The sequence below is a fragment of the Medicago truncatula genome, chromosome 4 (genome assembly GCF_003473485.1).
Source record: "Medicago truncatula cultivar Jemalong A17 chromosome 4, MtrunA17r5.0-ANR, whole genome shotgun sequence".
NCBI lineage: Eukaryota > Viridiplantae > Streptophyta > Magnoliopsida > Fabales > Fabaceae > Medicago > Medicago truncatula.
The window spans coordinates 10,002,265-10,074,353 of NC_053045.1; the positions used below are offsets into that span (position 1 = coordinate 10,002,265).

The following is a 72,089-nucleotide window of genomic DNA, read 5'->3' on the forward strand; positions in this document are numbered from 1 at the left end:
TCAATTTAATAGGGACCAACACATACTTTTAGTCCTTGTAAAATTAAAATTTGTTTAATTGTGCTTAAACTTTTAAATTTGTAACATATTTTTCACATACTTACTTGGAATATTATACAAAGTTCCTCCGCAAAAAAGTAACTTAAAATTTTATTATTAGGTCCAAATTTTCATTAATGTAATCTTGAAAATTTGACTTTTAGAAAAATTCATATTTAATTCATTGCATGTTAAAAAACTAAAAATTTTTATAAAAGAGTGTCTTACGATGTTATGAACATGTATGTAAAAAATCTTTCAAAAATTTAGAAATTTAAGCATAATTAAACAAATTTTAATTTAACAGGGACTAAAAATACTAACAGAAAATTTTGTAGGAACTAAAAATTGTGATTTATTTTTATAGGGACTAAAAACAAAACTGCAGATATTTATAGGGACCAAAAACTTAATTAACCCTAAAATCTACGTGTCTATTTGAATTCAATTAACTTTGTTTACTATGAAAAGGGCGGAAAACCCTCCATAGAATGAAAGCGTGTGATGTGAGGTGGTTAGAAAACTTCTATCAAAAGAAGTATTGACATTTCCCTTGCCTCTTTCGCAATTGACCACGCCACCCCATGAATCCAAAACTAACTCTTACTGAAACGAGGTTACAATAACAACTCCAGTTTTGTTTTTTTTTGTTTTTTTTTTAATCACAAAATATATTAATAAAAAAGAAGCAAACAAAAAGGAAGGGAACTAGGTCAACACCTCATTAGAAATAAGAAAACCTGAAGCTAGGTAAACCTAACCTATTTCTGGTAAAGTCATTCGCAATCTGAGATGGGAGGGAAGGGAACCAGACAAATGAAGATACAGCTAACCCTAGATTAGCAAAACTATCTGCACAAGAGTTCCCTTCTCTATATATATGAGTTACAAAAAAATTCATACTAAGCAGCAAGCAGCAGTTGTAAGCAGTTTATCCATCAGTTTCTTAAAGTGCAAGGAATCATGTTTTTCGTTTTGAAAGCTAGCAAGACAAGTTGGGAATCAGTTTCTAACCAAAGGTTGTGCCATCCTCTATCAAATGCAATTTCAATAGCGATGAGTGCAGCCATCATTTCTGCCACAAAAGGAGAATCTGTTTCCACATTTTGAGCAAATCCTCCCTTGTATATACTGTTGTTGTCCCTGAATATACCTCCACAAGAAGCTCTGCAAGGGTTTTTTTATCATTGCACCATCAGTGTTTACTTTTATCCATTGCTGAATTGGGGGCTTCCAGATTACTTCTTTGATTGATGGGGCTTTATGAGGGTGGATGTTTACTTCAGTTTTGTTTTTAATTTCGAGCCTAATCAACAAAAATAAAACTATACCATATCTTTCAAGTATGACATATTACTGCATTCACCCTCTTGTTGGTGAAGTTGAGACCTATTCTATTTTTAGCACATTATTTCATTCGTTAATCACATTTTCGTCACCCTTCCTATAACCTTAGTATGGCTGGATGTATTGATTTTATTATTACTTTAATTTATTATTTCTCTTCCTTTTCTTGCAACAAAAATCATTGTAAGGGCCTAACTCTAATCTTATACACAACCCTCTGGATGTTTATGAGGTGTAGAGGATTTTAGATGCTATTAAATCTACCCCTTGGAGGTTGTTTTTAACAAGAAAGAAAATGGTGTTTGTATGTACTGCCACTCGTTTTCAAATCCTCTTTTTTTTTGTTGCACTAATTCATTGTTTGGGTGATTTTATTTTAGTTGGGTTTATTACTATTTGTCCTTCTCTCATTTTGCTCTGATAAAATTTGTTGTGGTTAAAAATAACTTTTATTTGTAAAAGTATGTTGGAAATGTTGTAGCAGATAGAAACATTCATAGATGGTATGCTATCTAAGAAGCTAGCTTATTTAACTTTGTCATTGATGAGATAACTTAAAATCATTGAAATTGGGTTAAAGAATAGAAAGCAAGATGTCAATGAGATAAAGAACAAATCCATCTCAAAGATAGTAAAATTATATAAGGATATAAGGTAGAAGGTATGGAATTTTGTCATTCACTATGTAGTTACCTTTTTTTGACAATGGACTTATAATTGCTTTATACATATTTTGAATGTTATCTTTATGGTTGAACTAAGACATTGTACGAATTGGTATAGTAACATGCCAATTATTAATCAAAGATACCTTTTAGTTGGATATTAATTTTAGCACAAAACAAAATGCTTCAAATGAGTCACAGATCTCGACAGTGTGTTGAATTCTGATTCTTGTCTATCCTTTTGAACTAGAGATTGATTTTTCTTGGAATGTTATTTTTGATTGTATCCGGTCGAAAGGAATTCTTGCGCACCGTAATGTGATGCTTCTTGACAGTTCTAGCGATTTTGCTTTTTTTCCAAAGGCCATGAGGAGTATTCATTTCAGCTTTTTTTGCATTGTGTTGTAGAGTGTTTGGTTTGGGTGATTATTCCTCAAAATCTGTGTTTTGTTGAAGTGTTTTAGTGGGGAGGTTAGAAACAGAAATATTCGGAGGGGGGTTTTACTTAATTTGGCACGTGACGATTTGGGTGCTTTGGAAGACTAGAAAGGAGATAATTTTTGAAAATTATCTGAAGGTGGTGCTATAGATCGTTGATGAAATAAAGGTGGTTTCTTGGAGATGGACTTTAATGAGGTTGAAGGTAACCCATTCCTTATATGTGTTGTTGGATATTGATGATTTCCTCATGAGGTAGAGTGTGTGTGTGTGTGTGTCTTTTGAAGTCTACTATTTCTGTTTTTTCCGGCTCTTCAACTCTTGTTTTTGCATTTTCTGCTGCAGTTTTGCTGAGGTTTTCACGGCTGCCCTAGGGTTTTCAGTTCATTCTGATACTGTTTTATTTGCAGCCCTGTTGTGTTGCAGCTGTTTTTGTCCGTTTCGCTATCAGTTGGCTTGGGGGCTGTAGCAGTTTAGTTGATGCATCTTGAACTCAACACATGAGAATGTCCGTATTATTATTTAAATAAGAGATTATTTCAGTTCAAATCAAGTTTGCAAAAACTTCTGAGCATCTAAAAATCAACTCAGATTTTTTAAATTAATATCAGTTCAAATCTTCGATAAAGAGGATGTGATATGACTGCCACGAACTTGTAAATCAACATGTTAATGATCCTACTCACTGGTGGAAAAATGGTCTCTAATGTACAAATTAGTATCGAGTCACAAACTAGATAAATATTAAATTTATGAATTTTATTGTAAGGATGTAGCAGAGTAGGTTAGGTTGTAGGCCGTATGTATCGAACCCTACTTCCTGATATAGCTTTTGCATATACTTTTACATGAATAGTCCTTCTTCAAACCCCTTCAGTATATTGGACAACAAATGCTCTTGGAAATAACCTATTTTACAATACTTAATCCGAAGACAGTAGCATTAATGCCACACAAAAAATTTCAAATCTCCTCTACAATCATTTTCAAATCAATAGAACATAGTACGAGTATTTGGAAGGATATCAAACTCTAACTCCTTAAGCTCCTCCACAATCATTTTCAAATCAGTAGAAGATATGATAGAAGATCTAGTATAAAGTAAACAGTAAATGCTTGAAGGTCTAGTACAAATCAAGAAAAAATTTAACATTTGGTTTTATGTGAGAAACAATAATGGGTGCAGGTCATAAATATCGAAGTAATAACATTTTAATCAAAAGGACAGAAACTTCGAACCAATTCAAAAGCAGGGTATATGTCGTATCTGAAGTGATGTTTTAGAGAATAAGAAATGTTCAGTTTACTGTTGACATTCATGTAAAACTGGCAGTCTATCTAAGAAAATGTGGCAAACATAACTTAAATCCACAACATGAGCCAGAAAGCCGTAATTGCTCTATTGTTATCTTTTCTGGTCAGCAGGTTATCTCTTTTCTCTATTTTAGCAAATCAAATGCTTTATTTTATATATATATATATATATATATATATATATATATATATATATACTCTTTCTCGTTAAGTGAGGTAACCAACTCAAACATAATCAATTCAGGGTAAAAGCATAGAGCGAAGGGCAATTACGTAGTTCAAATAAAACTCACCAACTTTATAAATTATTCTTTATAGAATTTGATATGTAAAGGATTTGTATATTTATAATCTACAAATTACAATAATTGCAAAAATACAGACAACATAAGGAGCCAACATATATTGAGATTTTTTTTTTTTTTTTTCAATTGGATAGGAAGGGTTTCCTAGAGGTCTTTGGTCAAAAGACCTTTGACCTGTTTTTTGTAAATCTGAACTAGATTTTCCAGGCAATGCTTGACTGTATCCTTTCTTGAAACCAAGGTTGCAGTTTCTTTGTCTGTCAGCTCTACCAGTGTCTTCGGTAAATTCAAATGGTGAAAAATTTCTAGAGTTCCCAAACATTTGCAGATCTGGTCCCGGAGAATATGATTCACGAGTCAAGTGTCCCGCTTTCAACCACTCTTATGTTTACCTTTAGATTGCCTATCAGACTGTTCGTTCCTTGAGCTGTTGATAATCATGTGAAGCATGTTTCATATCAATTTTTTCCAATGTTTTTGATTCCTCTTTCACTTTGGATTTTACTTGCATTGTTTCCTCCAAATCGTCATTTGGAACTTTCTTTCAAGTAACTGATGCAAAAAATACAAAGCCCGGCCTCTATTAGACTATTTATACAACTAGTTGAACTTGTGCTGTAACCATCCACTTAACAGAAATCTATAAGCACTATAACAAACTAAAGAAGGTTCTAGAATAGCTTAGTAAGCATATACAAATTACTTCATGCAAAAAAAAAAAAACACAGATGGATCTTTTTTTTGAAGGATGACGCATTACTGTCATGATCATATTTTTTTTCTTTACTCTCATATGCCTTGTGTCTAATCATTTTCATTGATAGAGTACAAAAAAACTATTTCCTAAAAAAATGAGCACAACATAAGGAGCCAGATGCACACTTACAAATCCCAGGCTTCTTGTTTTGACCATCAGAAGTGCACAATTGCATCCCCATTGATTTGAACCATGATCACTCTTGTGTTTTTAATCGAAGAAATTACACTTGTGGAAAGGATAAAAATTATGTATCTTACGATCGACCAAACCACACACATGGTGGATGATGATGACAGAGAAATAAATGTAATCTTGAACATGTTGAGCATCAAAGCGTTCCCTGGAAGGAGGAGAGGTTGCAGATCAAGATTAGGCAGAAATTAAAAACAAAACGCAACATATGAATCTTACATGGAACTGGGATTAAATATGAATCATAAACGAAAAAACATATACCTGTTGTTGAAACAAAGGAACAAAGAAGACGTGGGATGTGGAATCAACAGAGAGAACTCATGGCAGCAAGCATCAGCTACGGCAATTGGAGTTCTTAATTTAAAACCCTAAATCCAAGAGACCAGAATTTTTGTATTTATAGGAAAATTTAGAGAAAGAATTGGTGGGCCATTTATAAACGAGATTTGTAAAATAAATAAGGTTGTATATTTTTTTTATTTCTTTTTCCACCCTACTAATTTCTCCTTCGCCCTCCATTTTGACTTTTTTTTATCCTGTTTGGATTTTATAACCGGAAGCAGATTTGATTGTTTTCAAATTATAAAATTCAATTTGAATTGTGTTTAACTTGTTTTTTTTTTTTTTTGTTACAAGGGGAAATTTAACTTGCAAATATTAAATTAACAATTTAAAGAGACATAATATAAATCGGCAAGAATTCAACACATTTTACTATTCGATCAAGAATTCATAATACATTTAGATTACCATAACACTTATTACAACAAAATATTAGACACCTAATATTAACTATTTTGTTATAGAAGATGGAGGGAGAATAAGGAAATTGTTTGTCATCCCCCTCGCACACCCTTCAGAGAATAGGGAATAAAAGATGACGAAGTAGGAGAAGTCGACTCTAATGAGCAACCCCAGATCCAGATGGAGGGTGCAAATTTACATAGTGGAAAAACACACAATTTCCATTTATACTATCACAAAAGAGGACAAGACCAATCGTGGAATATATGCATCATAAACAACTCTACAAAAAGTTGTGAATAATGATGGGCTATTTATAGGCAAATGCAAACATTAACTATAACGACAATCAATGGGAGCTAAAAAATATGGTCAACGTTTCAAACCAATAAAAAAAACACATGTCCAATGATCCCGGAGCCATGCTACCTTGTTTACCTAGCCATCGTCCACATTGTGACATATTTTAGATTATATAATCAAAAATAATATTCCCATATTATTTTGGATTATATTATACTTGAAACATCCCCAAGCTGTGTAAAAGCTTGTACATTGGGGAGGGTTTGGTTCAATTTGAATTATATAATACAAACCAAATAAGTACTTAATTTTTTCCATAGTCCATATTGCACAAACATTTTCGGTGGTCCATGGCACGCATAAACTAGTATAAATTGATGTGTTTTGTTCATTTTTAAACCATGTCATAAAACCATTTATATATTAAATAATATATAAAAATATATTTATTCTTTTTAATGTAAAATATTTTTATATTAAATATTTATATTTTTTTATGAAAATATTTTTATAGCATTTGATTAATCAAAATATGTTTACTCCAATGTGGTATAACAACTAAAATTTAGAAACTAACTAGAGATGTAGATGATTTAGCAAGAACATTAGTAACTTCATTTGTTTATGTCGTTTCAAACTTACACTCGAGTGTTGACAATATTTACATGTTGATTATCCTTAATATAGATAGTAAATAAATTATCGCTACCAACTATGAACTGAAAGTGTGTGAGGTGCATGGATTGCATCCTCATCTTTAAATGTTGCAACGACTTCATAGGATATATCCAGTTGCAAATTCGACCAATTACTTTATTGTTCAGCTTGTAAAGTGAGGATTGTCTCATCTTTATTAACTCTCATCAAGAGTCAAATCTATCTTTAGAAAACTGTAACATCCGCTATTGACAGATATCATGTCTCTTGGTGAGTGCAAATTAAGCTTTATCCTACGGCCATGAAGTTCAAGACAGAACAACACACGACAAACTTTTATGATATTGAATTATTTTTGGTCTTATACCATTTTTGGTAGACAAAAAGCTATTTTTGTATTTTAGATAACTTTGTATATTGGTCAAAAAGTTGTGATGTGGTTTACTGGTCGGGGTTTGATTCCCAGACCTTTCATATATTATGCATTGTCCCTACCAACTCTATGCTTATTTTTTATTTTTTTTTAAAATAAAAAAGTAATGTAACCGTTTGCCGACAATAAGAAAACTTGGCCACAAGGTTTTCCTTGCTAGAGTAAAAAGCTTTGGCAAATTTGTTATAAAAAGTTTCTAGAACTATGGTGTACTATGTTATTGACGTGTTGTTAACAGATACACAAGTTTATTCAAAGCATGCGGGTAAGCTTTCAATCGACTGTGAATTACGGTGAGGCACATACCACTGACGGCGACACCATCGCGGAGGCTGATCAATTCAAGAACCACCTTTGCATCCACCATTAATGGGTTTTCAAGTTGATATAAGGAATCAAAGGAAGAAATGCATAAGGGCAAATGTGGTAAACATAACTTAAATCTACATTATTATGAGGCAGAAAGCCGTAATTGCTCTATTGTTATCTTTTCTGATCAGCATGATATATCTTTTCTCATCATTTTCTTTATTTTTGCAATCAAATGGTTTATATATACACTCTTTCTCGTTAAGAGAGGTAAACCAACTCAATTGTGGGTAAAAGCATACAACAGAGGGCAATTACATAGTTCAAACAAAATTCACCAACTTTAATATTCTTTGTAGTATTTGAAGAAATAGGTAAAGGATTTGTATATTTACAATCTACAAATTATAATAGTTTCCAAAACATGAGTATTTTCCATATGACATTTATCATGACAGATATGGAGATACACACTCACAAATCTGACAAATCTGACGGCTTCTTGTTTCGACTTGAGCTTGTTATGACTAACAATATCTCGGGTGTTTGGCTCATGAAAATTGCTTTAAAGTCTATTTTTTTAATGATTTGAATGAAGCATGGAAATGAAGTATTCTTTAAAATAAAGAGAAACACCCAACTAAAGAAGATGATGAATGCATATTGTGATCGACAATATTTGAACATTAACTTAATTGTTTTCTTATTATATCTACATTGGTCCCCTTCATCAATGGCCTTGAAAGCTATCAACTATGCTAAGATGCTCCATACTAAGATGCTTCAATGAAAAATACAGACAACATAAGGAGGCAACATATCTGAGAAGCAAATTCACAAATTTGACGGCTTCTTGGATTTTGTTGTGCATGCTCCCTCTTGTGTTTTTAATCAAAGAAATCACACTTGGTCGAAAATGATAAAAAATATGTATATAATGATCGACCAATTAACACGCTTGGTAGATGACAAGGGTGAAAAAATAAAGATAATCTTTAACATGTTGCGCATCAAAGTGTTCCCTGAAAGGTGGTGGAGAGATTAGACCGAGATTAAAAAAAAAATAACGCAACATATGAATCAACAGAGAAGAGAATTGTAGATATACCTGTTGTTAAAACAAAGGAACAAAGACGTGGGGATGTGGAATCAAAAGAGAGAAGGCATGAATTTGTCTATGTTGAATTTCAACGCTTAAATCCAAATAACAAAATATTAAAAAAATCATAGACTTTATTAAAAAAAAGTATAAACTAAACATCTTAATACTATCATTAAATATTTGATCCAAATCTGTCACAAGCAATATCATACAATTCTATGATTCCTTTTTTGACAGTAGCTTTCTTATTGTGTTATAGTTTATAAATATTTTGAATCTTATCTTTATGGTTGAACTAAGACATTGTACAAAATATAGTAACATGCCACTTATTAATCAAAGCTACCTTTTAGTTAGATTTTTAATTTTAGCACAAAACAAAATGCTTCAGATGAGTCACAGATCTCAACAGTGTGTTGAATTTGATTCTGGTCTATCCGTTTGATTTAGATCACATTGAACTAGAGATTGTTTTTTCTTGGAAGCGTACTTTTGATTGTATCCGAATAAAAGGAAATCTTGCGTACTGTAATGTGATGCTTCCGGACAGTTGTAGCAATTTTCTCTTTGCCAAAGTCCCCTAGGAGTATTGATTTCACCTTCTTTTTTGCATTGTGTTGTAGCGTGTTTGGTTTGGGCGAAAGTCTTTCGTTGTATTGATTTCACGTAGATTATTCCTCAAAATTTGTGTTTTGTTGGAGTGTTTTAGTGGGGAGGTTAGAAACCGAAAAATTCGGAGGGGGTTTACTTAATTTGGCACGTGACGATTTGGGTGGTTTCGAAGACTAGAAATGAGAAATTTTTTTAAAATTATCCAAAGGTGGTACTAGAGATCGTTGATCAAATCAAGGTGGTTTCTTGGAGATGGAGTTTTACAAGTGTTGCTGGTTCTACAGTTGAAGGTTCTACTTTAGCTGTTTTTTTAAGGTTCTACTGTTACTGTTTTTCCAAATCTTCAACTGTTGTTTTTGCGTTTTCTGCTAAAGTTTTGCTGAGTTTTTCGCGGCTTCCCTAGGGTGTTCAGTTTGTTTCAACACTGCCCTACTGTTTCAGCCCTGTTAAGTTGCGGTTGTAACAGTATAGTAAAGGCTTTTTTGTGGCTCTATGCGTCCTGTACACTACAAGAAACTGTCGATTTCCTGCGGATTTAGCCAAGGATTTGCACTCCCAGGTAATATCTTCTTGGGTAATTGTTTCCCTAGGATTCTAGGATCCGCAGGAAAGACACATTCGCAGGAAAAGTGAAAAAATCCGCAGAAACATTCGGTCAACATTTAAGGAGTTTTCCTGCCGCAAGCCCCTTTCCTGCGACTGTACTCGCAGGTACTTCCGCTGCAACTGACGCAGGAAAATCTTGAGGAAATCATATGAAAAGAACAACAAAACAGAGTAAAATTCGCAGGAAATTGACTTATTTAGTTAAAAAAAATAATGCTTTTCAATGCCTTCCGAAACAATAGAAATATAAATTATAGACGATACAAATTATAAACATTTCAATGATTAGAACAAATTAGATGTGTAGAACATAAGTGTTTAACAATTGCACTCATCATACAACAAAATAAAATTAAAAGAAACACGACTCTTCATAGTTGAACCTCCAATACTCAATTGCCTAAAGTCTCCTGCCGCTCCATGTCTATTACACTAACACCACCTTAGCGGGTTACAGATTCAAAGCAGCTGAACTTAACATTAAAACTGTTTGAGTTAACGACTCGTCCACGGTAGAGAAACAGACACAAACAATATTGTGCTACATGCGCCAAACTGAATTGGAAAAAGAAACAAAATTATGTAACATATTAGAACTAGCATAGCAGGTAATTAAATATAACAAAGAAGAAAAGAATATAAGGAAAAGAATGAAGAAAAGAATCTATCAAATTATGAAGAAATCGCTAACAACCGTTACATTCATCCATAATTTCTATTTCTAAAGCTCGTACTCTTATTTCTTTACTAAACGCGAGTAGAACAAAGTCCCACTATGACACTTATCTATCATATAACATGAATAGAAACCAACTATCGTTAGAATTTCAACAAAAGGAAGGTTTAAGCATGATTTTCAAATCTAAATCCACCATCTAATGCCAAAGATATTTATTAATGTTGGAGGAGCTATATAAAGAACACATGAAACGGATAATTATTTGGTTTAGAGAATTGGTACTCACCTCATTATAATAGGCTAGTAAATCAGAACATTGCAAATTACTTCGTCATCAGAAGTGTCCAAGACCTCTTGTATGTCCAAGGTGAAAAAGAGTCAAACGAACATGTCAGTTTTTCAGCCAAACATGAGCATTAACAATGTGCTAAATTTTTGCAGTACAAACTCTTCTCCATCTGATACAATATCTGCATCCCACAATTGTTAGAGTATACATTGACATATCATATCTGGTTCAATCATAACTTGTAGCCGCTCAAAACCAATGTCACTTCTCGATTATCAATACAACTGTAGAAATCATAGCGCGTGAATTAGAGACAGAAAAAAATAAAAGAAAAAAGTAAAAAATAAAACTTGGAAAAATAAGGAAAAACGATAATTTCTAGTAGTGGCTTTCTAGCTACTGCAGCGAATTAATGCAAAACCTGGATAAAAAAAATCAAAGGAATGCAGAAAACATGTAGCATTGCAGATTACACTCTCACCTGCATAGTATGTATTGCCACATATAGTAGCCCCATCAGCATGTTTAAACGGATCCAAACCTTCTCTTCAATGAGAGAGTTTTGTACGACGAATTGGATTCCACAATCCGAAAGTTGTACAAACAGAAACAGGGAAATAATAATGAAAAATAAATCAACTTCAAACCAAAACTAAAATGCACTTTACAATGCTCAAGGGGATCTCAATAAAACTATGCTACAAAATAGAATAACAAGTGCATATAATAGCAACGCTGAGAACAACCTTCAAGATGATTCAACTATGAAGCTTCTGATTAATGGTGAATGTATTTACTACAAGTGAAACAGTCCAAGAATGAAAATTTACCATACTAACAGTAGAGAAGGAAAAGGAAAACCATAAAAGAAACTAGTGTCATAAATTAAATAGATATTTATCAGCTCACCACATGCTTCAACAAGTACAAGGGTTATTTTTTTTTTAATGGCGAGAAATATGCTTCAGTGTGTTACAAGTACAGCGTTCACAGAACGAAAGCATGTCAAATAATTGCATCACAAGGACTGTTGTATCTTTACAGTGTATTTATTACAACTCTAAAACTCGATCAGCGTACCCCATTGCACATATACCTGGCACATGGCTTTATTACTATTAGTACATCTCTCATTTTGATTTATTAAGTTCGTTTTGTAGTTAAAAAACTTTTATTCTTAAAAACCTGTTGGAATTTTTATAGCTGATTCAAATATGCATATATGGTATGCTATTAAAAAACTTTTATTCCCTAAATCCATCTCTCATTTTGATTTATACATATTCTGAATGTTATCGTTAGGTTGAACTAAGACATTGTACAAAAGTATAGTAACATGACACTTATTAATCAAAGCTACCTTTTAGTTAGTTATTAACTTCAGCACAGTGTGTTGAATTCTGATTCTTGTCTATCCTTTTGATTTATATCACATTGAACAAGAGATTGCCTTCGAAAAGGGGTTTTTACTTAATTTGGCACGTCACGATTTGGATCATTTGGAAGACTAGAGGCGAGAGAATTTTTGAAAATTATCAGAAGGTGGCGCTAGAGATCGTTAATGAAATAACCCGTCCTTATTTTATAAGTGTTGCTGAGATCGCAATGAATTCCTCATGAGGTAGAGGGTGTGTGTGTGTCTTTTGAAGGTTCTACTGTTGCTGTTTTTTCCAGCTCTTCAACTGCATGTTTTTGCATTTTCTGCTTTATTTTTTATGAGGTTTTCACGGCTTCCCTAGGGTTTCAGTTCGTTCCGATGATGATTTTTATGCAGCTCTGGTGATGCTGTTCTGCTATTGTTTCAGCCCTGTTATAATGCCGCTGTTTTTGTCCGTTTCGATATCAGTTGGCTTGGGGGCTGTACCAAATCAAGAGCAATTACATATGAACATGTGTCAAAAGAGTTTACCATATCCAAGCATTATTTGCTAGTATCCTCCTCCCTGACATAGCTTTAATAGCCATGATGATTTATCCTCAAAACGTTCCACATACTTTTCCAGGAATAACTCATCAGACAAATAAAATGGTCTAGCTAGGCTAGAATCGTCCTTCATCAAACATTCAGAAAGAAGATATTGGACAACAAATGCTTTTGGAATCAACCTATTTTACAATACTTAATCAGAAAATATCAAGTACTGACAGGTGCAACAAAGGATCCCAAACGTATCACCACATTTAATTAGGATCCCAAATGCATGCAAATATTTCATCTTCAGAACATTTCAAAACTCTTCGAGGCATCAACTTTGGCGTCCCATTGGGATTTGGAGATAGCCCTTTTGGCCGGTAATGCCACACAAAAATTGTAATGTATTTGGAAAGATATAAAACTCTGAAAACATGCAGCCTTCTTGGGTCCCTTTTATGTATATGTGAAGTTGATCGAAGTAATGATGCATGTAGATATGTTTTCATTATTATTTTCTTAGGTTACAATGAATTTAAATAAAAAAAAAGGGATGTGTTTACACCAACAACCAATGATAATCAAAATGCATATTTAAAAGTGAAATATAGTTTTAGATTGACAATACACCTCTATTAAACTCATTTAAATAACTTTAAAGTGAACGTGACAAAAGGGTTCAATATCATGCCACCAAAATTTAAATTCAATCATTAAATTTTAAATCTAATCGATTCATCGAAGCTACTCAAATAGATAATTCATTATAATTCAGGTTTAGGGATTCAGAAACCCTTTTCAAGGAGCAGTTAATGACTAGGAATCTAGGAAATCCAGATTGATGAAGAAAAGCACATAGGAGATCAGGAAACAGAATGAAATAGCTGAACATAACCCTGCCTAGTGTATGGAAATTCCTTCTTATCAGCTGTACTCTTCACCAAAAGCCTCACCACCGGAGGAAGAAGTCAAAACATCATTCAAGATCTTCATTTTCTTCATGTAATTTAATATTTGCACACCTATATAAAATAACACCAATATTACATAACAAAGTCTAAGTAACATACCTAAAATTGTAATAAGCAAGGGTCAGAATACCAATCAATACGAAAGCAGACGTACTCTTCTTAGGAAGCAGGCTCTTCACCAAACTCTTCACCATCAGATAAGGAGGAAGATATATTTATCAAGTCACTATAAGATGATGAAAAGCATGAACTTTCAAATCTCAAACTTGAGACAGAGAAAGAACCTCCTTTTCTCCCCGCAATTTAAACTTTGCACACCTATAGAAATTAAAACAATATTGAGGAATATTGGTTAATTAATAGTAGCTAAAACTGCAAATTGCAGGGGATGGATCAGCCTCAAGAAACTATTTACTACATAGCAACTAAAGAAGATCCAAATAACCGACAATACAACAACTGTCCATTCATTTTCTACGCCTCCATCAACACGAAAATTTATAAGATGTAATTAGTAACAAAAGATTGTGTCCACGTGATTTTTTTCCCATTAACTATTAAAGCCAAAGATGTAATTAAAGGTGGTATATATTAGACAACAGAAAAGAACTAAAAATATAACAAATATATACAACATCATAAATATATTAGCTGCGAAAGCAAATGATTGACGAAACATCACAACCTTTCTCCAACATGTCTCCAACATGTCGTTGTGAGAATATATCAACCGAAGTAACCTAACAACATGTTTTCTTTTCTCCAAATGGAATGGCAAAATAGTAAGTTTAAAATATAAGTGTAACATAGGAAACTTACACAAGTCCCTTTGAATACTCATCTCATGATTACAATCAATTACTATGACTTGTAAAGAAGCATCAACCATCAGATTCAATTGCCAATAAAAATAAAATTTTACCTTGAGTGGATATTCAGAACCTCAATATTGACTCCTTTCAAAACATCCTTCAATGAAATTAGACTTGGAATGTGTTGGATTACTTCAAAATAATTTTTCCGACTCCCATGAATTCGAAAAACTTTGAACCCATATTTTTCAGGTTCGTAGTAGGTAAAACAATTGAAGGAATGATATGACAATATGGCAGCACCTTCTTCAAAGTGTTTTATCGGCCAGCTTAAACCATAACCCCGTGGAACACGATCCAAAGGATTGAACGAAGTATCGATGTTGTAAATCTTAGTCCATGATTCTCCAATGCCATATTCATTCATAACCCACATTGAAACATTAGATATAAAGGTCGGATCACAAATGTATAGAAATCCCTTTAATTCTCCCATGCTAATAGGCCTACTACAATAAACATTATGATTTCCAAACACATGTGGAGGAGAAGGAAATGACTGCAACCTCTCACTTTCAAAGCAGAAAACCAATATTGACCTTTGCTCATCCTCAAATCTTATCCAATGAAGTGCACCATTCACACAAGTGGGATACTTTAGACTCGAAAAAGAAATTTGAGGATCCACTTCAACATTTCTCCAGGATGTTGTTCCAAGTGTGTTTATCTCAAGGATCACACGCTCAAACACCCACTGATTGGCTTGTTTAACATGTCTTATCCACACGCTTATTACCTTATATTCATTAGTTTTAGGTTGGAATCCAAAACCAGCTTGACCTTGCATTCTTACTCGAGTTCGATTTGTAGTAGATTCAGGAAGTCTTATGAACTCCCCCGTGACTGGGTTGCAGATCACTATTGGGTTTCCAAAAGATGGGTCAGACAAACAAAGTAAACCATTGCAAGAATTCACAATATCAAACTTATCAATATCTCTGTTGCAATCAATATAAAGACTCTGTCTACCCCTATCACTGTTGTCGTTGTTTTTCCCTGAAACTAATCTGGCAGCACGAAAAGGGCGCTTGGATTCAATATTGATCTGGTCTCTTTTATCCCTAAATGATCTGAGAGGAAGCTTGAATATAGGTGCAAGCTTGACATGATTGTTGCTTCCAATCTCAAACTTATCAGGCTCGCACTCAAGAAGGTATAGGGTTCTTGACACTCGGTGTCGTGTTCGAATCATGAGACTAATTGGTGATCGCTCAAAGTGCAATTTAGCAAATTGTGATTCTGAAATCATTGTTTTCCAAACTTTGCACACAGATTTACAAATGAGAACAGACTTAAATGGAAGTCGAAGGAGAATGTGGGCAGTGAGGTGAGACGGAAGATTATCAAAATAAGGGCAAAGCTCACGACTCTCTGCCTCATCAACTTTTGTTCTTGCAGCAGCAATTGAAATCTTTTTTCTTTTCATGACTACAATAAGTTGTAAAAAGAAAAATAAACAAATTAAGTTAAATTCAATCACATAAAAAAGTGATTAAAATTTGATAGATATCATACATACAACAAGAAATCAAACATTGAACATTGAATATCTAAAGAATGATGAAAGAGGAACTAAGAATCAAACTGATGTAAATGATTGATTAAAAGAACAATATAATGTTGATTACAATTAGTATTAAAATAACGAAGAATGGTTAGTAAAAATTGGAGAGTGAAAGAAAGAATTACCTTGAAGAAGTTGGGAACCCTAATTTGGTGTGACAGAAAATGAGGGAAAAGCGTTCGAACAATATTGTTGAAAGAATGAACCAACGCTGTTAAGAGGGTGGGGTGGGGGGTTAAGAATGAACAATATTATTGAAAGAATGAACCAATATTGTTCAAGCACTTCAGAGGGCGAGGCTTATTTTATTTTTTGACTGAAGAGTGTTTATCTACGAAGAGAAAAATTTAAGAATTATACAAAATAAATCTCTCCTAATTTGTGTCTAATGGTCAACTTTAATTTTTAAAACAATAGTAACATTTCTAAAACAATGGTCAACTTTAATCTCTCCTAATTGGTAATAAATCTCTCATAATTTGAACCATAGTAACATTTCTAAAACAATGGTCAACTTTAATATTTATCATTAATAACATTTATTAACAATTTTAAATTTCAAAATAATCTCTCCTAATTTTTGTCTTTTATTGCTATATATTCCTTCATCACTTTCTCTTTCACACAAAGTTGAACCGGACTATAATACCATTGTTGGACCTTGCGGGGGAACATGTGACGTCGATCGACTCATTTGAAAGAATTATACTTTCAGTACTTTAAGTATGATGAAATTATATCTCGTGTTTGACACAAGTATCTATACTAGTATTATTAATCAAGTGATATCATATTGTCACTTTCTTACCATACTTCATCCGTTCCATAGTGAGTAATCCAGTTGACGGTTTGACATATGTGAATGCACAATTTTGACATTTAATATCTTTAAATATCTATTAACAAAAATTATAAAATTTGATATTTTAAAAATTTTAATCATGACAAATCTAACAAAAAAAATTCAATATATATATATATATATAAACCTTTTTAAGTATTTAAAATTATTTGCTCAAAAAAAAATATTTAAAATTATAAAATTGTTTTTCAAAAATTAGATTGCAAGTAGATTTTTTATTTTTACATCTCCCAAACTGTTTTTGAAAATTAGATTGCCAAATGAATTTTTTTGTTTTCTCATTTTTAAAATAGTTTTGAAAAGTTATATTACCAAACAAATTTTCTTTTTCTCTCTTTTTTAAAACTGTTTTCTAAAACAGATTTTAAAAACTAAAAACAAAAACTGATCCAAACATGCCCTAACACTTTGGTTTTGTAGAATATCTAGTATAAAATAAACTGTAAATGCTTGAAGGTCTGGTACAAATAAAGCAAAAATTTAACATTTGGTTTTATGTGAGCATCATTATTGGATGCGAGTCATGATTATATACAAGTAATAACATTTTCATCAAAATGACAGAAACTTCTTACCAATTCAAAAGCAGGGTATATGTCGTATCTGAAGTGAAGTTATAGAGAAAAATAAGACTAAAATATGATTTTAGTCCCTGCAAATATGCCTCGTTTTGGTTTTAGTCCCTGTAAAAAAAAATTGTTTTTGGTCCCTGCAAAATTTTTTGTTTTTGAAAATAGTCCCTAGGGACTATTTTCAAAAAGGGACTATTTTCAAAAACAAAAAATTTTGCAGGAACCTTTTTTAAAAACAAAATATTTTGCAGGGACCAAAAACTACAAAATTGGTTCAGTTATAATGTGTCACGTATGCAAATCATCACAAAAGTGGGGTCAGGGACTATTTTCAAAAACAAAAAATTTTGCAGGGACCAAAAACAATTTTTTTTTTACAGGGACGAAAACCAAAACGAGACATATTTACAGGGACTAAAATCATATTTTAGCCGAAAAATAATGTTCAGATTATTGTTGGCATTCATGTGATATTAGATCATGTTTATCGTTAAGTTCTTTTCTAACACTAAATTGTTTTCTTGGTTATTTCTTTTGGCATTGTGTCAACAGGATTTAATAGAGTATTTATAGATGTAAAATGTTATAATCATTAATTGGTTGCCATATGTAAAAAGTTATGTCATAATCATATCTTAAAATTTATCAAGTCGAAATGTAAATATGGACACTTCTTGCTTTCTCATTCCCCCTTATGTCTCCCTCGCTCTCTTTCTCATCGACTATGTAAACATCTAAAGGAGCGTTATTTGAACAATTATTTGGTTGACAACTTATGTAAACATCTAAAGGAGTCTTACGAGGCATTTGGCTATCAATTTTGAAGTTTTGTCTTACTCATGAGGATTCTGCTAGTATTGTTGATACGGCGGTGGTTGTAAGAACCATGTTGATGTGAAGAACAATAACCCCTTAATTTTGTTTTGATGATGACGATATTTATGAGAACAATTTCATGCTTTAATGTGTGTTTAACTGTATAGGTAAAACAGTGAATGCATTCTGCTCGAGGATTCTGCTAGTATTGTTTGTTTTGATGCGCCTCGAGTACAATGTCTCGCCTTATGTCAAAATAGGGAATGCATTCAGCTCTGCATATAAAACAGTGTAAAACTTGCAATCTATCTAAGCAAACGTGCTAAACCATAACTTAAGATATCATGCGCCAGAAGCAGTGTAATTTCTCTATTGTTATCTTTTCTGATCAGCATGTTACATCTTTTCTCATCATTTTCTCTATTTTTGCAATCAAATGCTTTATATATACACTCTTTCTCGTTAAGAGAGGTAAACCAACTCAAAAACATAATCAAGTATGGGTAAAAGCATAGAGGAGACGTCAATTACATAGTTTAAACAAAATTCACCAACTTTATAAATTATTCTTTGTAGTATTTGAAGAAATAGGTAAAGGATTTGTATATTTACAATCTACAAATTATACATATGTTTCCAAATATGTTTCTTTAAACTAATCTTATCAGATCACCCAAATATGTTTGTATGGTTGCATATGATCACCCTTCGCATGGATCTCAAAGTTCAGCATCGCAACAGCAGACATATAATGATAGTTTTTGTAGAGTGAAAGGGTTGTCACTAGAGTCTTTGAGAAGCGTAATTGTGGAAAGAAAATGAACGGTTCAAAACTTGAAAGGTCTAGAGAAGGACCATCAAATACTAATGCATCTCTATTGCCTCCATTGTTGGATTATTCTCCAGTCACTGTTTCTGATTTCTCTCATGTGTTGAATTCATTCACCAATCCAAATCAAATAGAGAAACCAAAAACACAAGACGACAACATTGTTCATAACAATGAAACTAGTATATATCTTGAACATTTCATCCTCTTCAAAACAAATGGATGTTTATAACCCTTTAGCTGAAGCAACAATTGCTTATTCCAACCAAACCTCAATTGTCGGGAATTCATCAAACTTTTTCCTTGATGCTGATAGCTGCACTTTGTCGCCATCATCAATCTTGTTTTTCTTGTTGATGAAGTTGTGAAGTGTTCCCAATGTCGTGCCTTGGCAAAGGATCGGAAATTGATGATCTAGTTTGTTTCTGTCATCAATAAAACAAAGCTTACTCAAACAATAATAATAATAATAATTAAGAAAATATATATTTCGAAACAATAGATCTATCCATATAATAGATACACTTTATTACCATGATCATATTTTCTTACTATATAATTATGCCTTGTGTTTCATTTTTTTTCTTCATTGATAGAGTACCAATAACTATTTACTAATATTCACATTTTCAATGACAAATATAGACAACATAAGGAGCTAACATATATTGAGATGCACACTTACAAGTAGGATGGAAATGAAATATTATTCAAGAGAAACACCCATCTAGATGATGATGAATTCACGTCCCAGTTGACTTGAACATGTGCCATCTTGTGTCTTTAATCAAAGAAATCACACTTGATAGATGATTACAAGGAAGAAATAAAAATAATCTTCAACATGTTCCCTGCAAGGTGGATAAATTGAAGATCTAGATCAAGCAGAGAATATAAAAAAATAAAAAAATAAAAAAAATAAAAAAAACCAACATATGAATCAACAGAGAACTGGATCGTGGAATCATAAATAAAAAGGCATATACATATTGTTAAAACAAAGGAACAACGTTAAAATAAACTCATGTGAATATACCTGTGATTAAACAAAGGAACAAAGGAACTATGTTAAAACAAGCTCATGGAGATTGCTGCGGCAAGTGTGTTTATTTGAAACCCTAATTCCTATGAGACACAATTTATGTATTTATAGCAAATTTAAGAAAGAATTGGTGGGCCATTTATAATTGAGATTTGTAAAATAAATAAGGTTGGTTTTTTTTTTTCTAATTTCTTTTTCCACCCTACTTACTTCTCATGTGCCCTCCAATTTGAGCATTTTATCTCATTTGGATTTTATAATCCGAAGTATATTTGATTGTTTTCGGATTATAAAATTTGAATTGTGTTTAACTAGTTTTTCAATTACAATAACATATACTATTAAAATTGAAAAAATTAAAATGACAATTTAAAGAGACATAATATAAATCGGCAAGAATTAAACAAATTTTATTCTTTGATCAAAAATTCATAATACATTTTCATTAACATAACACTTATTACAAAAAAATATTAGACACCTAATGCTAAATTGATGGTGCAAGAAGATGGAGGGAGAATAAGGAAAATATTTTTCATCCCTCTTGCATGTCCTTCGGAGAAGATGAGAATACAAGATGACGAAGTAGGAGAGGTAGAATCTGATGAGAAAATTTGCGTTGTGGAACAACACACTTTTAACATTTATATTAAGCCCACAAGAAGACATGAACCTTTATATGAAAGGCAAACAGTGGAATATTTGCAAGATAAACAACTCAAAACAAAAGTAAAAAAGAAAATAATAAAATGTGAGTTGGAACATAGTCGTGTATTTGAGAAATTCTATTAAAATCCTTTAAACACTATGTTTTCATCACTTATTTTTTCATTTAGAGTGTGTTTGGATGAGGTAATTGATTTTTTGTGAAGAATTCAGAATTCTAGACAATTAAAATGAATCAATTAAATTGCTTTCTTCTAAATATTTTTGTTTAGATGGAGTAGTAAAAAAATTCATTGTCATCACTTTTGGGCACCTTTCATAAATTATAATTTTTTTGGACCAAATTTGAAAAATGATGGGGGTTACTTTATAAATTTGGAAAAATAAGGGGTCAATTTGTGATTTTTGAAATTTATTGTGGTCAATTTGAAAATTTTGGAAAATGTGAGGACCAAAATGCAATTAATTTTAGGCTTAATTAATGATTTGGTCCATTAAGTTATTTGTTGGTTACGTTTTGGTCTCATAAGTTATTAACGTTACGTTTTGATCCCTTGACTCATACTCTGTTAGCCAAGTAAATCCTTACCGTCAACTTTTGTCAAAAACCGTTAAAATTCATCATCAAATCTATAAATTCATCACATTCATCATCAAACCAAAAAATTCATCATCTTCAACAACACCCTTCATGAGATTCATCAACAAACCCAGAAAAATTAAAAAAACTCAAGAAACCCAATGATCTAATTTAAACATCAACATTCAATTTTCCCCAAATTCAAACCCCTCACCTCAAATTTTTCATATTTCTTCTAAACCATCTTCTTCCCCAATTTCAACAACTAATAGGAGAATGGTGTTTATAACAAAGAACAATTACATGAGTTAATACAAACACGCGTGATTGGTCCATTGGTGTTTTATGCAAAATAGCAAATTAAGAGTTTGTTGACTCCTTAAAACATTTACACGTAGTGATTCTTGCCTTTTGTTATAATTATTTGTCATACCAAATATCAATACTCAAACTAATAAAGCATTTTGGATTCAAGAATCAGCGATGTTTAGGTATACTTAATATCAGTCAAGAAGCTTGCTACCCCAATTTCAACAAATATAATCAAAACCCAATATCTCAAAAAATATAATCAATTTCAAAACTTATAACAAACCCAGAATTCAATTACCAAACCCCAAAATTAAATTTACAAAAAAGAAAAGACTTCAAATCAATGATTCCAGCAAGAGCATGGCACAATTTTGAGTTTTGATGAGAGGGATTTGGAACAATTTTATGAGAGGAATTTGTTGGTGATGATTCAAAGCGAGAGAGAACAAAACAATGAGAATAACAAATTACTTGATTCTGTGAAAGGTATTGATTTTTTTTTTTAATAATAATAGGGATTGGAAAGAAGAGATTAAGATATAAGTTGGGTATTGAAATTAGTTTAAATATGAAAAAATAATTTGGGGATTTTGGGGTCATTGAGAGCAGAAGGAGATGATGAAGATAATGAGTTTTCTGGGTTGTTGATGAAGATCATGAAGGGTGTTGATGAAGATGGTGAGTTTTATGAGTTTAATGATGAATGTGATGAATTTTAACATTTTATGACAAAAGTTGACGGCAAGGATTTATTTGGCTAACAGAGTATGAGTTAAGGGACCAAAACGTAACGTTAATAACTTATGGGACCAAAACGTAACCAACAAATAACTTAAGGGACCAAATCATTAATTAAGCCTTAATTTTAAGAATGAAGAAATTTGAATTTCTTAACTTTTAGATACCATTTGATATTCTCGAAATTTAACTTGAATAAAATACTTCATAAATGTTAATCATTTTTAAAAAAATTCAAATCATCATCCAAACAATAAAATTTAGCTAAAAGTATTTGAACTCTCTCAAAACATTACATTACCTTAAAACATTCCTTCATCCAAACAAACTTTTAAGAAAATTTGTATGGGTACCACCATTTGAACTCTTCTTTTCTTACTAAAGCTTGTCTGGTCAAGCTATTGTTCACCCTAATTTTAACCTAATATTTTCCCTCCATCACCCAAGCATTTAATTTTCGTTAGTGCTTTTCGTACTCATCAAGCTAAGTTCAATTTTTAAATTTCCCTCCCACAACCTATGGAGTCTGCCAATGCATATATCTAATGCATTTAATAGGGACTATCTTCATTGTCGTGTTTCCAACATGCCTGTTAATGTTCTCATGCAGAAATTAATCCACTCTCTTCCCCATGCTCATATTTACCTATGTTATATATATGGGTGTTCTATTAACAACTTGCAGTTCTACTATCCTTTTCTTAATTCCCAATGTGGGTTCTAATTCCCAATGTCACTTCTCCATTGCAATTCTACTATCCTTTTCTCAATTCTAATTCCAATTCATCAACTACTTCTAAAGCAGCTCATTTGTAGCATTCATGGAACACTTTCTATGCAATATTTCTTCCAAGGCCTTAACGGTGTTCTTTAAATTTCATATTTTGGCCTCTGAGAAACCATTCACATCGTCGCTTCTCTCTCAACCCTTTTCCTATCTCATTGAAAAATTTCATCTACCGTTTCCGTTGCCGACACTATTCTCACCAAGGTCGTTAGGCGGTTTGTTCTTCTCAATTCATGTTATTCTCCTAAGGTAATAGTGAAGCATTACTTTCTTATCATTGCCTTACTGGTATCTATTTCTTCTTTTACCGTAATTTTTTCTGATGTTGCCATGCCTTTTCCAGATAGCTATATAAATTGTTCTGTCATAAGAGATGTTTTGCCATTGCCATGCCTTTTACCGTAATTTTTCTGTAGTTGCCATGCCTTTTCCAGATATCATTGCCTTAAAGGTTAGTACATGATTGAAATGTGAAAAGGAAATAAAAAAAGATTTTGATAGAGCAATGTTCTGAACATTTTTTCTTGAATTACTAATTATTATTACTGTGTCTTAGTATCTTTTTTTTTTTGTTTTCATAAATGCAGACAAGGATGATGAATATCCCGCCGATTTTAAGGTTTGTTGCGCATCATTCAAAGATGGTGAACGTCAAAATTGAACCTAAGGAATAGAGTTGAACATGTTGTTGTTGACGAAGAGCATCTATTTTCTGTTTTTGTTTTGACCTTTTGTGTTTAACAAAAATTTCTGTTTGAGAACAATTACCTTGGTTGTTTCTGTTCTGGTTTATCTCTTAAGAATTTTGTTATTGGACAAGTCTTTGTTTTTAGACATTGCTATTATTTAATATTCTGAATGCAATGAACTCTATCATTTACATGTTTTCGTAAAATTCACTACTCTGGCTTAATTACTTACATCTATATATTTTTAGACATTGCTATTACTTACATCTTCAACAGCCTTAATTACTAATACATGTACAAGAAATTTTCAGTGTTTTGAAGGAATTGCTATATAATTTTACAGTCAGTTTAACTATTAATGTCTCTAGAATCAGACTATTATATAATTATAATTGTGTAATGAAATCAGGGAAATAAAACTTTGTCAAGTATCAGGTTAACAATTCCTTGCTCTATTATGATAGTACATAAATTAGATTTGGTTAGAAAAATAAAACTTTGTCAAAAAAACAATTTGAGATGGCAAAGATATTTTATAAGAAAAATGCTAGATACCGCGAGAGGATTTTTCACGAAAGCTTCTAGAATGAGATGGCAACACACCATCCATTAGATCTTATATTTAATGAATTTACCGCTTCATCTTAAAAGAGCAACAATAGGGTTCATAAACAAGTAAATATAATAACTGGGAGGCAAACGATAGGATCTTAATAGTAGCTTAATGAAAAGGAATTGTGTATCCTTGTGAGAGTGACAAAGAGTAATAAGGTTTGTAAATTAAAGCTGCTACACTAAGCTAAATACTTTCTTCAATTTTCATTTCTTATTCAATCCTTTTCCCAAATGAGATACTTATAGTACTATCAGTTTATTCAGGAAAGCATCAAAAAGGAATATAAGTCACTAAGGCAGTTACAACATAAAGTAGTAAAACATGAATGCATTAGAATTCTTATCCAATTATCTAGGTGCATATGTGTTTCTATATGCTATAAGTCCAATTGAAATTTCAAGGGTTGTAACAATTTTTCACATCATATTTGGAACTAACAACTGGATTGCTTTGTTTTTGGCACATAATTTTTTTACACACGATCATGTTATGCAGTAAATCATAGGGAATAGTAAATAGTTATTCCATAGATGTGAATTTCTACACTGATAGATTTGTTCGCTTATCAAAATGCAAACACAGTTTATATGTTGTATACCAAGTTCAAAAGTTTTTGGTGCCATTTTTATGTAGGTTTTTCAAAACAGGATACCATATATGATTTATTTTTCGTTGCTTATGTAATCATTTTTAAAATAGTAATTCATTACCTCAATCAATCTCATTGGAAACATAATTTAAATATCATAAAAAATAAAATTTCAGTGGTTAAAAAATATTTTCATCTTCAACTCTATAAGAGCAAATAGCTCCTATAAGTAATTCATTAGACACCTCAATCTCATTGAAAACATAATTTAGATATCATAAAAAATAAAATATCAATGGTTAAAAAATATTTTCATCTTCAACTCTATATGGTTAAAAATGTTTGTATAATCAATGGTTTTGCATGTAAAGTGAGTATGCAATGATATGTTTGTTTTTTCATTTTTTATGTGCAATTGTTGCTATAACGTCATGTTGTTTTTGTGAATCATAATGCAGGGAACAATTTTTGTTATCTAAGAGACATAAATGTGATTAACTAAAAGAGACATAAATAGAAAAAAGTTGTTTGACTTTACGTTGTTTTTTGTCCATTTTGTTTCCATTAGTAAGCATGTAAAATTGTTAGCTTGAGAAAATATCACCAATTCAACTGCACATGATTTTGTTATTCACTAGGGTTGTACATTTGGTTATAAGACATGGTTGTTTTTCCCGTACTTTTTGCACCTTATTGCTTACATAGAATTACAGTTAAACTGCACATGATTCAACTGCATATGATTTGTTATAATGTAGTGCTTTTTTAATTGTTATAAATTATTGCTGTTTATTTTTTCTTAGTGCGCCTTATAGCTTACATACAACAAAATTTATACTAATGTCACTACAAATGTCGTGTACAAAGAAATCTTTCGTAATGTATGATAATTAATGTTCAAAGTAAGGTTATACAGCTGTCAAAACGGACGGCCCGGCCCGATCGAGCAGCGGGCTTTGCAGGGCCGGGCTAAAAAACCCGATTTAAATATGGGTTGGAATAATTGAGCCCGAGCCCAGCCCTATATGGGCTAACGGGCCAGCCCGGCCTGCACATATCTAGTTTTTATTTTTATTTTTTCATTCTTTAAGAACATTAGACCGAATTCTGCCATCGGGCCGAATTGAGGTGCCTGAGTTGCCAGATCGCTCCAATGTGATTTCTAAAGATACAATTAAGCAAGCTTTCATTTCTTGTTACACAACCTGCCACTTAGTAGCTACTCTGGTATTAGACATACAAACAAACTACTGCAATGGCAAATTAATACATAATTCAAGATGTGTTTTTACTTAATAAATTTTGATCTCTGTTTATTTACACAAATTTTGAATATTTGAACGGAGAAAACAGCCAACACCCTTCAACTGTAATTATACAAAATATATTTTATATTGATGAATATATTATCTTCTTAGAGGTATACCATTTTAATCCATCTAAAAATCAAATACCATATATTTCATGGTTATATTTATACGGAACTTTTTCAATCTTAGTACATAGTTTTTTTTTTTTGGAGAGATCTTAGTACATAGTTATTATTACTAAATTGATAAAATTGTCACTGTTCTATACTATATGTTATCATAAACTTAGAAACATTGCGAAAATCTCCCATCTTAGATGGCAAGGAAAAGTATGTGAGATTGTAGAAACATGCAGTTCATAAAATGGAACTTGAGATTGGGCTGTCGAGCATTAAGTAACACACAAAGACAAGAAGAAAAAAAACTTGTATTTTTTGGCGGGCTGCCCGTAGCCCGAACTGGCCAGCCCTAACGGGCTACGGCCTTTTTCGGGCCCAGCTAAAAAGCCCTGAAAAAATTCGGGCTGCAATTATTCAGTCCAGTCCCTACATTTTATTCGGGCTTTCGGACCGGCCCGTATTGTCCGGCCCATTTTGACAGCTCTATAAGGTTATGGAACTAATTAATGTTACCACGAGTGCCATTTGTAATACATTATCATCACATCACCTATTTTTTAGGTATAAATCGGGTATCCTATAGACTAATCTCTCGAGCATTGTGGGACTCAAATGAGTGGCAAGCTCTTCCTAAGAGTTTTCATCACATCACCTATAGCAATACATTTATATATTGTGTTATAACTTATTTGTGATTGGTTTAGTCGGTAGGACCCGTGCATCGCAGGGGTCCGGTGGTCTAGTTGTTATTATTATTATTATTAACATTGTTATTATTATTGTTATTGTTATTAGAAGTAGTAATAGTTCTTGTTAACAAATATCCTTGGAACACTTGTTAAAGATTCAATGATGAAAACAATTGATAATTTTCATATAAAAAAAGTTGTTTTTCAATGTTTTGAATACACAAATCGTAAGATAGAATTTCCATTTTAAATAATCAAATGTCATATGAAAACTCATTAGTATTTCCTTTTTATTATTATTATATCCCAACAAATGGTAACGATAAAAACAAAACATTTTTTAGGAAAGATAAAAACATAGCATTACTTTTGTATTTATGAGTGATTAGTTATAAACAAGAAGCATATCATGAGAGCCAAAGTCCTTTGAGACCTAACACTTTATTAGTCCTCTCTTGTTTGTTTATTCTACAAGAAAGAATCAACTAGCCGAAGTTGTACAATCCATCTCCACTATTTATATTAATACCTCATTTTTACACAAAACATAAAATTAAGAAATTAATATCATCAACTTCATATATTCAACAATGGCTTCACCACTCAAATTCAACGTGTTTGTAGTTTGTATTTTGGTTTTAGTTGCAGTTGTTGCTGCTCAATATGGAAATGAAACCTCTGCCTCTCCACCAAACCTCAGTTATCCTACAGCCATCATTGTTCTCCTTCCTTTTATGCTTACTTTTCTTGCAGCCAAACAAAGGATTTTAGTTTAATTAACAACCCTTTATGTTTGTATAAATTTCCTATTTTTGTGTTATTGTCGCCAATCTAATGATCGTATTTTGTAGAACATGAATTTATGTTGCCATTGAAGTGGTGTTATGTTGCCATTGAAGCTTCCTAGTTTAATTAACAACCCTTTATGAATTTGTGTTATTGTCACCATTCATTGGTGCAATTGTTCTTGTGGTTTTCTTACATCCAAGTTATTTTTAAATGTACAACTTTTTTTTAACAAACTTTCAATATGATATTTATTTTCTTGAATTTTCAAGTTTTAAATCTATGGTTTTATTTTTCTGCAACCTCTAAGGCTTTAAATCTATGATCTTTCACTCATATTTGCATACGAATCTAGGTTTAAAATTTTAAAATTCATATGCAAATAGACCAAAAGAGTAAAAAAAAAAAGACATAAAACTAAATGATCAAATTGTTAACTAAAATTGAGCTAAGAAAGCAAAAGTGTAACTTTGTCAATAGGACATAATCAGTGACGGATCTTGAGTTTTTTTTTCGGGGGTGTCAAATATTTGAATAATAGATATTAAATAGTTTCAAAATATGTGCAACATTGTTAACTGTTGTGGTGGTAACTTCGCTTGTTTGAAACAAGGGAATTCTAGTTTGAATCCCACCTGGACTATTTTTTTTAATAAAATAAGAAAAATACCCTAAGAATTATAAAAAAGGAGGGTGCGGAGGTTCAAACGCGCGACCATAAGGGACCGTATGACCACTGCAGCAACAACATATCAGTTGCAATATCATGTATAATAAGACATTTATATGAAAAGTGGAGGTGCAGTGGCACCTAAGGATCTCCAAAAAGATCCGCCCCTGAACATAACAAATTTATTGGATCACCCTCTCGGGTCACTCAACAACACACACTCTTACAAGTCAAAAAAAGTAATTGAAATGTTTCTTTTCTTAATCAAAAGGGGAATGTAAATTAACTAGAAGGTGTCCTCCAAATTCTGTTACATTCCATTATAATATATCTAATTTCAAATCAAATTGCTGTGACTTGTGACTATAATCATCTAATCATTATCAATTTGAATAACTAAACAAATTGAATGAGATTACAATCTGATAATTGGATTTTGTGTTAAACTACCATTTTCTCATTTCTTGCATTGTAAGTAAAATTTCAACCGTGTTTCTGAATGTTCCTTCACCAGCTGCTGCAATGAACATTAAAAAAACCTTACAGCGCTTCAATAATATCAAAATGATTCACATACCATTTCTTTGTCATTCAAATACTAATGAAGGAGGAAAAAGTCATTTTACTGTTAAATATTTGGCCTACAAAATCTAAATTTTCTTCAGGTTGAAATTTAGTTGTAAGACTATGATATATATATATATTCAACACATTATTTTGTCATATTACTAACAACTATGGTTGTCATGATCTTCTTGAGCTGAAAACATGTTTATATGAACATGGCACTATGAGAATATTTCGCAGAATGATGAAATCGTATTTCTTTTCTATTTGTGAAGACACACGATGTCGTTAAACTACAAGATATTCTCATTACGCCAGACAAACTAGGAACTAGGGTATGACAAGGTGAATATGTCAAAATAGACCGATCATTCTTTTATAATAGAGATAACAATTGATATTTGACTGAACCGTTAAACGACTTCAAACAATTGGGGATGGTAAAATGAAAAATAAATGGCTTGTGCGGCTAGGGTTTGTTCAAAAACTCATATCATTATTTATTTTTAAATCTTAAGTATTGACAAAGTCATTCAATTCAAGTATTTGTTTTTTTCCCAATATTAGAAAACCATCTTTTTTCTTGAAGTGTTTTTATTATCATTTTAAGTAAATTAGGGTCCATCTATCCACTTGTTATATCGAGTTATATCCATAATTGAACTCCAATTATCATCGAAGTCCCACTTTGGGACTCTCCTCCTTCTCCTCATTCTCTCCTTCTCACTTTGGGACATACCAATTCCTTGTCATTCTATGAGAGAATTAGTTCTTTTAATGTTAAATATTTATTTCGATTATATATCATGACTTTCAATATAGCCACTGGCCCGTGACAAGAAATCGTTGGACTTAATGCTTTTGCAATATATTCTCTCTACATATAAACAGATATAGAGATATATCAATTGTATCATCATAATTTAATAAATATTCATTGATATTAGGTGTAAGTCAAAATACATACACTAAATTTCAACCGTTTAATTTAGTTGATCGTGCGGTTTAAATTATATCACCACAAGAAATAAAAAGAACACATTGCACATTGCACCGAATCTCTTTCAAAAATTTCATGTGTGGAAAGAAAGAAAGAAAGAAAGAACCATTTTGGGCCAAGGGTAAGCATAATCATGTGGGGCTGAGTGTCTTATTAGAAGGTGTAGCTAAACAGACCCCTGGCTTGCTAAACCTATCGGAATGTAATTTCCGATGGGTATTTTTTTTCCTACAAGTGCTATCGGATTTTAGCTTTTGATGGATGTTTTCATTGAATTTTAAGCAATATATGGGGACCTTCAGTAATTTCCTTGATTAGAATCCTCCTCTTAGTGATATTGATATGAGTTTTTTCGTGTTTCGTCATTGAATGGTCCAATAATCCAAACGGGATTATCTAAGGAAAATTGTGTAAATCCATAAAATAAAATAAAAAATCAGCAACTTCGACTGAAATATCCGGTTTAATCCTTTTGGTGTTCACAGGCCACGCGGTTTTGAATGGTCCTGTCTTTTTTGTCCAGCCTTAGATTCGTATTAGACTAGTTCATGAAACTTTGTTGTAAGAGTTCGTCATTTGTTTCTTCGAGCTAGGAAAACCGATGAGCCAATGAATGTACACTACTTTGATTATTGTTGTGTTATTAACATCTTGAGAGTGCTAAAAACACTCTCTTGTGTTGAAAAAAGAGTGTTATCATCGTTTGTCACAATATTTTCTAACAATTAAATTCAACTCATAACTACTTGTTTCGGATTAAAATTGTATTTTTCTTTCTCGTTTTCTTTTTTGCTCATTTTTTTCGCGGTAAAATAAATCATAATTTTTTTTAACAAAATCTTGATAGTATGTCATTTAATTAAGTATCTATTTTGACCCAAAATTAAGAAACCATCAATTTTATTGAAGTGTTTTTATTATCACAACAGCAAATTAAAGCACATCGACCGACTTGTTCCTTTATAATCAGATTGCACCATATAGAGTTATATCTATAACTAGGCTACAATTTTCATCCAAGTCCATACAATGCACTAAATGTAACAAACTTCATTGGTACACCAAATTAAACAACGTATACAATATTAATCACCATACTTCATTCCTATGTCACCACAATTTGTAATTGAAAAATGTTGTGTGGTGCGAATCATCGTGTAAAACCCACAAATTACCGTTTAAATATTTTTCAATTCAAATTCTATAGAAAATGAAGTGCGGCAGCCATGTCTTACAAAATTAAATTCATCGTTTTTCACCATTTTTCAATGCAATATTTATATTTTCATTCTCTTAACAAATATTTTAAGGTCGCTCTTTAGTATTTCTCTTATTTTTAATTGTGCAATTATGGTCTTCCATTTTTTATTTATTAATATATGATTTTGACCATCTAATTTGATGATGTGGTAGTAGATTAGGTAATTTGTGATTTTCATCATTTTCATCTACTCTCTAGAATGTCTCGTAAATGTAACTTAGTTGGTAGCTATCAGAGATAATTTGTGTAGGGTCGGGGTTCAAATCCCATATTCCCCATTTCTCCACACATAATGTGTGTGAATATAGCCACTAAACTACTTGACCAAGAAAAAAGAGTTCTCTCTAGAATCTCTTTGTAACCTCATTGCAATTTCACCGGAGAACTACCTCTGCCATTAATTAGAATAGCTCTGCCGTATTGAAAAACTTTTTGTACACATTACGTTGATTGAATATACATTGATTCAATATACACTAGATCACCAATTAATTGAACTATATTCACAATCTTGAAAATAATGATCATGTATACAACCCAGCAACAATGTAAACATTTTTAAAACTTGAAATTAAATTAAAGAAGTTAATAGTTTGCCCCTTTTCAAAAAACAAAGTATTTACCAAAAGAATAAAAAAGAACAAACAAAAAAAACCATAACTTAGTATATTTGGGTATTTAATAACCCCTTCGTGCAAGTCACGCGAATATTCATTCGCACCATTTAGCAACACTATACCTATGCAGTGTATTCAGTACTTAGGCAAGGTGGTCGATTTAATTTAATAAAAAATAATGTAATGTTTTAGATTATAGTTGCATAACAAATTGAAATGAAATATTTTTTTTTAATCAGCTAATAATATTGATAAACTGCATATCCGAGCACAAAGTATACCAGAAAACCCGCAAGAAGTTTACAACAAAACTTCCGAAGCAGTAGCAGAATCAGGAAGAAAAAAAAAAGTAAAAGCAGGCCAAAAGAAAATTGCACTTAGACAAAATCAGCATGTTGCTAGCAATTACCACTGTTAGTACTCATCTACAAATTTTTAAATATTTAGGTTTTTATAAAAAAAAAAAATGTTATTAATATCATAAAAGAAATATGTAGAATGATAGTTGACCGTGGCACGTTGAATTTAGCTATTAATAATATTTTTATTAATATTTATAGTAACATTTTTACCAACTACTTTTTTTACAATCTACACTTCTTTTACTAAGTAACATAAGTATGACTTTTTTTTTCTAACAATTTTAAAATAACTCAAATAATATAATCTGATTTCAAAAAATGCAACCTTGAGCAGCAGCAAGGAAATGGAACCAAAAATCAACTACAAAAAATAATACAACATATATCATATTAAAAACCAAAATAAATAAACTTAAAAAAAAATAAAGAAAAATACATATAAAAATCTGATGAAAAATTTACCTGTAAAAACCTGGTAAGAAAATAGAAGCTGAGAAAGAAAAAATTGAGTGAAAAAATGATTGAATTTGATGGTAGGGTGAGAGTGAGAATGAAGTTGTGAGTGTTAAAATGAAAATCAATTGAGATATATGTACTTGATGTTCCAACGGCTAGTGTGCAACGGTCATGTCTAAATGTGGGTCTCATGTTTCCTAGGAAAAAATTTCTCGGTAAATTCTTGATATCTCTTTGGTCTCATAAGTAATAAAGAGACCGTTTGAATCTTTTAAATTCATTTTCGTTACAATTTTTGTTTTCGAGGAATATAATAGTATTTATTGAGAAATTCCGAGGTGCCAAATACTTAATGGGTTTCAGAATATCAAAATGTTGCTAGCAATTACCACTTGATCACTACTACACCATACTCCCAAACACGAACAGCAGAGAGCAACCAAAATACTCCATGCTGCTAAAACCAAAAACAGCTTGCTATACCAGAATCTTTGCAAAACCAGCAGCCAAGGTAACAACTCGAGCCAACAGATGACGGTAGAAAAATTTACGCACCATGCAACTTAACGGATCCCATTACCACTCATAATACAAGCATGGTGTCGAACTAGCCCCACGAACAAGAAAGCAACACCATGGTATCACCAGTCACCTTAATGTTATACACCACTTCTTCCACGAAGGCACGACACTATTAAACAAGTGTTCATTTCTAATCCGCCAAATAGACCAAACAAGTATTTCGGTATTTGGCAATTTAGCTATTTAAACGTGCACATCTCTTCTTTAACAAACTTCCAATATGATATTTAACTATTGAACAAATTATTAAGTTTAAAAGTCCTGTTGTTGTCTAATTATATGTCGGAAAAATAGAGATGATACATGAGCTTAAAATTAGTAGCAAACTACACACTGAAGTTCACATTTCTTCTGAAATACAAGAATCACCAACTATCAAATACCTGTTTTTTATTTCTTCTGTAATTACAAAGAAAATCAATACATTGATCATATCAAACCAAATATGATGTAATTACCAAAATAATTAATGACTAAATATTTAACCTAGAAAAGGCTTTTGTTTTCATCTCAAGTAATAGACATGTTTCTTAATCAAAAGCAGAATGTAAATTAACATCAACTATCTATCATGTGTTCGTCTCAAGCAAGATGCTCGATTGGTGAGTTGAGGTACATCGAAGGAGTAACATCGAGAAGGTCCAGAATTTAAACTCGTAAAACTAAAATAACTACTAAAGTTTTCTTATCGAACACAAAAACAAAAAAAAAAAACGCGTCCTTGAAAACGTGTTACATCCTATCATAACTGTATCAAATGTATGATCAAATGGTTGTGACTATAATCCTCTAGAAATCAATAGCATCATCAATTTGGATTCTAAACAATTGGAACAGCAGCATTAAGCTGAAATGATTGGATGAGATCAGAATCTGGCAAACTGAGAGGAGGCAAAGAAAATGCACTTTGTGTTGAACTACCTTTTCTCATTTCTTGCATTGTAAGTAAAGCCGCAACCGTGTTTCTAAAAATTCCTTCACCAGCTACCACTATAGCTTCTTTTGCTTCTTTTGCTCTTTCAGCTTCTTCCTCAACCGGAAACACTGCATCGATTATGGTTTCACATTCCTTCACGAGTTTCGATATTAAATCGGTTGTGAAAAAGGGTTGCTCCAATACTTTTTGAATGAATGGTAAACGAAGTAGACCTCCTGTCCTCTTGTCATACTTTTTCAAAATTTTAGCCAACCCTACAAAAAAAATCAATGTGTTTTGGTGATTGCTTGATACACATGATTTTGAATTGAATAAAGTGAATAACCTATTTAGAAAATTATAGGAGTCTAACCAAAAGTACTAATATGAACGACCAAAAATACTAAAATGATCGAGAGGTTTTAATTTTATCGATCATTTCGAAAAGAGCGATGCTATTTAAACCAAAAACTATTTTCACGAATCCATAGTGAATCAACTATGTGCGTTGGATCTTGTTTTATTGGAAAACATGGTTGAAGTAAATGAAAAACATCCACTACAGTATCATATGTATCCGTGAAAAGTTTTTCGTGAGAACAAGTATTTCCCTTTCAAAAATTATGTATTTCGGGACCAATTAGTCCCGATAAAATTGAACTAGAAATTGTACTCTCATGTACATTTGGGAAACTCTTTAAAGTCAAATAATGGTACCTGTATAGTTAATGTTGCTATAGTTTACTAAGAGAACCATTTCACCATGAAAATCAACAATAGCTTTTCTAATTTTTTCCATTTCCTCCTTATATTCTGCTTCTGAAGGTTGACTACCATTTGGTCCCCATAAATCAACTACTCTCTTGATTCTCTGTTGCACTTCCTGCACTCAAAATCCAATTGTAAAAATAGGAGGTTTATTTTCATAAAATAAAAAATAAAATAAAAAATAGGAGAGACTTGTTTTGTATGAAACATATATCCTATGCACAGACTAATCTTTCGAACCAAATAGAACCACGATAAATCAATGTTTTACTAATAATTTATCCCGATTCAACATTTTTTTATGCCCCAAATATATTCCATCATTCCTCTTGAATTTGTATGATATGATAATTTCATTTTTTTTCATAAATAAAACATATGTTTTCAACTTACAATATTTTTGAAGTAATGGAGTGTTGTAGCAATTTAAATAAGCTGCTTTAAACTTAATCTTTTAACAATAAAATTCTAACTATACGTGTACCCAAAAATAACTATATGAACCCCCCATAGTTTTAAGCAATTCAAATACAATGTTTTACCCATATATCCGGTGGATCTATGCCACTAGCTACTACTAGTATAAATTTCCAACCTAGGAAGGTATATTTACAATTTCAATCTTTCTCTCTTTTAAGTTAGTAATATTCCAACGAATATTCGTTAAGCATAAACGAGTATTTTGTCACGAATGATGAATTGTTCTTCACATAAATATGAAAATAATATTTTCTTTCTTGATTGTTAAAAGATTATGCGTATATTGAATTGACATAAACATCTTTACATATTTTTTTGTATGATAAACATCGTTACCTAAACAATGAAGGATCTATGAATGTGCCATAAAGAATCTATAAACAAAAGCTAAAACTTGTATTCTAAAATGCATTTTGATCCTTTTAACAAAGTTCTCCATTTTTTAACTTTTTTTTTTTTTGTGTAAAAAACTTTTTATTCTTATACTACTAACATGTGCACTTGTCTAGTCGACACGTTACCAGTTTCACACAACTTGTGTCTTATTCCATAATCCATGCAGTTTTACCGTAATAATCATTAAAAAATTAAGTATTGAGAAAATTACTAAAACCATTAATTTCACTTTATTACAGCAGAAAAATAAATTACTTTTAGTATCCATGTGGTGTTGATCATTTTTAATTAAAGAATTCTTGATTATTATAAGAATTTCTTAAACGAATGTCTTTGTAAGAAACCTTATATTAAAGTGCTTAGTTGTTTTCTACCCAAAAAAAGTGCTTATTTGTTGAGTTTAGAAGTTTCTAACCAAACCCATTTTTAAAGACCAGCCACCACCACCAGCTAGCATAATCACAATTTCCAACAGAGGAAGGTAGGTATATTTACACAAATTTCAATCTCTTACATTTTTTAAGTTAATATTCTAACGAATATTCGATAGGCATAAATGAGTAAACTACTTGCCCATTCAATAACGTACGATACTGAAATTTTCTTTCTTAATTGTTTAAAAAAAAAAAAAAATTGATGTATGTATGTATTGAAATGACATCAAACCTAAACAATGAAGATTTTAATAACTTGATAATGAGCTTGAAGAGAAAATTAGTCATAAGAAAGATAATGAAGTTGTCAAAGTTGTAAAAGATGGTGTGCCATAAAGAATCTATGTGTATTTTAGAATATGAGATTCGACGATCAAAACTCACGTCCAAACAAAAGCTACAAATAATAGTTTCGAACTGGACAAGTGTTTAATGCTAAAAACATAATACTAGTGACATGTAAGACATGATAGTAGTGACATGTATTTTTGTCTACCCGACACGTTTTCTCTCGTTACTCGTGTCTTACAGGACAATTCTTGTAATTTTATAGTTATTTTATATAAAAAAAAAATATATTGAGTAAAAAAAACAAATTTAGGAAAGAAAAAATACTAAAATCATTCATTTCACTTTATAACAACAGAAAAATAAATTATCATCAATAAGCAATTAAAGAATTCTTCTTTTTTAAGGAATTATTGAAGAATTCTTGATTATTTTAAGGAGAGAATATTGTTTCTTAAACAAGTATCTCTTGTGAGAAACCTTACATTATAAGTTATGAAAAAAAGAAAAGAAACCTTATATTTTAACTTCGTGTTAAATACCAAATCTTTATAAAAGAATATTTGGATGACATTTTTAATGTAAATAAATGAGTATCACTAGTAGTAAAACAAAAAAAAATTATAAGTTTAGTATTACCTTGTGTCGAATAATGAAATCCTCCTCTTGTTCCATGAAGAATCCATTGAACTTATCAATCTCATTATTCAACAAATACATAAACTCAGCCTCAGATTTTCCATACCCAATTGAACCATTTAGCAATGATGTTGGTGCTGCTGATATAAGTCTCAATAGTTTCTTCAATTCCTTATATGACAAAAATTTGTCTCTCCATTCTGGCAAAGTATCTTGAACCTGTTGCTTGAGTCTCTTACCAAATTTCATAATGTTAAAAAACAAAAGGAAAAAAAAAAACCTAAACCTAAGGAAGAAAAAATGATAATTTTTTTGTATTGAAAAAATGTGGTTTGGTTTGATATTTGTGAGAAAAGGGTGTACGGGGGGTTTTTATTGGCAAAAGGTTTAGTAGAATATTAGGAAGCATATGCTTAGCGTGTGATAAAGTGGCGGTTTAGAAAAGAGTATAAAAGGGTAATTAAGATGGGAGCATGAGAATTCTTGGGAAGCATATTCTGTTACTATAATGTTATATGGTCATACTTAGGACCATGACTTTGAAAATTAAATTTTTCCACTTTTTCTTGGTGGCAGCTCAACGTGGCTTGAGTTTAGTAACCAAACAAGGGGAACAATGGAAAGTGAGGTATGTGAAGTGGGTCCCATTAATTACTCATTGTATTTGTAGAGAGTAAAATAGTTGTAACTAGGATTTAGACTATTTATTGGATGATTTGAGAGTGTTCTTAAGGTTGGTGTATATAGCCTTAGCCTTGGGCTCGTTTAGCCCGTTAACTTAGGCATTAAGTTATCATGAAGGGATAAGTACTGGATTTCCAACGGCTTCTAGAAGGCTTATATGGTGACTGCCCGATAGTAACCGCCTATATGATGTTTAGGCCCTTTTTAAGGGCTCTCGTGGTTATTTAAGCCCTTATGAAGGGCGCCTTGTCCTTTATCCGGGTTTTCCCACTCCACAAGCCCCACAAGCACGAGTCTTGGGACAAGGCGAAGTGTTTTAGCTTTCTGACAGGAGATGCGATTTGTGGATCACCCTACTATGTGGGTTTTCTTCAGCTGTATCGTCCTTATAGGGTTTATTTGTACTTCCCATCTGGGTTTCCCCGGTCCACAAGCCCCCTAAGCATGAGCCTAGGTAGGGCAAAGTGCTTTAGGCGCTCTCAATTTAATGTCGACGATGTCTTAGTTTCTGTATGACGATGTACCGCCCTGATTACTCTGATCTGACAGTCATTACTTCTTGACTCTCCGCTTTCCTCTTACGTGTTTAAATCTTGGGGACTTTTTTACACGTGTCATTTGTTTACTGTGTGGTCGTTTACGTTTCTCGATGCACTACTTAGGGACCAGTTTTAAATGTACTGTCTTTTTCATTTCCTCCCATTTCCTCTTTCCTTGGTTTTGTTCATTTGTTCTCTACCCTTTTTCGTGTTTTTGGTTCGTCTCGTTCGTGGTTTTCTTCACACAATCCTTTGACCGGTGCTCCTGTCGTTAAGTTCATCTTTAAGGTAATTGTCTTGTCATATCGTTTTAGTGTTTCGTTTTTTCCTTTTAGATTTGCCATGGTTATACTGAGAGATTGCGATGAGTTGGGTAGGGTTATATCACCAATAACAAAGGAGGAAAAGCGTGAGTTATGGAACCAAGCTATTAGACATGCAAAGCGTCCCAATGGGACGATCGATTTGGAAATCCTCAAAACTAATTATTTAGGACATCCCTTATTTTCTAATTTGTCTACCAGTTCTGATAGTGATGGGGGTAACAATACCGATAGTGATTGTGTCTTGCTTTTTTCTTCCTCAAGGTCGTCTCATGATAGACAAAGTCGTCCGAATTTTCCAATGATATGTGGTGGTTCAAAGGGAGATAGGTTTGCTAATGGCGTGATGCGTGTTGAATCACGCTACACCGACCCACAGCAAGTATCGTTTTTTAGGAGTAAATTGCATACTTCTTCTACGGGTAACGAGGCGGACGTCGTTCTAGAAGCTTGTCGCTCGGGCGAGAAGATTTGTCTTCCTCACCCGCAGGGTATTGCTGACAAGATCTTCCGTCTTTATGTTGTTGTGATGGAGGATATGGGGGTTAAGTTCCTCTTTAAAGATTTTGAGGTAGATGTACTAAGGTGTTTGAATGTCGCGCCCTCTAAACTACAATTTAACAGTTGGGCCTTCATTAGGGGCTTTGAGGTTTTGTGTGAGGGTTTGGGATTTCAGCCTTCTCTGGGCGTTTTCCTGTATTTTTATGAGACGAAAGGTGTGGATCGGTTGTCTTGGGTCACTATTTCGGCGCACCCAGGAAAGAGTTTATTCGCTACGTATGCATATAACCCAAAGAATCTGAGGGATTCATATCTTCGAGTTTAGGGTGTTGCCGGTTGCTCTAAAGTCTCCGTCAGAGTTGATGGCAAGCTTAAATTTCCATTGCATTGGACAAGCCAGCTAGCTTCCATAACAGGTTTTCTATATAAGAAGTTGTCTCCGTATCAGCGAGACATGGTCTTATTCTTGGAGAAAATGTTGCCCCTTAGTATCTTTGAGTTACTGTACAAAGAGGGGGATGTTGAGGGTCTTGAAGCTTACTTGCGTGAGTTTACTTCGTTTATTTGGCTATGTATTTCTTCTTCCATTTTGTTTGCACATCATTCATTATTATTTCTTTGTTTGTGCAGAGTCAATGGCTCCCATGGGTCATGTAGAGAGGAAGCAATCTCTTGCGGCGGCTCTGGCTATGAAAGCCACCGTTGGTCATGTCCAGAGCGATCCCACCAGCGTGGTGCATCGCAAGCTGAAGGGAAAATAGGAGACGAGTTCGAAGGATGCTGAAGTCGTTCAGGTTGTGAAAAATGAGTCGCCCTTGAAAAAGAAAGGAAAGTTGGAGTTGAGTTCTAAGGGCGTTTTATCGGTTAAAGAAACTGGGAAGTCCCTCTAGGACTTGAGTTTTGATCATGCTACTTTTGTGAATGAGCATTTCAGCCAATGTGAGGAAGATTTTGAAGCTGGTCGTACGGATTCCTTGGAGCGGGTGGCTCGAGATGTGGGGGTGTCGAGCCTTCGTAACGTGGTTTTGGTGGAAGTTTTGTTGGAGAAGTACGCAGCACTGAAGCAACAAGCGGTTGATTTAAAGAAGGAGGTGGCGACGTGGAAAGATAAGGTTGCTTCTCTTGAGGGAGAGCTTACACTTGCTGGTGAGAATAAGAAAATGGCTTAAGACGCCAAGAAGGAGGCGGACCAGACAGATAAAAATCACAAGATATGTAATATTAATACATACTTCACATAATATTTAATATTCGTAATTATCGGAATTTAAATAAAGACTAAAAAGAATTAAGGTATTACGATTATTAGATTTTTTTTAAGGTTTTATTTTGAAGAATTATGTGCAGTTTACCTAACACCAAAGAAAATTGGACATATATGACACAAATATAATTATTATTTTTTTACCTAGAAGGTGAGAGAGAGAGTGAGACAAACTTTTGTTTTTCAAGTACATGTGTGGCTAATATTCATTCATGTTTGGTAGGGCTGGAAATGAGTCGAGTCGATCGAACCTGTCTGAGCTCGGCTCGACTCGATAAGAATTGGTTCGGCTCGAAACTCGGCTCGAGTTCGACACGAACTATTTTTTCAGCTCGAGTTCGGATCGTTTAAAGTTCACGAACAGTTCGATTCGGCTCGTTAGGTTCAGTTCGAGTTCGTTTAAAAGGAGATACATAACGACAACAATTATGTTTTTTTTTTATATATCTTCTTTTTTAGGGATTTTTTTATATATTTAATTCATGTAAAAATATATATAAGTTTCTAAAACTAATATATATATATAATCGAGTCATCTCATGAACCTAACGAATCGAACCATCTATAGTTCAAGTTCAGCTCATTTAATCAACGAACTTAATTTTCAGCTCAAGTTTGGCTCATTTGGTTCATGAACCAAGTTCAATAGACCAATTGTCGAGTCGAATTACGAACTATATTCGAGTTGGTTCGGTTCATTGTCAGCCCTAATGTTTGGTAAAGTACTCACAATTCTTCAAAAAGCAGCCTTATTCTCACTTATTTATTTTATTATTATTATTATTAGAAAAATGTTAACCAGTATACCCGGGGCACTGGTTAAGAAGACAAATATAATATTATTTTGTATTGAAAGTTGTGCTCTCATTGCATTAAAAGCTTAAAAACTATCATTTTTGACTTAAAATTTCCACTTTTAGTTCCTTTATTACAAGTCACAACCCTTATTATTATTACTACTACTTCTCATGAGATTGGGATTGTAGATTTTTTTTTTTTTATATGAGAGAAAGGATTGTAGATTTGGCTCCGTTTCCGGTAGGAGACCTGAATAGGTCACCTACCGTAGGAGACGTGGCTGTTTTTTTTTTTTTTTTTGCAAAATAAATATGAACCATTGGATAAGGATAAATCAATTTTGGATTCAAATGCTTACTATATACTACCTCCCACACCTAATTATTTTCTTTTATTCTAAATTACTCTTCTCTTTACTCTCTCGCCCTATCTTCCATCCTCCTTCTCTTTCTTTTTTTAACTACACATACAACTTTAATGGAGTAAAATCAATCAAATAACCCTTCAATCTTTGATTTTAAAGCAAATTTCAATGGTATTAGGTTTGAAAATTTCAATTTTATATTTGTAGGAAGAAAAGGATAGTCCAGTCTTTCAAGATTTAACACAAATCAACAAAACTTCATCCTGTCACTGCCGCGTCGGAGAACCCAATCAGCTCTCAGCCACACCTTCACGGTTGCAACCGGGTCACAGCCACAACCGAAAAATCTCAACCAAAGCAAACTTGAGTGAGTCTAATAATGGCCCCTGTTGCTCCTCGATCCGGCGATGCAATATTTGCTAACATCGAACACGTTAATGCGGAGCTGTTTACTCTAACATATGGGACAATTGTGCATCAATTGCTTACAGATCTGAAAGAGGTTGAGGAATCTAGCAAGTGAGGGTTGCACCTCCAACATAACAGTGTTGGAAAAACAAAGGGAAAGAATGAATTGCATCAACAACAAGATCTTACCTGGGTGAGAGAGGAAAGAGAAAGTAATTTAGAATAAAAGAGAGTAATTGGGTGTTAGAGGTGTGTAGTAAGCATTTTGATCCAAAGTTAATTTACTTTTATCTAATGGTTCATATTTATTTTGTAAAAAAAAAAACAAAACAAGTCAGTCATGTCTCCTACGGTAGGTGATCTACTCAGGTCTCCTACAGGAGACAGAGCCTGTAGATTTGAATAAACTCATGTTGTTTAAACTTTTTTTTTTTTTTGTCATTTTTTTCTTTTTTAGTTTTTCCTTATACTTCTCTATAACTTAATCTAAAATCTTTTTTACAAGAAAATATAAACGTTAAGCATTGGTAAAGAGGAACAATGCTTTTTTGAAAAAAGAGAGTAAAGAAGAATATCATCGGATCTGGATTCCCTGCTCTAAATATATCAAGCAGTTACATATTATAATGGATCTGAGCCATAGATTTGAGATCAAACGGTTCAGATTTCAAACATAATTTTATACTGTAAAGTGATCTCAACCACCTTACAGCACCTTGTTGTAACCGTGGGGAATCCAATTCCGAACATCATCAATTAAGAGAGAATGCCAAAAAAACTATCATAAAACAAACATAAATTATGTGTAAAAAAGGAAAAAGAGATCGATGTCGTGATTAATAAGAGATCGTCTTGTCTCTTGTCAAGAATGAAAATGTTAAAGTTGGGGAAAAGGTGTCATGTGGGATGTGGGGGGAATAGGATGATTCCTCAGAATCTACTTGGAATCGCCAAAGAAAATGGAAGATGTGTGCATTCATGAGTATTAAAATAATAATAATGACAATAATATCATCCCTCGAAAAAAAATAATAACAATAATATCTAGACTTTGGCAACTCTTGAAAGAACCAAATGGGAATATGTGGATTTTAAGCTACAAGGCATTTGGGAGAAGAAAAAAAAAACTCTTTAGGACTTTAGGGAGGAGAATTTGAGAATTGTTGAATTTTTTAAGCTACAAGGCATTTGTGAGATGAAAATGATTAAAAAAAAAAAAATTAATGGTAGTTAACTATCGCTACCGTTGAATTTTTTGATCATTTTCATGCGTTTTTAGGAAAATATTGTTGTAAGAATAGCAACTCTTAGAAAATATTGAAGAGAAATAATGAATGACTTGTAATTTGAAGTGTGATAAAATGTTTTCAAAGATGAATGAAATGTTTCTAAAATATAGACTTCATCATCCAAAAATTTCTCATTCAAAAAACTCTCTAAAATCCACACACGTTTACATTTTGTATGGGTCATGGCTAAAGGAGATAGACCATGAGAAATATGGTTTCAACGACAGTGAAATTCCGATTGGACTTATGTGACATAATGTCATTTAACCTTAGCCAATTAAAATGTGACACGTATTTAAACATAAAAATACATGAAAGGAATAAAAAAAAAAAAAGTAGTGATATTTTTACAACACTTTGATACAAATTTTATGACAACTTTAGTTTTCTCTTCTTTAATTTGTCAAAAATAACATAGAGAGACAATGGAAGAGAGAGAATAAGAAGATAATGTGAGTATGAGAGAGAAAGTTGTCAAAAAATTATTAGAAAATAGTTGTACAAATATCATTTCTCTAAAGAAAATAATTCAATCTCCTTATATGTCACAATTAAATTGGTCAGTGTCACTGACATTCATGCTTTAATGGTACACAAGTGGAGTTCCACCTAATCAATCAATTTAAACCTATCTCATCAAAATTGAACTAGTCACATTTTGATTTCTTATATCTATTCACTATGAGATGTAAATTATTTTGATCTTGATTTAATAATTTAGATGAAAATTGCTGATGACACATTTGATAAGGCTGAGAAACACTAGTAAAATACTAAAATACCCCCTCTGCAGTTAACTGCTGAGGAATTCATAAACTGGCTGCAGTTAACTACCGAGGAAATCTTCGGTAATTAACTGTCGAGGAAACTTCAAACCTTAATTTTTATTTTTTTTTACAAAATCCTTAAATTGTCATTATTAATATTTGTTGATTTTAATACTATTTAATTCATTGTGATTTTATGAGGAAACATAATCAACACTCTTTTAATATCTTGGATTACATTAAAGAATTAAACAAGAAAGTTATGATTTTCTTTTTATTTTTAAAAAAGAAGCAACAATAAAATAACTTTAATTGTGTAATGAAATCAGAATTTAACTCAAAGAAATAATACTCGATTTTATCAATCAAGACTGAATATCTTTTCTGATTTAAATCATTAATTAAAAAATCATTAAATCACATACAAATAAAAACATGAACCATATTTGACCATATTAAAAAATTTATTGATTCCATAAAAAGGTTGTCCAATCTGGATAATGTAAACATGGTTAAGCATACACCGTCAAAAGAGGAACGTTTATAAAAAAAAAAAAATCAAATAAAAGAATCATTTACACAATGCTAGCAAAACAAGAGAATGAAATTAAAGTGCTTTTATTGTTGCTTCTTTTTAAAAAAAAATAAAAAATTATCATAATTTTCTTGTTTAATTCTTTAATGTAATCCAAGACATTTAAATAGTGTTGATTATGTTTCCTCATAGAATCACAATGAATTAAATAGTATTAAAATTAATAAATATTAATAATGACAATTTAAGGTTTTTGTAAAAAAATAAAAATATTAAGGTTTGAAGTTTCCTTGGCAGTTAACTACCGAAATTTTCCTCGGTAGTTAACTGCAGCCGATTTATGAATTCCTCGACAATTAACTGCAGAGGTGGTATTTTGATATTTTACCAGTGTTTCTTAGCCTTATCAAATGTGTCATCAACAATTTTCAATTTAGATTGTATAACTGCGGTAAGTTTTAACTTGATATATATTTCGAAACTATTATTTTACATTAACTATGATTTAAAAGAAAGACACAAATTCCTTAATGAAAAAAAGACATTAACTATTTAATTTTAAATCAAGTGTAATGTTCTCATGAACTTAGCTCAATTGATAAAAACAATGTATTGCATATGCAAGGTTCGGAGTTCGTACTCCAGACACCGACAAAAAAAATCAAGTGTAATTGCGTGACAACATCAAGTCAAGTATGATGATGAGCCCATAAAAAAATTAAAAAAAATAAAAAGGTGCTAGTGTAAGATGCCTCTAGATGATCTTGATCCATGAGAGATAATTCAACCATTTTGTGTCGTGGTGGTGGGTATGGATTTTTATTTTATTTTTTGACAAAATAAAAGATATTTTTTCATTCAAATTGATAGAGTACATCGATATAATGCAAATTCGCTAAAAACAAAAAAGGATGAGTATGTGAACAGGCTCACAACATCCACGTTAATAGCATAAAATGGCAAAGTACAAATGCCTACACATATGACTATATTTAAATATCCGGAATAACCATGTCTCAGGATCTGCAATGTGGATGACGTCAAAGTCATTGATTGGATCTACACTGGATCGAAGTTGATCAGACAATCTGAACCAATCAAATACCTAAGAGAAACAAGAAAAACAAACAACGTCGCACAAAGACGACGAACAAACCAACGTCGCACGAATACGACGAAATCACAAAATAAAAAACGAAATAGATGTGAAAATCACTTATTTCAATAAAAAGGAAAGAGAAAAATGAGTTAGAAATCATCCCTCTTTGGTTGATGAAGGAGAAGAAACTAGGGTTTTGGTGACGGCTCACAAGAGAGAAGGGGAAAAGAGAAAAAGAGTGGGTATGGATTTTTATATTCATTCACATTGATCTAAAAGAAAATAAAAAGACCAGAAATTGAACAAAATTTGTCATGAATATATTTTATCATAATCAAGATTTTTTATTTTTTTTTAACAAATAGAACTCAACTAAGTATATACAGTGGCGGAGTTTGAAAAAATATCGCGGATGGATCAGCAAAATATATTTTAATATATAATTATAAACTTTTCTGTTGTAATAAACGCTAAACACAAAGTTTCATAAAAAATTAAAAAAAATTAAAAAAGTAAACTATAAACCTTAGAAAATTAAAATAAGTCGTTGCACGATCCAACTAACTTGAAATCATCAATAACTAATTCAAAACTAATACTTTCACTAATTTCCCTTTCAATATGGACGAGTTATCAGATACAACAAATTACAAAATTAGTGATCAACAAAAGAAAATAAACCTTCCTTAAAAAAAAAAAAAAAGTAAACCTCATGTTACTACATTATATGGTTTCTCTCATATGTAAATTCAAACAAAAATTGCACCAGGAATCAACAACGTTGGACTGAACGAGTGAACCTCATTTCTCACATTATCAAAATAAACAAACAAACCTCATTTTTCACCATATTGGTTAATGGTTATCAAATGTCTTACATGACTATTTTCTAAACTTTATCATCAATTCATCAAAAATCTAAATAACAGTTACAACCTTAATCCATCAAAATTAGTATGGTCTTTTTGATAATTTATCTAAAATTGTGGTATCTTTGTTGTCCATTCAGGTCTAATAGTGAAGTTCAGTGGTAAAACATTTTTTGAAGTAAATCATTTATCATGTACACAAATCTACCAACAACCAATCTTAGTAGTAAACAATAACTCAACAACAAACAAACACCTTTAAATTCTAAAAAAAAATAAAAATTAATCAACAATAGCCAAGAAATTACCTTTCAATTTGGATTGAAAAAACAGAGAGTCGAAAATAAAAAGGGTTTTTGTTTAATCTTCTCTAAATGAGAGAGGACGGGAGTGTCGGAGTGGTCGGCGCCGGTGGTGAAGATGGATGTCACGCGGCAGGAAATGAATGACAACAGACAATCGCCGGAATGAAGGTTATGGGTTTGTAGGGTGTAGGTCGCGTAACAGAGGAAGGGGAAAGAAGTTTTGTATACGTGTAAGGGGAATAGTCTGGGTGGGCCAATTGAAAAAAATAAAATAAGCTGAGGGTATTTTTGTAATTTCCCTATAATAAAAAATTTAAATTTTTTTGAGGGGTGGGCCGTGGCCCACCTCAGCCCATACTATCCTCCACCTCAGAGTATATAAGTTTAAATTTTTCTTATAGACATGGTCTTTATTCATTCAAATTGATAAAAAATACATTGAACAACACAAATTCTAAAATCAGTCGACAACAACGAATATGCAAACAAACTCGTAACATCCATGTTAATAGAATACAACGACAACATGACTACCATTATGCACAACCTTATAAATATGACAAAATTAAAGTATATGCATTGCTCATGTTTCTATATTTATAACGTTGAAGAAATCAAAACTATACTACATTAAATCAGAACTAATATGTTGATTTGAATCGAACGAACACCACATCAATATGAAAACTAAGTGGGGCACAAGTATAATCTATCAAAGGCATGCCTCATGCTGTCTCTTTTCCAACAACAAAAGATGGCATGTCGTCTAAAATGCTCAATATATGGCAGCTTTTGTCGTGTAGGGTTTGATTTATTTGTCCTCTTAATGTTCATAGTCTTACGAAATTGCCTTTGTGATGAAGTTACAATTTTCACAACTTCATATAGCTTTCACTAGAAAACGAGGAAACGAAATTCAATGCTCATTGTTTCTTTAATTGATAGATAGATTTTGATGCAAAGAACAAGACAAGGTCTTTTTAGAAGGACTATTTCAGTGGTAGCTTATTCTTGGGAATAATTCTAAGGGATAATCTCAGTATATTCCTAAGTGTAAAATGATACTTACACGACTATTCAATATTCTTGCGTTTCTTTTTCTTATTTTGGTAAACAATACTACTATTGTATTTTTAAATAATGTACGACTATTATACACGACAATTATTCTTAAAATATCGATAGTCAAATTTTATTGTGAAGTGGAATGACACTAAAACATAAAGACTATTATATGAATATATTGATGACCACATTTCATGGATCATTGATCGGTGGGGTATCCAGAACCTTGGGTCAGGGGGTGCATACTTATTAATTATATGTGTGTTGTTAATTTACACACATCTAAAAAAAACATTACTTCTTTTTAGAGGAATTCAAAACATTAGATAAAAAAAACACTTCTTTTTCTTTTTTATGAACCTTATGTTAATTAATATAAACTGAAATTTTTGTTTTGAGAAGAATAAACTTAAGTTTTTGTTTTGGATATTAATTATAAACTACTTTTTTTTTTGTTACTAGTCAATGCTCAGTGAAGTTTTTCCTTAAAAAAAAACTGTGATGTTTTACGCTTGCAATTTTTATTTCCACCATGCATCGAAATTAATTGGAAGTAATCGAACTAGGAAATTCCGTTGGACAATTAGGAAAAACAATTATGTCCTTAAGTTTCTTACAAAACTGTCCTTTTATTTAAAATAAATTTTAATAGAGACTAAAGGGGTTTTTTTTTTTATCAAGGTGCTCAGTGGCTAGAGCTCACACATTTTAATGTGAATAAGTGGGGTGTCTGGAGTTTGAACCACGATCCCTGCATATAATATGCAATATCTTAACCAATTGAGTTAAACTCACGTGGATAGACTAAAGGGTGTCTTAGTAAAATACAAGTGGGTGTAGCTTGCTAATTTAAACCTTAGTGTTTTTAGGTGGGTGTAAATTAGTAAATCTATATATATATATATATATATATATCATTGTATTGAGTATTAGTTTAGTAATTCTTCCTTCTTATTTCACTATTTTATTTTAAATACAAAATTTATATTTCTGTTACTTTCAAGCAATCATATAACTTTTTTTATAATAAGCACATGAAATTTTCTATCTTCCATGAGATTTTAGGAAAATTATAATCTTTATCGCTTAAAATTTAAAAGAAGAATATGATCAATAATAGACATTAAGTAATCATAGACATAGTCTCAAATATGACTTTCGCGTGCACTTGGGTTATCTGGATAGAAAGAAACAACATAATTTTTAACAACGAAACAAGCACTTTAATTCAGCCTTTAGATAGTATTTAGTTGTTGTCGTTTTGGTGGTTAACGGCAAAATTTAAAAACATCGCATTCGATTATTATAATTGGGGTGCCTCAACCCTGTGATGTGTTTATGCATTGGCTTATCTTTGTTCTTTTTTGTTTTCCTTGTGTTTCGAACTCTGTTGTCTTTGTAATTGTTTCATTTGCCCCTAATACGAAAAGATGGAATATACAAAAATACTCTATCTATTTTAAGATAACATTTTTTAGGAGTTTATTTCAAGATAACTATCATCCTATGTTTACTCCACACATATTAGTTAACAAAAATACATCTTTATCAATTATTAATTGTTAGCTATTGCTAGTAATGTATAAGTTAAATATAGCGATTTAAAAGTAGTGTATACAATGTTAATTTAAGAGTAGAATTAAAAAAAAAACGTATTAAATAAACAAAATGATACTTATTTAAAATAATTTTTATATGCAAAATCAAAAACCCAGAAAATCGATGTTACCTGCAATTTCAATGTTGCTACTGTTGTGGATAGTATGGCTGATTTAGACAAAATCAACTTTAAGGAAATGAGCATCGATGAAATAATGAGGTACCATTTTTCTGACCATGAAATTGCATTTATGTTCTACAATTGGTATGGTTGTTTACACGGATTTGCTGGTAGAAAAAGTAGGGTTGTTAGGAATACCATTGGCCTAATAGTTCAACAAACTTTTCTTTGCCGTAGGGACGGTATTATGGATGATAGGTATAGCAAATCCATTAGTAGAAAAAGAGAGCATAAATCTATTAGTAGGTGTGATTGTAATGCCAAATTTCAAGTCCATATTGATTTTAATAGTGGTTGTTGATAAAGGAGTAACTTTTTTTTAGGATTAATATAGATTAATTTTAATAGATATATTCATGTTGTTATCATGGTTTTTGGGTGCCAAGCCATTAATTGGACTTGAACCTTTCGACCGTTGATATCTCTCTTTTTTCTTGGGAAGGGCAAAATTGAGAAAAAACCCTTAGATTCTAAGTTCGGGGGTCGTTTTCGCTACGGGAAGGTGTTAGGCACCCGGAGCGATTATGGTATTCCATAAGAACCGTTCTCCTAAATTTATTTCTACACTCTATTTTTATTGCCTACTTGTAAAAAAAGAAGGTGTGATTAGTGAAGAATGGGGGTGAGAAGAAGTAGAATTTGATTTTATTTCGGCTTGGAGGGGTTAAAGTCCCTTGCCTACGTACCGTTTTACGGGATCAAAACCGGCGTAGTTCATTCTCAAAAAATGGTTTTTTGTTTTTGTTGGTTGATTTTAAGTTTGAAAAGAGATTTTGAAGAATAGAGATGAGAGGCCTCAAGGGCATGAGATTTTGAAAAAAGTGAGGTGGAGTTAGCTTTTTCGAAAATGAAGTCCAAGTATGGTTAAAATTTATTAGGAATTTTTCTTAAGAAAATAAAAGGGAAATAAGGAGTTTTGACTCCTATTTTATTTTCAAAAAGGTTTTCAAGTGAGGTTATTTGCATATTTTGGAAAAAAGTTGGATTTTCTCTAAGTGTTTAAACCTAAGCGTTCATCTAACCATGCAATCCTAGCCATACATCTAGGGTGAATGTGTGCGTGCCGGTGCGTCATAGTGTCCATAGTCCATATTACAAAAGTTGCCTAAATACATTCTATGGCCCCTTTGCCAAGCTACAAACCAATGATAACAAATTACATCACCGAATGAATTAAAACTTGCAAAAATAAATGCTAGGCTAAAGAAAGTGGAGGGGGTGGTGAAATGCTATGAGTGAAGTCACATGAGGAACAAAATGTTAGTAAAACAAGGAAAAATATAATGGGAATAAAAAAAATGCACCAAATGAATATGTAATAAAAAGGGGCAAAAACATGAGAATTTATCAAGCACAATGTGTAACAAAGTCAAGATTTAAGGAATCAATCCAAAACAGCGAGATCAACATATGATTATAGGCATAAACATCTCACATCAACATATCAAAAGACTATTATCACATACTAACACATTAAAGATAAAAATATGATGAAAAAACTCATGGCAAATGATCCAAAAGGAATTAAAGTGCTATGGATCAATCATGCAATATTTTTATCAAGCTCAAACATGCAAAAATGTCATAGAAACAATAAGAAATCACCAAAAAGTATGCTTAAAATTTCTAGAAATTTTTATCAAAATTTTGGTCAAGGCACAGGTTCAAATAGCACAACAAAACGGTGTAAATAGCACAAAAAGACAAAGAAACGTACAGAACTCTAGGCCCAAACCCAAAGCCCACACACTAGAACCCAGATTGCACAGGAGACGTTGGATTGATCCAGGGTAGGAAACCCTAGATCCAACGGCCAGGAATGAAGGAGATTGGACCGGTCCTGGACCGGTCCGGTTCACTGGCTATAAAAAGGAAGGAGCTCCGGTTTTTTTCATTTTTTAGTTTCCTTTCTCTCTCTAAACCCTTCTCTCTTCTCTCATCTCTCACCTCTCTCTAGAACCTCACCGCCGGTGAGGATGAAGCTACGGCGGAGACCTTGAAGGTCCGCCGGAAACTTCATCTTCTCCGGCGAGCCTATGAACTCCGGTGACCTAAAATTTCCAGAATTTCAAAATTTCTTCACCAATCAATTCGTCTTTAAACCCTAATCAAGTATCTAAAACCAGAAATCACATGCAAGGCTTGAATCTTTGTGGATCTACATTTTTGTTACGGTTTTTTTTGAAAATATTTTTAGGTTTTCAAAGTTTTTTTGACAGAAACTTGTGAAACTTTAAGATCTACATTGATTCTGTGTTCGTTGTCTCTCTGGCACTCGTTCTTGCTTACAACTTCTGGATTCTTATGGATCTATGTTTTGCTTACGGTTATGATTTTGTTTTTGTGATTCTGGAAACTTTTCTGTTTTCTGTTTGTAGGTTTAACTGTGATTAACACTTTTTGAGAGATGAAATGAGTTTTACCTGAATTTTTATGGAGACTCTGTTGAGTTTCTTCGGAAACGCTTGGATCTGGCTTTTGCTTGCTTGATTTCTGGCTTTGAAACCGAAAATAAATCGGTGATTCTCTTTTTTTTCACTGATTCCGTTTCTTCATCTTCTTCGCTGGTTTAGAACCTTGCTTCTTTCCCTCTTCTTCTCGCTGAATCTTCTTCGTGATCGGTACTGGAATTTGCTGCTTCTGCAGTGAATCCGTGCCTTGAATTGCGAAGGAGATGATTCAATGATGATGATTCCTTAGGAGTCTCTGAGAATCAATGGAAAATCCAACGAATTTTGATGATTTTTGCTTTCTGGAAAACGGTTAGGGTTTTGTGTTCTTGGTGTTCTTGAGAGATTCTGAGAAACTTTTCTGTTTTGATCCAATTGCTGAGAAAGAGAAAATTGAGTTTGTGTTTATGAGTTGGCGTGTGATTATTGCTTCTGATCCTGACTTGTACAGTAAATGCGCCTTTTATAGGCTGCCATGTGTGTTTCTGAACCAATGAGAAAGTGACACCTGGACCTGGAAAAAAAATGGCACGGCCTTGGACTAAAAATGAAACTTGGACCTTTCTGCAAAAACAAAACTTTTAAGGGCTAAACTACAATTAATCAAAAAGGACTGAAATGTAAATTGAAAAAGAAACTGGACTGAAATGCAATTTTGGACCTCTTCGAGGACCAAAAATGCAAAAATAAAAAAATAAAAATAAAAATAAAATTGGTAATTTGACCAAACGTAAAGCGAAACAAAAATAAAATTGACAAAACGGACTAAAACGAACCAATGGCTTAAATGAGGTACTTCAAAGTAACCTCTCTATGCCAAAATTTTGTGTGAAATGACCAAAATGCCCCTAGGGCTAAAAATGACCTAAACAGATTCAAATTGACTTGACACTGACTCAGACGCAAGTTTGAAATGAATTTAACAAGGTTTACTGATAAAATGTAAAAAAAACAATCTGAAAAGACTCAGAGACAGTCACAAGGATGAAAATGGGTCCCACTGCAGGAAATGACCAAAATACCCTTATGTATGACTTTTTTTGCAAATTTTGAAATAAACTGTAGAAAAAAGCAATGTAATGATTCAGAGACACTTTTGAATGACTTACAAGACAAGTAAAGACATTTCGAAAGGTTTTATGCAAGAAAAACATAGGTAAAATTGTGATTGAAAATACTGCGAGGCAGAGACAATTTGAACTGTGCAGTTGAAATTTGATAATTGACAAAGTTTGAAATGAAATTGGGCCCAATATTTTTAGGTCCAAAAACAGGGTATAACACATGTATTAATATAGATTAGTGTATGAAACACCACCAAAAAAAGTAGAGACACCTCCAAAAAAAAAGATTAGTGTATGAATAGCAATAAGGTTGGCCCATAATTTGAATAAGTTACCATTCACTCTATACATAGGATATATTCTCTATCATTCTTTTTAAGGAATATTCTCTATCATTTTGTACCATTTACCTTACTCTTCTAATATTTTTGGTGTTGTTTTCATCAGAAAGTATTTATGATAAACTAAAGTTCGATCGCAAAATAAATAAATTATGATAAAAAAATTGTTCAATCTAGAAAGAAATACCTTTGAAGATCCTTACATATCAAATTCAAATAAACTTTATGACATAAGTAATAAGATTATTTTTGACATTTCCACGCATATTTAGAAATGTATTTAATTTTGTATTGAAAAGAGAAATTATGTGTGATTTTACAATATCTCCTATTAATGGAGTAAATCTTTGCTCCATTTATCCCTTTTCATTTCATAGATGTGTGACAAGTGGCAAAAACAAAATCAAGGGTTACCATTAAAATGTTCTCCCCATTCTGTTCCACACACCTCACACAACTCAACTTCTCTGTTCTTCCCCCTTCCACCTCCTGCCACAACACCAACCTCATCTCTCCACCGCCGCCTCTTCCGACGACACCGCTGCCACTTCCGGCGACAGAACATCTTTATTTTAGTTCATTTGAGGGTCTTTGGTAAAACACCATGAAAATGGTTATGTGAGATGTTAACTTCAACAAGCGATTCAACGCTTCCTAAATTCTTTGCAAATTCATCGGAAAATTGATTCTCTGATATGTCAAATAGACCAAGAACCGACATTTCGGCGAGTTTTGCGGAAATCTGGAATCTCGCCGAATAATTGATTATGGCTTAAATCTAATGAAACAAGTTTGTTGCATTGAAAAAGTTCTTCTGGGAATTTACCAAAAAGGTTGTTGTTGTTGAGTTTTAATTGAACAAGCTCTGGTAAATTTCTGAAACCAATTTGAATGTAACCAGAAAATTGATTTTGTGATAAGTCTAATCCTTCAACTTTGTTACTATCAAAAGAGTTTGGTAAATCACTTGAGAAGTTGTTGTTAGCCAAATTAAGCATTTGAACTGATGGCATATTCCATTTTCTAACATTGATTCTTCCAGAAAGTTTGTTTCCAGAGATATCCAACAAGTATTTCCAAGGTAATTGAGTGATTTCCAATGACAATTTTCCTGATAAATTGTTGTCTTGGAGTCTCACTCTTTCTATGATTTTGAGTTTGAAAAGAGATGTAATGGGTAATATATTTCTCTGTTTGTGTGTTCTGATATTGAGTGGGGTGGCGGTGATGATGAAGATGTGAGGATGAACAAGGGGCGTGTGTATTTGTGTGTTTTGTTTTTCACCTTTTTGTAAAACTTTTAATCCTAACCCTTAATTTTATTATGGCCACATGTCACACATCTATGAAGTGAAAAGGGATAAATGGAACCTTTGCAAATGGAGCAAAGATGCACTCATATTAATGATAATGTAAAAAGAGATTAAAAGAGTAAAAAGAAAAACATAATTAATGAAGGTGTGACTCACTCAATGATAGGACCGACAATCTTCTTTTGTGTATATCTCTTTTTAAATGGCATTTTCCATTTATTTTTTATAAATGGATAGGATTCTTACTCGTAATAAATAGAAAAGAGTATGATAGGAAAAGAATCATTAATGATGCATTGATATAATAAAATACAAATACTTTCTTCAAAGTGACTTATTATAAAATACATATGAAGTAGTAAATTGCATCCCAATTAAAGGCAAAAACATGTATATGTTAATGAAATTTGACTCAGTTGGTAAGAAGTTGCTCATTTGTAAGATTGTGCGTTTAATTTCAGCGCTAATATGAGTGTATCTTTTGTGAATGATTTGTAAATATTTTTGTAATTTTTTTTTGTTTGACAAAAAGTATCTTGTAAATGTTATTTGAACCTGGAGACATTTCGTGACCCTAGTAAGTCTCAAAGACCAACTCACATAAACCCTGTAATAGAGTAGTATTTAGTGTTTTAAAAATCAAACCGCACATGAATCTGACAAAGTTCAACCGATACGACCGACCATTCGATCTGATCTAATTTTTAAAACACTGTGGTACTAGGACTGATGTGTCATGTGTGACATCTGTGTTACAACCATTTGGAAAGAGCATTATAAGGGTGATTAAATGGTTTATGGTTTATTTTTATGAATCAATCAAACATGATTGAGCTTCTAAAAAAATAATGGAAATATGATTGAGATAATTGATACGTTTAACAAATTTGATGGAATAAAGCGAGAGATATGTTGAGAATAAATCTTTACAAATTTTTCCTTCCAAAAAAAATCTTTACAAATTTGAAAATTATGCATTAATTGAGGTTATTGTAAGGGCTAAAAAAGTTTGGTCAATTAGACTTAAAAAAGGTATGGTCAATGATTTTTTTTTTTTACTGGAAATGTTGAATAACAATACAAAATTGAATATTTTGTCAAAAAAAAAATACAATATCAAGTATTGAATGACTACTGAATGCTTTATTTGCATACGTCTCTATAAATAGTGAGCCAATTGGAACATTAGCTCATACGAACTCAAATAATCAATAATTCATCCAATAATAAGATGAAGATTATTCACATACTTTTTCTTTTCACTTTTTTTTCATTCACTATTTCCCAAGCTTTTGTCAATGATTTCTGTGTTGCAGATTTAAAGGCTCCAAACACAAATCCGGGTTATCCATGCAAACCTCTTGCAAGTGTTACATCTGACGATTTCGTCTTTCACGGCCTCGTCGCCGGAAAAACCAACAACACTTTCAAACTTGGAGCCACCCTTGCAAGTGTAACCAATTTTCCAACTCTTAACGGACTTGGAATTTCAGCGATGCGGGTTGACATAGACGAAGGCGGATCAGCTCCAATGCATACTCATCCTGATGCTACCGAATTTATTATACTAGTTCAAGGTGAATTTACCGCTGGATTTATAACACCTACTTCAGTGTATTCCAAGGTATTGAAACCAGGTGATCTTTTTGTTGTTCCACAAGGGATGTTACATTTTGCCCTTAATTCTGGTAAGGGAGTAGCTACTGCTTATGTTTTTTTTAGTAGTGAAAATCCTACTATTCACTTACTAGATTTCCTTTTATTTGGCAATAAATTGCCTTCTAATTTAGTTTCACAAACTACTCTCATTGATGTTGATCAAGTGAAGAAGTTAAAGGCTCATTTTGGTGGAAGCGGTTAGGAATATAAGGATTTAGTATTTATTTTTATGTTCGTCAGAGCAAATATCAAGATACTATATGATTCGATGATTTAACAATGAAATAATAATTTGAGTCCTCTCTCTCCCTCTCTATCTCATATCATAATTCTAAGTGGAATGCCTAATGAGAAAAACATTTACATTAGAATAAAATTAGAGATCAAATGAGCAAGACCTCAATATTAAAATTTAATTAATTAAATCAGTTTTATGATTAGACTAAATAACTAATAAATAAATAGAAAAAAGAAACTTGTGAGATAAAAATCCACCGACAAATTTGGCAATTCTTGTACATTTTTGTTAAAAAACAAAAAAAAGTGGGCAATAGTTTTCTTTTTTCGTTCTACATTTTTAATGAACAATATAATAATATGTATAGTTAAGGAAAAAATGAAATCTGAACGAATTAGACATTATTCAATTGGGATTCAATCTAATTCAAAATGGCATGGACTGGACTATGATGATTCAAGTAAGATAAGATCCTCTAACAAATTGGGTAATTCTAGATTTTTTCTTTTTGCATGTGTTATGTATTTGTCCTTGTCAACCTGAGTTAAACTCATGGGAACAGACAATTCTCGATCTAATTGGTTAGTCTAATATCTTAAAAACTAAAAATATAAATATAAATAGGAACTTCGTCGTATCTATTAAAATTAAAATTACAAAGCAAGGTATTTTCTAACTTCTAAGACCTCTCATCCCTCCTCGAAACAAATTGCTTATTTTTTTTTGTTGAAGAATCCTCCAAACAAATTGCTGACATGTCCTACTCATAAACCCTTTCAACGTGAAATACTTCCACAATATAAAAATCTTCTTTGGTCAAGCTTTTTCTTTGAACATCCCTCTCCGGTCAGTAAATTTAATTTCGTATTCCCATTTGGAGATTGAAAGGTACAATAAAAAAAAAAATCAATAAAAAAAATTCTCAAATCTTGACAAAAAAGTAATCTCAAATATGAAATATAAAAACATTCTTTGATTTTTCTTGTGGAATTGATGGCGGATCTACATGGTTATAGGAGGGAAGAAATGGAGATTGAGTGGAGGTGGAGATTGAAGGAAGATGGTAGTTTCTCGGTCAAGTCGATGTATAAGAAGTTGGAAGTTTTATTGGGTGTTGATGGCAACCAATTGGTGAGGAGGTGAATAGGGTGTTTGGCCAAATTTGGAAGAGTCAGGCTACTTCAAAAGTGATGGCATTTTCATGAAAGATCTTTTATGTTAGGATTCCAACAAAGGTGAATCTAGCTAGATAGAATGTTTTGCCTCCGGATAGATCTACAAATTGCATGCTTTGTGACAATATGGGTGAATTGTCAAGCCACCCTTTTCTTCTTTGTAATGTCACTTGGAATATTAGTTACATTAGAAAACATATTCATCAGTGGTACAAAGATATCCATTCACACACACATAAAATATTAAGAAGAAGAAGAAGAAGAAGAAGAAGAAGAAGAAGAAGAAGAAGAAGAAGAAGAAGAAGAAGAAGAAGAAGAAGAAGAAAGTAAATAACAATAAAATAAAGGTGATATTTTTTTCAAAGAAATAATTGTCACTTAGAATTCTCAAGAACAAAAGATGAATGAATATGTTTGCTACCTGCTCTATTTATAGTCTACAACTACTTAAGCCCCAAGAAATACATCAATAGAGTGTTCCACAAGAAACTACGGGCTTTAGGTTAGAAATAGACTAAATAGGCAGCTTGTCGGAGAAGTAAAAGCAGCAAAAGAATTGATGTGGTAATGGCTTCATATTCTTATTGGTGTAAGCCCTAGGGGCCAATAATTTATGTTAAACTTATCTTATGTATCATGACTTTTATTATTGAATAATATATGACACTCTTTATTATATTTATAGTAATGTTAATAAAGCCCTTAGAATAGATAGTTCGTGTAATAATATATTAAGTGTGACTTAATCATGAGATTACTTTATCATAAAGAACGTTATTCTTAAATGTATCCGTAGTCAAGATTTAATATGAATTAGGATAATAATAAAGCGTTGAGACTATTATGTATGTTGACTGATAAACGCATCTCATGGGTTATAGATATGAGATATTAAGTCTATACATAAGTATAAATATTAGGAGTAATATTTATACTGGATAGACCCATCGTGAGAATACTACATAGTAAGTTATGAGATTGTCATAAGATATTCTCACAATGATAATAGTGTATATCGCTCTTAGACCTGAAACCACTATGATCCCTAGATGTGGACTCAAGTATTTTGTTGTCATTATAACGTTGTCTGTAATAGGATAACCATAACATTGGTTGATGGGTACTTGATGAATCATGTTGAGGGACATGAGTGTTCTATATGGGATTTGTCCCTCCTCATAAACAGGAGATATATCTTTAGGCGTCTTGATGAAATATGACTGTAAAATTGTCATGCCGAACTAAGTCAATATGGGATATTGGACTTATTCGTTATTCAGTATATTTCGGAATCAAGAAATATAAACATTGATCGATACAAGGGTGACAATATCTATGCCTTGGGATCAATAAAGATATCGAGACAAAGGAGTAATTGTACGCATAATTATTATCATGCAAAAAGTTTTCGTCAGATCACTTGACATTCTTGTCACTTGGATAGCAATGATGTGTTGCTAGATACTGCTCATTGTTTATAATATTAAATATTAGATTTAATATTATTGCCAACGTGACTAGAACCTATAGGGTCACATAGAAAGAAGTCAAAAGAGAAATATATAAGTATGACTTATATAAGGGGCACGTTTAGTAAATAACGCTAATTAGTTATCAGAATTACTAAACACGTTATTGGGCTTACTGAAGCCCAATAGTGACTTCTGACTTGCAGAGCACACAAAGAGTTCTATAAATATAACCCTAGTGCTGAAGTTTGAGGTTGCACGTTTTTGGAGAAACCCTAGCTCTCTGAAACTTCTGATTCCTTAGCTAGCACCGAGTTTTGGAGGAGCACTGTTCGTGTGGACTTGCTAGAGGCTTTGTTGCTTGCTGCTTGCTTTGCTGTGATCGTGATTCCAGCTTTCAGATTCCACACTTCGAGGTAACAATTGAATCACTGATTCATATGTAATTCGTAATGATCCAAGGAAAGATTCCTTGGCTTATTGTTTTTTAATTCGATTTTCCTTCAATTTTTGTACCAAATCAGCTCCAAATCTCCTTTCTTTTGCTCCAAGACTCAATCTTTGAAATATTTGTTCCTGAAATTAAATAACTTGCAATTGAAGTAAAATAGTTCTAAAAATGAAATAAAAACATATAAAATCTAAATAAAACACACTCAAATAATATATAAAAAAAACACCAATTAATGACTCATCAAACTCCCCCATACTTCAATCTTTGCTTGTCCTCAAGCAAAAGGCATGAACATTAGCAGCATAAACAAGATTTAACATATGACAACATTATCAAAACTCATGTCTCCTCCAGGGCTTTGTTCTAGTGGTACACTAAACACAACTTCAAGTATTTCTCATGAACCTATTCAACCCAACAACAAGTCTCAAGTGAGTGTGTGTCGTGAGGTGCAGTTTTTAGACAATATATGGGTGTATGTTAGCTTCGGCCGTATAGGAAGTCCTCATTGTCTAGTGAGCGTTATCAAAGCTCTCCAAGCGCTTTTACGGACCTTACTTAGTTTTAGAGCGCATTTGATCAGTTGTGTATAAGCTGGCCTTACCGGAGCATTCTAAGATTCATAATGTGTTCCATTGTTCTCTTCTCAAAGCTCATGAAGGGCCACCTCCTACTGCGGTTGACCAGCTCCCATCCCACTCCATATACCATCATCCTCTCATTACCCCTCTAGATGATTATTTTTTTTATTTTAGTAAGAGTATATGATTTATAATGTTAGGGTTATTTTTATGATTTTTACAGTCTATGTATAATTTGCACATCAAGTGTTTGATGAAATGTTTGAATGAGTTTTTCATTGATTGTTTTAAATTTCTTATTATGTAGATTTGAAACAATGGTCGGGTGGATCGACGTTCATGCGCAATTCAACGACGGAGAACCTCAGAGGTTGAAGGTTCGGTGCCTTGGTGTAATGTTAAGAGGTCTCAAGGATCAACTAACTGAATTCAACAAAGGAATCAACCCCGGAGACACAAGGAGGGTGGAACACCTTCAGTATAAACGTCCAACGCTCGACGAGGGGAGAGTTTCATTCACTTGGGTGGAATTAACAAACGACGAAAATGTGACGAGCATGTTTTGGAGCACAGCATGTTCCAGTGGATTGATATGCGGGTGACGTTATTGAGATCAACTGAAGATATCATCAACAACTTGATTCCGCCAGAAGATCGTCATTAGTTAGGGTAAAGTGCATTCCAACTGCAACAATTGTCTTACCTTTGAATGAGATAAATTCAAACCTGCCAAACAACAGGACTCAAGCATTTCACTCGACATTCATGTTTTTCCTTTGAAAAAATTAAATTCTTGTTAGGTTGGTTTATATGAAGGTATAAAGTGTCAAGGAATGAACCTCATTTCTTTTTCAATTGTTAATCGGGAGGACTCCAGCATTCGATAAGCGTCTTGAACGCTGATATTCAAGTGTCAAGGAATGCACCTCATTCTTTTGACACTTGAATACCAGCGTTCAAGATGCTGATCGAATTCTGGAGTCCTGCTGGTTAGCAAGTTTGAATTTGCCCCATTCAGTGGTAAGATGATTGTTGCAGTTGGAAGGTACATTCCGGAATGTAATGTAATTTGTAATGCAATGTAATCTGATAACATATATTTTGTTTTGAATGGAACAATAATTATCTTATTTATTCACTTTTCGAATTTATTTATTCATTACGCAATTTTAATTAGTTAGATTCACGTTAGATTTAATTAGTTTTTATTCGAATACGCAATTATTAAAAACGCGACTTTAATCGAAATTATTCCAAATGCGATTTTATTATAAGTACCATAATGTCAAACAAAATGTGCGAAACACAAAAATAAAACATAAAAAAATCGAAAACAATTAGGCATTAAAAGCCACTACATCCATTCATCCTCATCAGACAAGTCAATCGGGTTGCCCGCTATAGTCCCTGGGGCACCTTGTTTTGGCTGAGGACCAAAATAGCATGTCCTCCAGCTCCTCCTCAACCTCGAGTGATTGTACACCGACACATTCGAACCTTTTTTTTTTTTTCGGAACCATTGCAAACAATTTCGTGCCACGTCATAGGTGATTTTTCTTTGTTCTTCTCATCACCCTGAACGTTATCCTGATTCTGATTCTGAGACATATCTTCATTAAAAATAAATGGCGATCAAAACCTAACTAAACAACAATGCCATAAACTCATAAAATCAAAAACTAAACCTAAACTTAAACTATCATCAAAACGTACACCTAAACCTAAACAATTCTAACAATTCTACAACGATTCATCAAAACCTAAACCTAACAATTCAATAAAAGTTCTCTAACAATTCTAACCTAAAATATCCTAACATATCATAAAATCAATAAAATCTATATAATCGAACATATATAATCGAAATTTAACAAAAAAAAAAAAAAACAAACAATGCAACCGCAAAATAACAATGCAATAGGATTAAAAAAACTTACTTATTTTTGTGATTGAAATTGACTTGGAATGACTTGAAATAGCTTAAAATCGCACCTTGGAGATCAAAAAACGTAACAATGGAGTTTTGGAAACTCCTATGTCTGTTCTGTTCTTATAACACTTTCTTCGGCAGTTAACTGCAGCCGGATTTCAAATTCCTCTGCAGTTGGGGGTAAAATCGTATTTTACTAGTATGACACAACCTCCTTATCAAATGTGGGAACAACAATTCTCAAATCACTCGTAAAGTATTAGGAATATTTAGGTTGCTAATACCTTCGCTAAATATCTTACAAACTAACAAAAAATAATATACTACCAGTTTCATTACACATGTCTGACTTCTTTTTCCATTCCTTTTCTTCTCCGACCAACCTCCGACAAACGTAACTAACACTCAGACAAACCAACACAAATTCCGCAGATACCTCTCTTCATCATCATTTCAAGATCCTTCTTCTTCCTTCTTGAAAATATCAATTCACGGACCAAACTCCAACCTTCTTTCATGGCACACCGTCAACTCATAGATTCACTTACTTCCCACATCTCCCTCTACCATTCCCATTCCCCTAACCCTAACCCTAACCCTAACCCTAGATCCTCCATCCTCAAATGGTTCTCTTCCCTCTCAATTCACCACCGTCTCTCATATCTCACAATCCTCGATCACAATTTCATCCTCATCCTTCTTCAAATGCTTAACAAACTCCAATCCAACCGTCACACTTCCTTCATCCTCCTCGCTGATCTCCCCTCTAGGGACCCACCTTTCCTCCCCACCTTGTGCTTCAAGAAATCTCACGGTCTTTTATCTCGAATCGCCGATAAAGATACCGCTTGTCAGTTCATCTCCGAATCTGTTCGCCTTTTTGATTCACGCGAAGGTGAAAATTCTTCCTCTTCGCCTTCGCACGCCACGTGTTCGATGAAATGCCTAGATGGCAAAAACAGCAAAAAATCGCAGGCCACATGTTCGATGAAATGTCTAGACGGTGAAAATTCACGTGCCACATGTTCGACGAAATGTCTTGACGCAATGACTTTTACGGAGAAGTTTGTGGAAAATGTGGATAGATTTGTGGAGGTGATGGATGAGATTTCGGGGGGAGGGTTTCTTAGAGGGGAAGAAAGTGAGATAGGTGAAGATTGGGTGGAATTGAATTGGTTGAAATCGAAGGGGTATTACCGGATTGAGGCGTTTATTGTGAATAGGGTTGAGGTTTCGATGAGATTGGGTTGGATGAATAGTTGTGGTGGGAAGAGGAGAGGGGTGAAGTTGAAAGAGAAGATGAATTTGGCTGGGGTTGCGGCGAATGTGTATTGGAGGAAGAAGGGGTGTGTTGATTGGTGGAGGAATTTGGATTCTGTGATGAGGAAGAAAGTGTTTGATACTATTCTTATGAAGTCCGCTAAGGCTTTGGTATGGTTTCGATTTTTGGGAATTCTTTACAAATTTTTCGATTTGTTAATGATACATTAGATAAGATTGGCATGTTTCCACTTTGGAGAAATGTAAAATATTTAGTTTAGGAAATCACATTTAGTCATATGTGTGATTATGATTAAAGTCTCTAACGATTGTAATGAATGAATGTGTAAAATGTCTTTACACAGTATATAGAAGTTAAATCCAAATGAAAGTCAATAGAAGATGTTAATTTGAGAGTGGCATTGGTGGATATTGATTTAGAGGATATTGATTTAGGATATTGATGAGATAAGGCTTTATTGTAGTGTAAAAGTTATTGTCCACTAGAATAGCTTAATATGGTTGTATCGTCATGTTCTAGTATAGATTTTGTGCAACTTGTTATGTTTTGCTTATAAGTTTATTGCCAGAACATATTAAGCTATGTGCACATGCAATCATAGTTTACTTGATTTACTATATCAGTATATTGTCAAAATTTGGATACCTGATATTAATTGGAAAGGTGGTATGTGTGAAGCATCGTTAGAAGTGGTATGCAGTTGTGCATTCTTTGCCGATTAAATCAGAAAGTAATTATGATTTTACCAGATTTTCTCAGTACTTAAATTGGAAATTTTGCATTGTTAAGGATAAGAATTTAATATAAAACCGACATATTCTGCGGTGAACTTCAATATTTGAACACATGGTGGTTCTGGGAAAGTAAGCACCTTTCGTTTCCCTTTGATTTAAGCTTAAATGATGGTCGAACAGTAGTGGAAGATACTGATCGCGTTTTGTTGGCAGCTATAATGTCAATTATGAAATATATTTAATTGTTACTTTTTGCTAAATGAAGTAGGATTTTTGAAGTGGGGTTATTTATGGAGGTGAAAAACACCTAATTAATTATTATTTATACCTGTATTTTTCAAATAGGATATGTTTCATACCATGGCTACATATTGTGGTACCTTGATTTGGGTGATAATTTGATAGGACAAATGATAGATCCTGGGGTTAATGGATTGTGCATTGGTTAAAAAATAATATACTGATTACTTATTAAAGACTTAGGTTTGTCTTTGTAGAATTTTATACCATTAAATAATTAGTAATATAAATTTTATCCAAAATAATATGAAATTGTATTTTTTTAACAGTAATTAGAAAATATAGAAATATTATAACGGTACATATCTGGAATAAAAAGGATATTAGGAGGGAGAGTACAATGTTGTAGAAAGCTCAGAAACTCCTATTTTTATTGTTTGTCAGAAAGTAAATGATTACAGATATTCCAAGCTCAATAAACTAATCTCTAAGTTGTGTAGTTGATGTTTCAAATCAGCTGCACATTGGGTAAAACTTGGTTCTGCACTTTTTTTTTATCAGCTTGTATATTCATATACACATTGTAATTTAGATTATTATATTTTTGAGGCCTGCTCTGCTCTGAGTACTAGACTGACTTTTGATCCATAAGTTTTCAGACATATGAGGTTTTGAAAATGGCAAGCAGTGCATCCAAGGATGCGGTTTGGCTATACAATAGGGGGGAGGGAGTTGATAAACTACTTGACTATAATTGTACTGCATCTTCTCAAAGGACCATCCGAGCATTTCGTGATGATACAGAATTTGGAAGAATTATTACACCAGTCAGCCTTCGTAAAAAGCCTGCAGCTTTATCCAGAGCTTTACATTCCTTATCTGTGCTTCAAGACATTAGCATACTGTTAACATCAAGCCTTAATAGTGAATATGATGTAGAAACTCTGTTCTTTAGTTCGTTGGGTTCTGTCTCTACAATATCTGATTGTATATTAAGAAAATTGAGAGGTTTTCTGATGGTTATTTCACTTGACTGTACAAAACATGAGCTATTAGAGGAGTTTGACAAACCCTCATCGGGTAAACCAAAGGAAAAACTCGGTCTTTCTAATCGTAAAAAGAAGGGACGAACCCGCAATACTAAAAAACAAAATCCTGCCCAAAAGTCATCTGTAAATGGTGTTTCGCATGAAAATATTCATAAGGTAATATATAGTCTTTATTTAACAGATGGTTGGGACAATTTTATTACATAAATGCTAGCATTTACACTTCTAGTTTGTTCCATATGAAATTCCAGGACATTGATTGTATAGTGGACAATGAAAAGAAGACCGACATAGCAAAACCCAGGGAACTTCCTGATGTTCCTCTAGTGAAGGATATCTCTACGGAGGGCTCGTCATCAACTGTAAAAATTGTAGTAAGTTATTTATTTATTTTTATTTAATCTGGATCATGTTTCTTGCTAAAGATTTAATTGGTTTATAATAAGTCACTTCTCATCAGGATAATACTCGGGAACTGAATGTTGGCAAACCTCGAACCACTCCAAGAAAACGTAGAAAAGAGAAAAATAAAAATAAAAGCACCCCTGTTGACAGTGCAGTTGTAGATTCTCACAAGTCAATTACACATGTTGCCTCTACCACTGCTATTTCTAAAGTTGAGGTGGCAATATGCGATAGTTCTTTTGATAGTTCTACCATTCAGAATGTAAAAAATGACGATTCAATTGGTAATGACATCCTTGCTTCAAATTCAAGCCTTTGTTGTTCTCTTAATGGACTTACCAAGGAAAACAGCTCTACGAGGAGTGTTGAAGAAGAGAATGTTGGTGGTCTTGCTGAAAGTTGCAATAGTTCAGGTCCTCAGTGTTGTTTATTGTCAAATGAAAGAAAAAAATTGTCTTCTGAATTAGATACTTGTGATGTAGAATGTAAAGTCATAACACCGCCTGTACCTGCTTCAAAGAATGGTAGTTTATCTGGTAACAAAGATACCTGTTCTTTGAACACAACAAGTGCTGCCAAAGCTGATGTGAAGTCAACTATTAATGACAAACCGATTAGAGAGGTTAATGTAAAAGAATTTGGCATGTTGAAGGAGAGAGATAAATGTCTATTTGACAGCAGAAATTCTGCTTTCTCAAAATGCAGTCCATATGAATGGCCTGGTATACCTTCTATTTACTTTCCATCTTTTAACTCACATCTCCCTCCTGCAACAGACAGACTGCATCTGGATGTTGGGCGCAATTGGCATAATCACTTCTGCCACCCATTTGTTCCCACATTACAGCAAGCAAGAAATACACCTGTTCCTATGAGTTTTGACTGGCCCCCAGTTTTTCGTGGGGGTGTGACCCCATCACCAAATTGTAATTATGACTCTAGTTTTATGTCTAGGCGGCAATGTAAATTTTCAAAAGGGCTGGCTGTTCACAGCATGCAGGTTGATGCAACAACTCATGATGATGAAAGGAGGTACTCTGGGGATACATTGGATTTACCTGACCAAATAAATACACAGTTCACAGATGAATTTGACAACCTCTATGTATCAGAGGAAGAGTATGACTTTCATGCTGTTTCTGGTATAGATTATAATCAATACTTTGGTGGCGGTGTAATGTACTGGAACCCTTCTGAAAATCCAGGAAAAGGTTTTTCTCGGCCTCCCTCTCTCAGCTCTGATGACAGTTTATGGGCTTTGCGTGAAGCTGACATGAATAGGACAGTGGATGATATGGTTGCTTTCTCTTCTTCATATAGTACAAATGGTTTAGCATCTCCAACAGCTGCAACATTTTGCTCTCCCTTTGATCCTGTAGGGACTGGGACCCAGACTGTTGGTTATGTAATGTCTGGTAATGATGTACCTGGGAAAGTGTTGCATTCTTCATCAGTTACAGATTCAGCAGTGGATGATGATGCTTCTAGTTCTTTGGGTAATAACTTACCTGGAGAAATTGAAGGGAAGGCTGGTGATTCACATCCATATCCAATTCTAAGGCCAATAATTATTCCTAACTTGTCTAGGGAAAGGTCTATATGTGTTGATCATAAAAGCCCTTGTGTTCCTCCTACCAGGCGGGAGCAGCCTCGCATAAAGCGGCCACCATCACCCGTGGTGCTTTGTGTACCACGTGCACCACGCCCTCCTCCACCCTCCCCTGTGAGTGACTCCAGGAAACAAAGGGGTTTTCCAACTGTTAGGTCTGGTAGTTCCAGCCCAAGACACTGGGGAATGAGAGGCTGGTATCATGATGGAAGTAATTTAGAGGATGGTTGTTTAAGAATGGATGGTGCTGAAGTTGTGTGGCCTTCTTGGAGAGGTAAAAACATTGCAGTACAGCCTCTGATTCAACCTTTACCTGCTGCCTTGCTGCAGGACCGCCTGATTGCAATGTCACAGATAGCACGTGACCAGGAACATGTAAGAAAGATTGTTGCTTAAGTCCTACTAGATACATATATGTTGGTGTTCATTGTGGGTGTTTAATTATACAGCCGGATGTTACCTTACCTCTGCAACCTCCCGAGTTACGGAGCTGTTCTGCAACAAGTGCATCTTTATCTTCCATGCACGGAATGCTCCATGATGAGATTGACTCTTTCTGTAAACAGGTATAGGTATAGAGTATATTTTGTGGGTGATGTTACTAACACACACTTGCACTTACAGTTGCATGCCTCTCGCATAGTCTTTTGCAAGCCAGTTGAAAACCCTCTGTTCCCTTGTAACTTATTCCTGAACGATCCCAGCTTTGGACATTCGTTAATATCTTTATCCTTGTTTGAAGTTACTCCTATTAGAATTTTTATTGAACATGCAGAGGCTTTGTCTTTCTTAATATTGTCACCTGAAAACGAAGCATTCTAATATTACTTATAATTATTATGGAATCCAAGGTTGCGGCAGAAAACCTGGCAAGGAAGCCTTACATTAATTGGGCTGTCAAGAGAGTTACCCGATCTCTGCAGGTTCTATGGCCCAGATCTAGGACAAACATATTTGGTTCCAATGCCACTGGGATGGCTCTTCCAACAAGTGATGTCGACCTTGTGGTTTCTCTCCCACCAGTGAGGAACCTGGTAAAGTTTTTGTTTGGTCTCGTGTTTTTCGGTAGACCATCACCTGGTTGGATTAACCTTATTTTCTTTTAACAACAACAACAACTAAGCCTTATGTTTCTTTTAAATTTTAATGAAATGTTCAGGAACCTATTAAAGAAGCTGGAATATTGGAAGGTCGAAATGGTATTAAAGAAACATGTCTTCAGGTATTGACAATAAATAAATCAGTACCTACATTTTGTACTCCCCATGTAGGACTTTTATAGAACTTGTGACTCCTACCATGAACATACATGAAGTGTACTACATTAAAATAATCTGAGGCTTGCCGATTGATGGGATGGGAGACGGGTGCCTTTCTCCTTTGATGTTAACAAATTGATTCTTGTTATTTGAAACAAAAAGAAATACAATATGGTGAGGTAAATGACAACAAAAGATATTCATCTGATGTTAATTGTTAGTGGATCTGTATGCTTTGGTTAGAGCTGTCCCGAACATGGCTTTCCTGAATAATGAGACATGATGATACATTTTGCTTTATCACTTAATCACAGTACATTGTGTATGTGTTATGGATCTTATTAATTGACTGTTTCAATTCTGTTTGAATGAGGTTTGATTTGATTGACATTTTTAAAAGTAATTTTTTGTTTTGTAATTTATTCCCTTTTTGCAATACTTTGTAAACATGTGATTGGAAGATGTATTGATTTTTACAACAATAATCTCAAGAACAAGAAATCTTTCAGTATGTCAGACAATTGACACTACTGTGTTTTTGTGCCAGCATGCAGCTAGGTATCTTGCCAATCAGGAATGGGTAAAAAATGATTCTCTGAAAACAGTGGAAAATACTGCTGTAATACCTCTTCTCTTGGCTGTTAATTGTCATTTCAAGTCATGTAGTCTACACCACTCATTCCTATTAATAACATCTGTATCCTTCTTGTATAGATACCTATTATTATGCTCGTGGTGGAAGTACCCCAGGATGTTATCACTTCATCAGCTCCTACGTTACATTCATTAAAAGAAGAGTCACACAGTACAACTGGTGAACATGTTAATGACAGTCATTCTGATATTATTCAGTTAGAAGATTCAGCATTGTTGAAAAGGTCTCAAACTAATGTTTATGCTTTGAAAGATTCCAATTCTGTTCGCGTTGACATCAGCTTCAAGTCCCCATCACATACAGGACTCCAAACTACAGGAATGGTAATATCTTGTGACTAGGGCTTTCAATTTTATATATTTTCTTGGGTCATTGTTCTTGTTGATATATATTTTCTGGTGTAACAATGTTTCCATCTTTTATTCAAAAGGACATGCGTACATACATATACATACATACCGATATAACCTATACATGTGTTTTCCCAAACAAGCACAGCTTATAGAAGCTGTGGGAATACAAAAGATAGTATATTTACTGGAATCTAGGAAGAATTTCAGTTATATAAGAGAGGGAAGCCTAGAGGGTGAGACATTAAGAAAGTTTGTTAAGAGTTGTTTAGGAGAGAAGTTCTCTCTGGTCTAGGAGCTTAGCTCTGGTAGGAGTTCTCTGAACTCTGGTTTATCCTTTCATTTCAGTTTTCTGTTGTTATCATTGTAAGAGCTTTCAGCTCACCGTTTTCCAGTTACATAATACCTTAAGCTTATAGGCTAATGCTTATTATTTAACTTTTTATCTTATTTTTGTTTGGACTAATTTGAATTTTCTTATTTCTTAGATTTATGTTTTCATCCCAAGAGAAAACTTGGGGTTGGTCACCTCACCTGTGAACCAGTCAGCTTTTTTTTTATTTTATTTTATTTTATTATGGAAAGAATTACTACACAAAATAGCCCAATGCTATATTTATACATTGCATGATTTTAAGTTGGATGATGTTTTCTTATAATTCAGCCGCATGCTCCCCTACTTTTTAGTAAACATATCTTTAGAAATTGGATTAGACCATCACAAAACCATTGTTTTATGGTGATTTTATCCCCATAAGAAATTGGGTTAAAAGCAGCAAAATCCAGCGTTGGAACTGTTCAGACCCAACAGACTGCAAATAATTCTAAGTGAAACAGCTGTGTTTAGATTTACCGTATTTGGTCTCTGCCACGGTAGTTGGTTGCACTGATTTTGGGTAGCTAAATGTAGCCGCTGTCCAATGCATCCAAGGAGTGGTGCGTGACCGTTATTTCATCAGGCATGTAAAATGGGGAATTACTTCCCCATTTCTGCATGACCCACCTATGGTGTCCTATCATTTTTGTGGATCCCCCACTCCTCTAAGGGTTTGAACCAAAGCCTCTCCCATCACCAACCCCCACTTTTTATGAAGGCCTTATTCCACTCCACCATTTGTTGCCTACTTTCAATTTCTGTACATGGTCTGTTATTGTCTGCTAGAATATTATGGCGTCGTTTGATCCACTCAGTGGGATAAGGCTAGGTTGTTGTTTATTACTGTCTGCTGACCGTTCTGGTATGTTGCTGGCCATCCCTCCCACTGTTCTTTTTTCACATGTCAGTGAGCTTTGTTCTGTTTTGCATAACTTATGTTCTTTTTTTTGTGTGTGATGTTGTGTAATTTAAACTCTACCGCCCCCTGTTTTGCATTCTTTTACTACCTCTGTTTTACTTGAAGCCCTCTTCTATTATGTTTTTTCTATTCTTTTTTCTTTCTTATATATGTTGTGTAGTTTGTACTTGGTAGCCCTGTCGTATTGATTTAACATTACGCCTTCAAATTTTTTTCTTCAATTTTTGAGCATTTATATGCATGTATTATAAGTTACTCGAGTTGTCTGCATAAGCTTCAGTTGACATATCAATTATCAAAATATATTTTATGATTTGTGTATGTAACAATTTTAAGCCCTATCCTATTGATTTATCAACTATGCCTGAATTTTTGGGTTTGTTTTTTGTATTT

The 72,089-nt window shown here is 32.9% G+C and overlaps 4 protein-coding genes across 9 annotated transcripts in view; 2 read left to right on the top strand and 2 right to left on the bottom strand.

Moving 5' to 3' along the window:
* Positions 1 to 13,934: 13,934 nt before the first annotated feature.
* On the bottom strand, positions 13,935 to 15,978 carry LOC25491686 (F-box protein At3g07870). The gene is made up of 2 exons (XM_024780421.2): positions 14,603 to 15,978; positions 13,935 to 13,998 (listed from the first exon to the last, which is right to left on the bottom strand). Exons 1-2 carry the CDS (start codon positions 15,976 to 15,978, stop codon positions 13,941 to 13,943), a joined length of 1,434 nt encoding a protein of 477 aa, XP_024636189.1. The 3' UTR covers positions 13,935 to 13,940.
* An 18,203-nt stretch (positions 15,979 to 34,181) lies between these two features.
* Positions 34,182 to 38,001, bottom strand: LOC25491688 (SPX domain-containing protein 3). Its single transcript, XM_013599681.3, has 3 exons — positions 37,555 to 38,001; positions 35,267 to 35,432; positions 34,182 to 34,824 (listed from the first exon to the last, which is right to left on the bottom strand). The coding sequence occupies exons 1-3, from the start codon at positions 37,801 to 37,803 to the stop codon at positions 34,454 to 34,456; spliced, it is 786 nt and encodes a 261-aa protein (XP_013455135.1). The 5' UTR covers positions 37,804 to 38,001; the 3' UTR covers positions 34,182 to 34,453.
* Positions 38,002 to 56,531: 18,530 nt separating this feature from the next.
* Positions 56,532 to 57,173, top strand: LOC25491691 (auxin-binding protein ABP19b). Its single transcript, XM_039834020.1, has one exon. The coding sequence runs from the start codon at positions 56,544 to 56,546 to the stop codon at positions 57,171 to 57,173; it is 630 nt and encodes a 209-aa protein (XP_039689954.1). The 5' UTR covers positions 56,532 to 56,543.
* A 5,968-nt stretch (positions 57,174 to 63,141) lies between these two features.
* Positions 63,142 to 72,089, top strand: part of LOC25491692 (uncharacterized) — a 14,824-nt gene continuing 5,876 nt past the window's right edge. For 5 of the 6 annotated variants that reach the window (XM_024782007.2, XM_024782006.2, XM_024782010.2 and 2 more), the window contains exons 1-9: positions 63,142 to 64,249; positions 65,734 to 66,279; positions 66,375 to 66,497; positions 66,584 to 68,512; positions 68,587 to 68,703; positions 68,989 to 69,171; positions 69,297 to 69,359; positions 69,944 to 70,015; positions 70,111 to 70,374. In XM_024782007.2, coding sequence (XP_024637775.1) covers positions 63,335 to 64,249; positions 65,734 to 66,279; positions 66,375 to 66,497; positions 66,584 to 68,512; positions 68,587 to 68,703; positions 68,989 to 69,171; positions 69,297 to 69,359; positions 69,944 to 70,015; positions 70,111 to 70,374 — 4,212 coding nt within the window. In that variant the 5' untranslated portion in view covers positions 63,142 to 63,334. Of the gene's footprint in view, positions 64,250 to 65,726; positions 66,280 to 66,374; positions 66,498 to 66,583; positions 68,513 to 68,586; positions 68,704 to 68,988; positions 69,172 to 69,296; positions 69,360 to 69,943; positions 70,016 to 70,110; positions 70,375 to 72,089 lie in introns of all 6 variants that reach the window. The other variant, XM_024782012.2, reaches the window with a different exon arrangement.

Excerpts from the sequence above, each read along its gene's own strand:
- LOC25491691 (XM_039834020.1), top strand. The coding sequence starts at position 56,544 with ATGAAGATTATTCACATACTTTTTCTTTTCACTTTTTTTTCATTCACT.
- LOC25491688 (XM_013599681.3), bottom strand. The coding sequence starts at position 37,803 with ATGAAATTTGGTAAGAGACTCAAGCAACAGGTTCAAGATACTTTGCCA. Across the intron at positions 35,433-37,554 it reads ATTTCATTATTCGACACAAG|GAAGTGCAACAGAGAATCAA; the intron begins GTAATACTAAAC and ends TTTTGAGTGCAG. Across the intron at positions 34,825-35,266 it reads TAGCAACATTAACTATACAG|GGTTGGCTAAAATTTTGAAA; the intron begins GTACCATTATTT and ends TTTTTTTTGTAG.
- LOC25491686 (XM_024780421.2), bottom strand. The coding sequence starts at position 15,978 with ATGAAAAGAAAAAAGATTTCAATTGCTGCTGCAAGAACAAAAGTTGAT. Across the intron at positions 13,999-14,602 it reads GTTCTGAATATCCACTCAAG|GTGTGCAAAGTTTAAATTGC; the intron begins GTAAAATTTTAT and ends TAATTTCTATAG.